This window comes from Harpia harpyja, chromosome 2 (genome assembly GCF_026419915.1).
Source record: "Harpia harpyja isolate bHarHar1 chromosome 2, bHarHar1 primary haplotype, whole genome shotgun sequence".
Taxonomy (NCBI): Eukaryota; Metazoa; Chordata; class Aves; order Accipitriformes; family Accipitridae; genus Harpia; species Harpia harpyja.
In genome coordinates, this window is record NC_068941.1 from 46,699,341 (window position 1) to 46,771,429 (window position 72,089).

The 72,089-nt window shown below is 38.5% G+C and overlaps 1 long non-coding RNA gene across 1 annotated transcript; it reads right to left on the reverse strand.

Annotated features, from left to right (window-relative positions):
• Positions 1-4,134: 4,134 nt before the first annotated feature.
• On the reverse strand, positions 4,135-13,998 carry LOC128137628 (uncharacterized). The gene is made up of 3 exons (XR_008233774.1): positions 13,905-13,998; positions 12,465-12,594; positions 4,135-5,225 (listed from the first exon to the last, which is right to left on the reverse strand). It is a non-coding gene; the product is annotated as an uncharacterized LOC128137628 (long non-coding RNA).
• Positions 13,999-72,089: the final 58,091 nt, after the last annotated feature.

Below are 72,089 nucleotides of genomic sequence, written 5' to 3' on the forward strand. Positions count from 1 at the left end.
CACCACACAGCTTGGCATCATCAGCAAAACTGCTGAGGGTGCACTTGATTCCACTGTCCATGTCACCCACAAAGATGTTAAACAGCACCGGTCCCAATACCCACCCTGTGGAACGCCACTCGTCACTGGTCTACTATATCCTTTATAGGTTACCTACTGTAAATGTGGGGGATAAGTCTTTGCTTGCTTTGTTTAGAAGTACAGTTGAGCTCAGCCTGAACTGCACGAAGAGCAGTTTTGAGGCATTCCTCAACCAGAGCATGTTTTAATTCTGTAAAATGCAACGCTAGGATTTCAAGAATTGTCCACAACAGATTCCCCAGTAAATGCTGAGGACAACGCATAGGTGGAAAGCTTTTATCACAGTAGTCAGGGGAGGCAAACATGTTTTCAGACAGAGGAAGAAAATTTTCTAAGCTACACCAAAAAAATCAGGGTTCATTCCTGAAACGAGAGCCCTTAGGGAACTTACCACAATGCTTCCAATCTTTTATCCTTTTTCATAGCACAAAGACATAAAAGAAGAACAAATTATGTTCATAAGCTAGTGAACCAATGAAATGAGAAAACATGAGGAAAGAGTGTTGGAAAATTATTTTGGCAGCAAGCTGACTCCTACAGAGCTCTGTTTTGTGCTGCACTGAGTCTAAAGAGAAAACTCACTGATTTGTTGTGAGATTTTATTCTTTGTACACTAGCGTTTTATGCATATTTTAAAGGTCCCCAGGAGAAAGTTATCTGCCAATTCCAAAAGCATTTCTAATTAATTAAAAAGCTTTTGTTTCTGTGTTCTTATTGCATTTTCTGTAGCATTTTCATGCTAAGGCTTTTTGAATTATATTTAAAAGCCATTAATCATAAGAAACTTTGATGAGAATTTTCAATACAAGACTTCAAGTTTAGGTGCTGATGTTTCCCTTTAGACAACCAAACAGCTAGCTTAATTTTAAAAAATGCTGAGCATCAAGAAGTTTCAAATTACTTCCTAAGGACTGCCTTATTAAAGGTCTACCTAAGCCTGCAACCTGTTGTTCACAGCAACAAGCAGCAGACACTCAGGAAAGCATGAGTGAAGCACAGCGCAAGTGTACAGGGATACCCTCCTGAATGCCCTCAAGATATCCATCAGATGCAGCTCAAGGCATTTCAGGAAGTAAATTCCCCCAGAGGACCGCAAAAGCGAAGGTCCAGTTTTAGTGTGTCTCAAAGGGATGAAAGAAAGGAATGTTTCCTGGGAAGACTGTATCAACCACTTCCACATATGCATTTCCTCTAACATCACATGCACATCCTCTCTTTTTTTCAGCTTTCTTAAAGATTTTAGTTTCAGTTTATAAGCATCGTACAAAGACTTTTCTTTTCACTCACTAAACTGATGGAAGAACACATCTTTTTTTAACCGCCTCCATAACATTTCAGCCCTGCCTAACTTATCAAACAGCATGACTAATAAAAGTCCCATCAAATTATGACAGTGAAAGTTACATTACATAAAATAACACCAATGATGTATAGTCTAGAGATCTAGGTGTAAGCACACTTAGACAAGAAGAATGAATCCACCCAAGCAATAACTAATTCTAATAAAAAAATTCTTAAAGAATTAACATTTTTTTTTTACATTACAAATAAGGGAGTACAGCCATACCTGAGATAAAGTGGCAATCTGTGCTGTTTGGCAATATAAATACTGTTATCTCAGAGGAAAGAATACTCCAATCCAAGAGAATTATGAGACAGAACTGACCAACAGGGAAAGAGGATTCATACTTAGTGTTTTCAATCACATAACTTCCCAAACAGTATATGTTACAGGAAATATGTAATAAAAGGGAGAAGCAGCAGGTTGGTTTTCAGTCTATGGTTTCTGTAGTAACTTATTTCTCTTTCACTCCCCTTCACTGCCTTCTCCAAAATGGTCTGGTATCTTCAATGGCAAAAGAGGAGCTAAAATGCTAAAACTAAAAATACTTGCAGCTTTCTGGAGCTATTCCCTGACTACATGCACTCTCATTTACTGCAATGAAGAGATAATCTGTGAAATATAATAGGAATTATTGTATTATATGCAACATTGTGGGTCAAGAAGCAAGAACAAATCTTTGTAGTTCCACTTCATGATTCATATTCATTATTGCTTGAAACACATTCACAAGTTTCATGGGTATTTTTACAATGCTGTAATGATTAAAATACAGTTTAGAATTAAGGCTGATGAGTATTGAACCTGTATCAGTGAACCTAAGGAGGGATTACACAGCACATACCACTGTGGCACATATGTAAGGCCTAGTTCAGGAAAAGCCCCCTGGATTAATTCCAGTAAATTCTCTTCTGTCCTAACAAACTTATTTTCTAAAAGAACAGACCTAAATTAATTCTGTAGAGAATTTTTCAACCATTGAAAAAGTCCAGTTTCAGAAGTGCAATATAATACAATCATATCAAGACAGTCATAAGAAGTTCAAACAAGCAAAGCTTGTTTTGTTTCTCACACCAGCATCCATCCAATAGTACTGTATGCTAGTTTCTATCCTGAATTCTGAGCTCTTAAGATACCCTTTCATATCCTAGCCCAGACTAACGATCATGGGAAATGCTTTCACTTTTTTTAAAACAAGTTTGGTCACTAGCCTAAAAATAGCTATGCTTGTCACTTGATCAAAAAGTCTAGGTAAGTCTCTTTATTGTTTGAAACACTTGAATTGGCCTTCTCAGTTTAATTATGTATTCACAGAAGCGTACTACAATGAAGATGCTAGAAGAGCTGAGTTCATATTCATAGTAAACACTTTTCTTTAATCTATCAAACAAAATGTAACTATTTTAGCTAAATACTAAAACAGCTCATTCAAAACCTACAATTCCAGTTCTGGAAGTGACATCATATTACCTCATTAGAATGGTAGTAATGTTTCATGTTTCTTGATGTCACTTTCATGAAACACCCTGTGCCCAAACATCATAATGCCCTTTTCTTGAAGGGTCATACAGTAATATGCATGCGAGTTCATGGTTGCCGAGTTTCACATGAGAGGAAATCCACTGAGGGGAACTTGTTCCATCAAAGATACCAATAATATTCACAACTAATACCATTTTTGTGAGACACCTAGATGTTATTTCAGAATAAAATATATTTCAGCTAGCAAGCTTTTGTTTAATCGGGAACCTGTGAATTACCAAGATGTGCAATACAAACTTAAAAAGTTACTTTTTCTGCAGATAGCAACTGTTTTCCATGAAAATCTTTCAGAAACCAACCACTCCCACTGTACCTAACCTAGAGTTACATTTGACTATAGGGAACATCTTAGAACATTGATCAAAGCTGCAGAGCTGAAATGCAAACTTTTTTCATTCCAGTTACAACCATTTAAATAGCTCAGCCTTTGTAGAATAGAGACCAAAATTCTACACCTTCATTTTGAATTAAAACCAAGAGATGTCATTAGGAGATATTTCACACAAATTTCTTTGAATTTTTTTGCAAGTGAATTAGCCGGGTGGAAATCAAGATTTTTCCATGAACCATTTTTGAGATACTAGATTCTTTAATAATTTTTTTTTTTTAATTTAAAAAAAATCACACCACAGAAAAATTCTCCATTGTCTCTATAGCTAGGGACACACATGCAAGATTCTTTGGTAACTCTTAAGCTAACACAAATCTGGCAACATAGCACAAATAAGTGGTCTATGCTTCTAGTTCTGTATTACTCTATTATATTTCAGCTTTATCTGAAGTCCAGAGGATTTCTGTCAGGATGGAGGATAGAAGAGGTTAGTTTTTCTTTTCAATTAAACCTATTCATCCAGAAGTCTTAAAATACATTGCAAAGGAAGATGCAACTTATACATTATGTAAGTCAGGCAGGTATCGGTATCTCTATTAAAAATTAAGGAAGCTGTGAGGAGATATCTTAAGAGACTTTCTCAAGGTCACACAGTCAGAAACAGCCTGCCAGTAGATTGTCTACCATGCCCAGAAAGACAGACAATACACAGACATACATACATATCCATACATCTATGTAAGTTTTCAAAAGATCTTACTTATGTATTTCTTTTAATTCCAGAACAATCCAATATTTACAGCCATAATGCTAAAGATAAATAATCAGTTTGCAGGCTGATGATTGAACTGGGTTTGAATGCTGAACTCATTAAGGACTTGGAAGAAGCACACAAACCACCCTACGTAGGTGGTCTGTCACTAAGATTTGTAGTCTGATGCATTTCATAGCATGATCCATAGGTATTGATGCTGATACAGGAAAAACATTTTGCCTCAAGCACCATCTCCCACACAGCTAAGTAATCAGAGATGATATCTTTAGCTTTCCATCATCTATTTCTGACATTCAACAGCTTTGGAGGAAGGTACTGTGAGAAGTTCATAAGTATTTTATTTGCCTTTTACAAACAACAAGGATAACTTCTTGAATAAAGGACATAGTGCAAGGTAATGTTAATTATTGATTAATATAAAAGCATATTTTTAAGACACAAGATATGATTGAGGTCATACATTACAATGATTAATGACTACTTTCCAGAAAGCATCCACTGTACTTGTAAATTATGTTCATCTAGGAATTAATTAATCTAAAAGCTTTACGAAAACATAAAGGACAATAATCAGGAAATTGGGTTAGCAGTTTGCTCTACTTTGTAAAAAGAAAATTTGTATAATTGATTAGTCTGAGAGCAATTACAGAGCTGGCAAAGCCTTCAAACAAGAACCAACTTAACAATGGCATATTTGTAATTGGTTTGTATTCATCTTTCCAGCACACTTATTGGCAAAATAACAACCAAAATTGCTGTTCCATTTTCTGGTATACAAAGGAAACAATACTATGCCTGCACAAAAATTTGTGCTCTGAACACAACCTACTATCAGTCCAGGCTGTCTGTGACTAACACTGAGATGACTTCAACCACATCAGTTAGACAGACTTGCATTCCATCTTGGTTTATAGGCAGTCCGAACAAGGCTTCAGACTATATTCTACAGCAAACTTTTTTTTTATGTTTCAGAAATCATCTGTCTTTTTCTTCTGTGATCTTCAGAGGTGTCATGCAGGGAATTTTGGTGGTGTTTTTTTTCCTCCAGAAGTTGCAGTGATGGCCAGATGTCAGACTGAATGCTTGTGGGGAGCAAGCCTGCTACATCATCTGCAATTGAATTTGCAGCAGTACTGCCTTTTACATGTGGGAGACTGGAAAGAAAATTTACTTGTAGTACTGCATAAAATACTTGGCGGGCCACATCTGGCCTGCAGCATCTCAGATGTGAATTTACCCAGCAATACAGGGTTTGGAGCAGCATGTGAGAAAGAACATTAGAGGGACTTTTGCCACTCTTAGCATCATCTCTGGCCATGGAAGTGTAATGTTCCCATTTCGTATAACTTGACCACAGCTGCATATCACCCTTTCTATCCTATTGAAGGGGAAAAATGAAGTTTTAACGTCCTAAACACTCTTGAAACAGCAGTGTCTTAACCACACAACAAATTCTATCTCGGTTATTAGCACCATCCAGCAACTAACCATACTCACTCCCCACACAACAGAATGTCTTCCATCCAGACTTTGTGACCTTGTTATCTCCGTCCCTCCATCTTACATAATCCCTTGCATTTTTTACACTAAATATGGAACACCATTTCCCTGACGTATGCATGAGTTTAGTATGCTGTAAATCACTAAAATGGAAAGCAAGCAAACATAAGCCATCCCCAGGTCTCTCTCTATCCTCATAATAGACAGCTGAATTTAGATCCAAGACAATGCTGTGGAAGCCAACATGATGCTCAACAGAATTTTCTTTTGCAACTTCAGCACAGAATTGTTTTCATACATTACTCTGGACTTAGGCAATTTATAATTGAGAGTGTTTGGTAACAGTGACTGCTGCTTAATAAGTGTTTATTTCACCTTTTTGTGTCATGGAAGGAGCTACAGATGATCAAAACCAGAGTAAGATTTTTGGATGAAGGTACAGTGAATAACTAAGAAAAGAAAATACTGTAATTCTAGATGTGTGTTGTTTACTTGAGGTGACTGGCTATGACAGAGCACCAACTATACTATAGCAGAAAATCCAGAATATCAAAAGTACCAAAGGCAGAGTTGTTCATATATAGTCTATGAAAACCAAGTCCTTTTGTATCAGCAAACTTCATAACTGAAAATGACAGAAGACTTTTACATAAAAGTGATGTGACCTCTGACCAGCAACATGAGAATATTACTATTTAAGAACTTGCTGAATCATGCAAGTTCAGAGTTAGCTCTAAACACATTCTTCAGTATCTTTTGGCTTTCAGTACATGCACATTTAACATTCTATATACAGTTTTTCCTCAATCAGGAGTTGGTATGATAGATCAATATTAAGCAGATGTAGGTGAAGAAAGGAAAAAAATTAATTTCTTTGGGGGGAACACTATGAGCAATTGGAGTAAAAGTGGAGTGTTCTCCCTCCAGACAAATGAAGAACCTACAGAAAATCAATGGTAAGATTTTTTTCAAATATAGAGAGAGCTGTAATGTAATATACCAGCACTAAAACACCTATGGACTTTTATCAACCCTAAGAATTGCAGGAGAAAAGCCATTAGCAGAAACCTTAATAGGCTATTGCATGTGTAGAGCACACCTTACCAGCATAAAGCAAATTCTTCAGAAGGAGGAGCTTTCAAAGGTAAAGCTGAAGTCTTTTACTACAATGTTTGGTTTTGTGTAGGTGCAGTAAGACATTATCCTAAATAAAGGCATTTAAAGATGGGGAAATACAAATTCATAATACTTCAACAATTCTTCTAGCTACTGCTTAACCAAATGTGGGATTGTAACTCTGCAGGCTCTGTAAACAAGGATCAGAATTTGACTTCAAATTTCCGAGATCATTTTTAGTAGATAACCAGTTTTAGTTAACATAGTGGTTGATCACTAGGGACAAACTTTCCTGCATACAAAAATAAACAGTAGGAAGATACTGACAGCATTAATTTAAAATATAACACATATGAACAGTTATATATATATACATACATATATCATATACAATACATACATATACACACAATATACAAACGTGTGTACATGCAAAACTTGTTTTGGAAGACTAGCTTCTCAGTTGCTTTTTATATAATTGGGTCTATTGATTTTACTATATTTAGTTCAACCGAAGTGATCATCTCTTATTAAAATTGAAGTGATACAGTAAATTTGAGTATTAGTCATTAGACAAAATTTAAAAGTCAAATCATTCTTAACAGTAGGGTGGCTAGAAGTCAGACAGTCTGAAAATACTGCAAGCCTCAGATAGGGAAAGTGTATCCTAAACTGGAAACTGCTATAAGGAATCAATTTGCTCATACAGACATGGTGACAATATGTTTGTTGTTTTTTTTAAAACAGTCTTAGCACAAAATATAACTTACTTGCAAACTTATAAACTGGCAGGGAGCATACTTTTACTCTGCAAACCAATAAATCATTCTTTTTTACCACTTGTTGTCCTGCACCAGGTTATTAACAGTACATATTATTTCCAAAGTCAAAATCCCACAAGTCAGAGGCAGGTTATGTCACTTTCCCTCTCCCTGTTTGCACAAATTGATGTATCATGCTACACTGTAGAATCCTTACAGGTCAGATCCAAAGTAAGTTTGGGGGGAAAAAAGTTTTATTCACTTCAAGAGGCTTTGGAACAGACTACAATTTTGATTAGCAATTGGAAATGCAAGTTTTAAGATGCACTTGATTTTTCTCTCAGCAGAACACTCACATGATTTTGGTCTGGTAAAACAGATTAAATAACCCATGAGAGTCACTGATAGACTACATCTGTAATTTTGTTGATATAATAGAAGATATTTTGAGTAGCATTACCATGCAACCAGGAGCTGGGAAATATGTGTATCAACACACATGCAAGTGTCCAGGGGCTGGGAGATATATACACTTACATGTATATTTACACACATATTGTGCATGAATATGAACATTGTATAATTTACTTCATTACATTTTTACATTTTTATTGTTGCATTTGCCCAGTTCAACATTGCTAATAATGAAATCATCCTGAAGGAGTTGGTCCTCATCTTGCCATAATTACCTTTCTTCTTTACCTCTGCGATAGAGTTCTGCTTTCCTTGATTTTACAATTACACATATCAGGGCAGTCTCCGATATGCTTACTTATTACTTCAAGAACATAGGCACATAAGCAAAGCCAAACCTTATCTTTGGCAAAAAAAAAATGCTGTCTAGAACCACTTTTATTAGTTGTTCGTGGCTTTCCCATTATCCAGAATAAAGTGTCCATAGGAGCATACATCTAATTTTTCCAAACCTTAAGGTTAACCAAACTGCCTGGGCTTTGGCCTAGCCATTACTGTTAAAACAGCATTGAGGTCACTCAAATTCAGACTAAATTTCACCCACCATACTTAGAAGTGCTGTATGACTCCAGCTGTAAGAAAAGATTACTTGTAAGTAACTTTGTAAGTCATATTCTATGCCCAGATGCACCTTGATACTGCCATTAATAACACAAGGTCAGAATACACCAGTGATGTCAACAGTTTCCCATTTGGGGGTTTGTTTTGGGGCATTTATTTCACCCAGTGACAAGAAATCAGGAAAGTGTTGCCTTAAGGACAACCTTAGGGATTCCAAACTTTTAAGGAGTCAATGTCAATTTTCCTCCAGCTTACTGTCCTACAGTTTGAGACCCATGTTTGTTTTTGCTTACCCTTTATCAGCTTCATAAATAAATCACTACAACATTCAAACTTTTCAACCTGATGGAGAATAGTTTCCTTATATTACCTTTCTCATACAGTATGTTACCAGATTCCAATTTACACTCTCCCATGATATTACAATTCCTCAGTCATTTACCTTAAAGTCTAATTCTTATTAATTACTTCCCTGTGTAGCTTCATGAGCACTTAAAAGCTAAAGTGACAGCTTTTCTAGATTATTTCCTACATCAATCAATTTCCTATCAAATAGTTTACTCAGAATGGTCTCCAGAAGCATTGGCTGTTGTTTCACATATGAAAAAAACCCCACATGAATAATAGAAAAAACATTCAGGATTTTTTAGAACAGTTTCCTCCATTGAAACTACAGTTAGCCTTTATTAGAGCTGGTGGAAAATGGAAAGATTTGGCATTCAGGAAAAATATCTTTTCTTCCTCCTTTTCAGTTTGCTAGGATACAGGAATTTAGCTCATAGGACTGATGTCACATGGTAAGGTGAATAAACAGATCTTGTTTAGTACCCACTACTACAGGTATAAATATATGATTTGTATTTAAAAATTCTCATTCCATGTGCTCATTCATTTTGCAAACAAATCATCAATGCTAAACAACAACAACAACAACAAAATAGTGCCTCTAAACCATACAGGCACTCCTAGAATTTTAACTTTTCCATGGCAGAGTCTTCCTAGGAAATATTTTCTGTACAAGGCAACCCTAATTTAAGAATTTAATTTTGTCAATCAACATTTTAAATTAACAGTGGGAAAGGTGGTTTGAGGAGAGGTAGTCTATCTGCCAAGAGAACTGGTGCTAGAATACCTGTGTAGCACCATATCTGAGTAAAGGGAAACAAACTATCAAAGAAACAGGCTGATATCTTGGAACAAAGTAAAAAAGGGGGAAAGGGAGGATTTATCTGTTATTTTACAAACAAATTACAGATGTTTTAACTCAACACATACAATTGCACTCAACATATTTATACTGAGTAACAGAAAGGAAGATATGGCAAAGCCTGAAAATCATAGAATCATAGAATCTTTAGGTTGGAAAAGACCTTAAGATCATCGAGTCCAACCATCAACCATGGCCACTAAACCATGTCCTGGAGTGCCTTGTCTACACACTTTTTGAATACCTCCAGGGATGGTGACTCAACCACTTCCCTGGGCAGCCTGTTCCAATGTCTGACAACCCTTTCAGTAAAGAAATTTTTCCTAATATCCAATCTAAACCTCCCCTGGTGCAACTTGAGGCCATTTCCTCTCGTCCTATCACCAGTCACTTAATAGAAGAGACCAGCACCCACCTCACTACAACCTCCTTCCAGGTAGTTGTAGAGAGCTATAAGGTCTCCCCTCAGCCTCCTCTTTTCTAGACTGAACAACCCCAGATCCCTCAGCCGCTCCTCATAAGACTTGTGCTCCAGGCCCCTCACCAACTTGGTTGCCCTTCTCTGGGCGCACTCCAGCACCTCAATGTCTTTCCTGTAGTGAGGGGCAAGATGCTGAATAATATTCTGGATGATTCATTCATTGACATCTCATTCATTGTCAATAATAAAAAATGAAATTCTGTAGCAGCACCAGCCTATAAAACTTTAAGTCCTCCACAATTCAATTCACTGGGGTTGAAGAGACACGCTGTGATTTGGCCAAGCTTTGATTATTATTGTTGTACCAATTCTGAACTGGTTTTCAGGATCCCCAAATTCAAGGAGAAACATTATGTAAGTTTACCCGTGAACTCGAAGCTATTTTTGCTTACAACTTCTGGCAATTCCAAGATCAGTTCTGCATCATGTACACTGCAACTCTTCCCACCTTGCTGTAGATCACTTGCTGAGAGTTTGTGGTAACATATACAGTATATACATTGGTTCTTTTATCATTAAAGTCTCTATAATTAAGTTATTAAGTCTTTTCAAAGGAAGATGAAGACACACTTGTTTTATACCTCATTTACTGTACTAGCAAATGTACCTAACATAATTACTACAATTTGTTCCATAATTTGTCAGGAATTTTTTTCTTTTTCTTTTTTAAAGAAAATCCATTTATTTGTTCATTTGAACTAGTACCTCTTTGGATGTATTTAGCAAATTGAATTTCAGAAGCTGAGAGAAACTCCTGGGGGGGGGGGGGGGGGGGAACCCACTCCTTGATTTGAGATCAGTTGTTATGTAATTCTAGGTAATTTTGAACAACACATTAAGATCAGAGATATGAAACAATTTTTTATATTAAACACACCAGATATCATAATATATACCTTTCATGCTCTATCTTATTTATGATCACTCTTTTGAAACACTCCATAAATATTAGAGCATGACTCTTCAGATATTCTCCAAGATAGATAGATATGGGTCCATTATTGTACAGATAAGAAAGTCGAGTTAGATGTGGTTTACAAACAAGACTTTCTCATCAGAAGTTCTGTGACAGAACATGAAGAACTTAAAACTACTGAACTATAGCTGCTTAGCTGTAAAAGTGTTCATCTGTCTGCTTTTGTTCTGAACAGTCATTCTAAATACTGCATTTGGCTATGCATTTTTGTATGCCAGAATCTACTGAACAAACTCTACCAGGTTTCCATAGATGAAGGAGATTGAGATGAAGCAACTTCTCACACACAATTTTGTCACTTTGATTACATTTACAGGCCCTTCAGTCACTCCAAAACGCCACCAGTCTTCTACTACAGCTTTCAAGCTGTGACAGTTTAGATAAGTGAAATGTTAAATAGCTCATTATAAGTCCACTTCTGCACCATAGACATTGATAGCAGCATTGCCATAGACTTCAATGGGAGCTGGATTACGGTTTGAAACACATCACGTATACATTCACCAGAAAAATTTAAAATTCAGAGACTTTCAGAACTTCAAATCAGTTTATACTGAACCAGCCTTACTATAAATCAGGAAAAGGTGGCAGGCCAGTTTTGTAGAATACTACAAAAAAACTATTGAAATGCAGCTTTTCTCGTTATGCCATTTTCATCCAAATCTCTTGTTACGACTTACGTGACAAGCAATCATCAGGGAGTGAAAAGCCATTTCCAACAAACATAACATAATAGAATAAAAAAAGCAGGGGACAAACAACTTTCAAAATTGTCTTCTGAGACAGGCAAAATATTTATCTGCTAGAAACTGATCCTACTACGAAGTAACAGCCCGAATGCACATAATTTAAGGTTCCAGCTTATAAGAAATCACACAGGCAAAGAGCTTTGGTAATTTAGTGTACAAGATAATAGTCCTGTGTAGCTGGAATAATGCATATTCCAAGTGGCTATGCATTTCATTCTCTCTTACATGAAACCAAAGAGGCAAAGCGTAACCAGCTTCCCAAATTCTGTATTTTACAGACTGTTACTGTTGTCCCAGCAACAAGAAACTGCTAATAAATCTCCCTGTGATAAAGAATTAAATACCAGTAACACTGAATATCTATAAAAATATTCAGAGATGAGACTACCTTCTATCTTAATTCACTGTCTGTGACAAATATATCAATCTACCCACTCAGCATGGTGTCTCTTCTGCAGGGAGGGAAAGTCCAAAGCTTTAGCAACCTTCCCACAAGTCTTGCTGACATCATTTTTGGGATTCATTACATTGAAAGCCCCTTTAAAATGGTAGGAATAAAATACCACACCAACGAAGTGGGAATATAGTTCCTTTCCGCAGCATTCCCATAGCAGCGTGGATGCAACACAACCCGGCAGATAATTCCTCAGTGACCCAGGTATAGAGGAAAGTTGGCTCTCTTCCTTGAAAATCCTGTCCTGAACAGAAAGGAGAAAGGTACTCAGGAAATTCCCTGCAGAGAATTACATGAGCAAGGCTTAGAGGTCTGACTTTTAACGCTTTTCCTAAAAATGCAGGAGTGAAGACATGGACATTATAAATGCATGCATTTTTTCCATACGGAGAGGTTTGTGTTTTAAACTTCTTCCCTCTGTTGCTACAGATCTCTTGTGTTGACAGAGGTGTCATGGTAGAAAAGGCTACCACTTTCTAGATGACTGTCTCTTACCCTTTATTACTGTAACTTAGTAAAATTTTGCACATGCTACAGGGTATTTGCAAGGTCAGGAATTAGTATTTTGGGACTACATATTTCTTCCTTTTTTGATTGTTCACTTTTTTGTATCCATCAAGTTTTATTCACTTTTCTAGGTAAGACATTCAGGAGGGTAGCTTTACTACATTCAGCAGACTATCTCCATTTAACACTCCCCTGGTGATAGCTAGAGCTGAGGTACCATATCATCTACAATTCTTTCTAGATGACAAAAAATGAGCTACCTCAAAATAACATGCAAAAAGTGCTGAAAATTGCAGCCACACCTTAACGTCAGTTTGAGAAACAGCACAATATTTTTAAGAAACTGCGTGTCAGCTGAGGTCTTAATGTCATCTTTTGCTCTACTTAGGAATATTCTCATTTAGAGCTCATTTGTTCAAACACACATAATGGAGGGTTCTTTCAGTGATACATGACAGTGATTAAATGGTCACATTAAACGTAGGTTTTCTTTTAAAAAGTACAGCCTTAATGAATTAAACGTCAGCTATTTCTTTACAATTATATTTTTGTAAGCCCCATATTAATAATGCAGCACTCCACTCACTGTACAGAGTAGATCTTATGTAGATCATATAAAATAGCATAGAAAACTCGTGTACATTGTTGGCATCAGCAGCCATTGAATCAGCATCAAGTCTTCATATGAGCCTCTGAATCTAACATTGCAGTTGTACAGGAACAGTACCAAAGGTCCCACAGATGTTTGCAAATTACATCCAGTATATCTTCTCAGATAGCACTGTACTTGCCCATGTCACCTTGATTAGCTAAAAGGAATTAAGGTTGAACAATCATGACTATAACTCCAGGCCTTTTCTTTGTATTTAAGTATTACATTACTATATAGTTCAATTTTTTTTGTACAACTGTGTTTTAGCCTAGCAAAGGAAGTAGACTAAAAAAAAAAAAAGCACATTGTGCACTTAAAATTCTGATCAGTAGCCTGCAAAATGTTTCATTTCTTGAATGAAATATGGCCAAGGAACTCAGATTAACAGTACCCACCCTGTGTCAAGCCTTTAAGACCATGGGTAGTCAAGGTTTGGTTCTTGGTTTCCAGCTACTGTTTCCATGCTGCTCATGACCTTGAGCTGTGGTGTTGATAAGAACCATTCTTATGGCATTCCAGATACCAGAGCAGAAGTAGATATTAATGTTTGGATGGACAAATTAATATTCAAAGATTATTCCAAAGACAATTTGATTTCTGGGAAACTGAAAAAATCAGGTATCTTCACAATAAAGTTGATCATAATTTAAATATAGCAGACCTCCACCAAACTGCTGTTTGGTTTCAAATTTCCATTTAATTATTCAGGGTATCATTTTATGTTAGGTTTGTTCATGAAAGCTTTGCATATAACAATATTTTCAGGGGTTAGAGCCTAGAGGTGGAAGGGAATTAAACCCACACTCACAGCTGTCTGCGCTTAGGGGAAACAGAAGGTTTTACTTTATACAAATTAGTATATTCTATTTTATACAAACATTTGGCCTCCAATATGTTCTCTTTTTCAGAATATTATTAAGCACACACAGCATTTCTTATCTGAGCTACTGTTCTCAGTGACAGAAAGGCTAATTTTTTCTCAGACCAAAAGCAACACTTATGGTTTCCAAACCAAAAATCACTATTTCCTCTCAGTCAAAATAGTCCTAGAATACCAAAGCAGGTGATATTTCTTCTAAATACTAATTCATATTATCTTCAGAATATATGACTTCATTTAGAGACAGTTCCTTAAAAAAATATTTTTTAAATCCGTGAGTAGGTGTGAAATTCTGACATTTGTTTTTCAGCTCTTGCCTCGTGGAGCTAAATGGAAAGTTTATGGGTCAAGCAGCATTTGATTGGACTAGTTGTGGTTATTCTAGGATGTCAGTGAATGAAACAGCAATAGTCAGGAATAGGAATTATACCTTTTCAATTTCAAATCTTGAAAGTGATGATTGAGCATTCTTTGGAATTAACTTTAAGAAAATAACTAAAATAGCCATCAAATGAAAACATACAGGAAAACTGACTGTAGGTATTCAATGGAAGATACCACCATCCTCAACACTAACCTAGCATCAGATATAATTTATCTTTCATTCACAGGTTTAAAATTGAAATCTAAACCCTCAAATGCAACATGTTCTAGTAGCAATATATAGTCATGCTTCACGTCCCTGTGACGTTTCAGAATGGCAGGGCATGGAAATGCTCAGACTTCGATGTAATCTGTTTTCACCACATAATGTTATCGCCCTCTGGTGACTAGCCAATATTTCAAGAGCATGGGGTTTCATGCTGCAATAAATCCAAGGGCCAAATCTAGACTATAAGTGGACAGCGGAAGTTGATGAGCTCAATCTGCAACAGATCTAGTGTCACTGCTTTTAAGTCATTCTGTAAAGATTGTGTGCTTACAACGCACAAAAGAAGAAAAAATACTTTAAAAAGTACAAACCCAATAGACAAGCCCTTTGTGCTAGTAAATGGGGGACTTGAAACAACTCTGGCCCCTCTACTTGCAGATACCCTCAAAAAAGAGCACGGGGCCAATCCTACTCTAAAACCACTCATGGGGGTTAACCCATATGCTAAATTCACTCTAGAATCTTATTAATATTGAAGTCATCATGCCTCTATTCCTTTACTTCTAGTCACACAGGTTAAGTAATGTAAAAAGTTAACTTGTAAGACACAGACTAAATCTGGGAATAACCCAATTTCCACAACAATATCTAAACTTTTAAAGGTGATACTGCAGGCAGCATAAGCCTCACTGTAGCTCTAAAATTCGGCCTCTTGTGTGAGCTTCAAAAAATGCAGCAGAATGTCCTCAGCTGATTTGAGGCAGAATAAGAAGTCCTGGGACAACCCATGGAATTGATGACTATGAATTTTACTCTCCCAAGACCGGTGATATTCCAAGGAGACAAAAAGATGCAACTGCAATTGTTTCCATTAGGTTTGTCAGAACAGATGTGCATTAACTCACACTTCTCCTTGTTACTGCAAACTGTGAAAGCAGGCTCTGTGAGCACCTGGGGGTTTTCATATCACTATCATTTTCCACAAGTGAACTTGGCTCTGTCCAGAAATGCCAACCTGCAGCACTGTGCCTCCTTGCATTCTTCTGCAGACTTCTTTTACGTCCTTTCACCCCACTGCTGGTTTTTCATTGCTGCTGCTTTTTCTCTGTCTTTATGTGAATGTGATCACTGCTACTTTGATGCTTAGGGTCTTGCATTAATCAGTGTAAAATATGAACACAATAAACAAAGAGATTCTAGAAAAACAAAACTGTTCCAGAAAAAGGCTCTATACCCCCGTTGCATACACAACAGCTCTTCTACCTGCCAAGAAGTTGGTTACTACATATGAGAAAGACCTTTAATTCCAGATACCTTCCATTATATCCTAACGCTACCATCCTACATATGTAAGGAACATATTCGTTACTTTTTACAGGGGGGGTAATGTGTCATTGCCAAATATGAAACAAAAGCCACTGTAAAGTTCAGAAAAAATAGGAAAAGCTTGTGAGAAATGAGATGTCATCACTTTCCATAGTTTACTCTCAACCCTGCTTAAGACAAGGAAACTGGCCTGGATTCCTTGAGAAATCTGGGAAAGAGAAGCTTTATGAAGTTCTTTCCATATCTGCCAACTTTTATATGAGCTTTTATATTAAGTGAGCTGGAATCACTTCCTTAAAACAACAATTTAACAGCTCAGACAAGAGCACTAGGAAAGCAAGGAGTGGAAGAAGTACAGCTTCAAAAGAAATAACATGACGTATGTACTTTTTTTCATTTATCCTGGAACTGTAAGGAAATGGCCAATGTTAGAGTCCCTCGTGAGACATGGTAGGTTTGCTGTTTAAATAAAACAGAAAATTACAGTTCTAATGTTTTCTGAAATATCTTCTATATATTCAAAGGCTTAATTTTATTTTACTTTTTTGTGACAGAAATATTCAGCGATAAGCCTCAGACATTATTTTTAAGGCCTGTCAAACAATTTGGTTGCTCTTGTAAAAGAAACATGCACTATTTCAGAGCCCAGAGTTTTACTGGCTATATCTCAGCTCCAGTGCTGGAGCACATACCCTGACCACAGCCCAGCTACATACCAGGATAAGAATGTGTACTTTAGTTTCCTACAGCAGAAAATCCAGACATGCGGAAAAGCAGTAAGTTTCTGTGCACCTCCCTGCAGTCTTCCTTTTCCAGGTTCGTCATGGAATGAGGACTGAGCATTACTATGCCGACTGTACCCATCCTTGCGTGTAGACACAGCCATTTTCTACATACTGCCTAAAGCAAAGTCAGAGAAACCAACAGTCTAGTACAAACTACATTTAGAACAATTCAAAACTGAATCAGCAATTGATGCAACATAAGTTGATTAATGACATGTATGTAGCAGAGATTTAAACTTCTGCCTCAATTATAGGCAAAAGTTCAAAAATCGGTTACATTAGAGAATGGACATTTTGAAATACTGCAGAAGACATCTGGCCTTGAAATGTTGACTATGTTTTGCTTATATAGCTTCTGGTTTAAAGTCTCATTTTGAAATTAGTTTAGTTCAACCAACACTTTTGGTAAAGCAACTTGACACAATATCTTTTTTCTTATAGATGCTCAGGCAGCATACTTCACTGGAAGGATGAAAGTATATTACTAAGTATTACACCTTCTAAAACAAATCCCTTTTAGGAAGTACTAATGCCATTTCATAACAACAGACAAAAATAAATGAATTTTAGGTTTATATTTTTGTGTGTGTGTGTGTGTGTGAATATGCATAGACAGACATAAAAAAACCCGAGTAAGTTAAAAGGCAAGTGTTAAGGCACTTTGTTACATTCAAATGTCAGTTTACCACTTTCAAGGTCAAAGATTTTTCATGTATCATTTTCAAATAATCTCTAAGGACTTGAGAATTTTGCACAGCCTTGGTTGTATTTGAAGTACTCTATGTATTAAAGCTGCAGTTAACTCTAAAGTGCGCCAATGCCAGCACAGAACATTCAGTTTAAGGTTCAATTTGGATGATTTTCAAATTTTCACAACAGCAAAATTCTGAAGCTGGTTAAGCTGTTACAGCCATTTTAAAAGGATGCACGTTCACTAATTTACTCTGATGTCGATGGAAGTTGATTCAGGCACCTTACGCTTGAAAAGATGAGGCACTCCAAATGTCCAGAATCATCCCATTACGACAAGCCCATGAAGTCAAAACAATTAATAAAATAGTTGTTTTGGGGTTTTTTTCCCCCTGCCAAATGTGAAGATTAGTCTTCTTTGACTATATCTAATAGAGCATATACCATTTGGCATATTGCTATAAATGGCAATGAGCCACGTCTCTAGAGATTCATTCTTTCCAAAGTCCCCAAAATATATTCAAAGCTTGACAGATAAGATGACTATGATAATAAACAATTTATCAAATTGAAATGCAGTCACCTCTGGGGTGAACTGCAATATTAGTATTTTCCTCCTGTGAATGCATCATTGTACTCCTTAGAGACTAGCATTATCTGATTGGAACTTGGCTATAAAATCGCTTCAAGATCCCTTTCAGCAGCTGGAAGAATTTCTCCTGATTTATCATGGCTAAAACCAAAGGTATAAACGTTGCTTTGAGTCTCAGTGTCTGCACTGGAGATAGTAGAGATATTCAGCATAGCATGATACAGCACTAAGAATGTAACTTGGTGTCTGGAAGACAAGGTCCTATCAGTCAATTACAGTGCTAACACCGAGAAAGCTGCTGACCAATGTCATTAGATCTCATGAAAGCTTTTTTTAACCTGGTTAGATGAACTTCTAAATTACATTGTCTCCTCTTCAAAATGAGATGATGATCTCTTGCTTTAAAGACTCCAGCCAGGTTTTCCTTTGCTGCCTTTTTTTTTTTTTAATAAAGTTATGCCCATTGCATGCAGTTTTTTTACCTTCTTATGAGGTTTAAAAGAAGTTCTGCAGGGAACTGGGAACAGAAGTTTCATTGATCAATTTCTTACTATTTAAAAAAATACAATATTCTATTTCTTCTAGGGGTATTTCACAGTATAAAGCATTACTTCAAGCATATTACTTTACAAAAAGAGATGTACCTCACCACATACAAGGCCTGATAGCCAAAGGGACTTTACATTACGGATAAAAAAGTAAAGTAAATCTTGACAATAAATTCTTTTCCTTCACAAAAAAAAAAAAATCTTAACTTTTTGAAGCACTATTATTAGAAGAGATATGTCACCCTCTGCTTATTTTAAGTACTCTATTTGCTAAGAAACTGGAATATTGATTACACCATGTTGTACTGTTAAAGAAATGTATGCAAGAGCAATAAATGGTTCATTAATTCCCAAAAACCCAAACTGACCATTCCCTCTTTAACCAAGGAAACTAATATGATAACAAGTCACTGTTTCTTCTAAAGAATATGTCAGCAGGAAGAAATGGTTTTAATTCTGTTTGCATTTCTTTTGTTTAGAAACAGAAATTGAAAATAATCCAATAATATTTAAGTCTAGATTATTCTCTAAGACCTAAATGCAGTAGAACGTCAAAGCCAGCAACATTTCGCTGAAACAATTGTGCACTTTGCTTATTGTAACTTACGACCACTCACACCTGCACTGACACTCAAACATGGGAGAACAAGTTATGTGGAGAACGTCATTGCTTTCTACCAGTAGACATCTCCTGCAACATCCCTTTTGCCCCAGGAGTCCTGTTAATAACTCAAGTTTTAAAATAATTCAAATATAAGATTGAGAATTAGACAGACCTTTTTTTATCACCTTGCTACTATCAGCTACAGTCTGTTGAAAAGCAAAATTACTAGCATAATGCAATGAAACCATTTAACAGATGTGCCTCCGAGGCATGATCAGGGTTAGTGCTAGATGCTGTACAGCATGACTAAAATTATATGCTCCTTCCCTTAAAGGGCACAAGTCTTCACTTCCTTTATCTCCACTAACAAAATTTTGCTATGAGTTACTAATAACCATATGCAATTAATTATGCTCTTGCTATACCCAAAACACTAACTGGTATTTTGCATATTTTAATGCTTTCTACGTATTGCAATTTTCCACAAGCTAATACGTCAATGCAAGCAAAATACACTGAACATACTGACACATCCCTGCATGTCAGGTAATAAGTAAAATAAAAAATCCAACTCATCTCTCTCCTCAGATGTGCTATTCACTGCTTGAAACTAAGTAAATGCCAAGTTCAGGTCTAGATCTTATCTGGATCAGATTCATTTGATCTAAAAATAAAACTCTGTTTCCTGAAAGCATTCCAACTAGTGCAGGCATTCCCTCAAGCCCATAAAATTAGAATAATACCAGCATCAGAGAGATTAAAATATGAACATAGAAATGGAACATTGAAAGGATTCGGGTTGTTTGGGTTCAGGTTATAAATTCCACAAATGTAATTCCAACTGCTTACTTTACAGCAATATTACTGTAATGGATATCCCTCCTTAGAAGTAGAGTCAGTTTTCATTCAGCTTTAGTGGGAACATTAATGCTGTAATTTCTTACCACTTTGCAGCTTTGAAAGATGACAGAAATGAAATACAATTATTTTAGTTGCTGTTGGAATACAAGCTTTCGTTTATATGCATTTTAAAAACTCCAGTCTGATATATCCAGGAGAAGTTTCTTCTCAACTCGTTTTATACTGCCAAGGCTAACCACACACTTCCCAGTGACGGCTTTTTTTTGTGTGTGTGCAATAGATATGGTCTACGTACTCCGGTGAAGAAGCGACCCACTAAAGTCTCAGATTGCCCCTCCTCCATATAAACTCTGAATTTCCCATTTCAGTCCCATTCTCTTCTTGTCCATTCTAACATTAGGAGTCAACCTATGGCAGGGAGGAAGAGCTGTTTGGTGGTGAAAGCGTTTGCCTCAGGCACTATGGATGCAGGTTCCCTTCCCGTCCAACAGCTTCCTTTGTTCCCTGGGGTGAATTCCCTCCTACTTCATCTGCAAAAGCATAACACTAGCATTTCCCATGTGTAAGGAGACTGTAACATGTAGATTTAAGATACTGGGAAGTGCACAGACAACCCAGCCAAATAAAATTGACCAGGCTATACCATAATACCCTACCTGAGGGACTGTACGATCCCACCTCTTCCAGAAACGCTGTCTGCAGAGGTCCAGGTATCTGCTGCAGTGTTCTCTCACAGTGTTTTTCAACCTTTATACTATGTAATTTGCACAGGTGATAGGTGCTAAAATGCCAGTTGCGTAGGATTGCAGCCTGGCAACAAGCTCTATTTTATGAAATAAACAAACATCAAGGATTTCCAACCTTTTCATCTTAAATCATTATCTGAACCAACAGCATTTGAACAAAGCACAAGAAAAGTTGGATTTGTGCTGATGGAAACAAAAAAATTATGAAGTCCACTCATACTGTAGCCCATTGGTGCTGGGATGATATCAATAACCATGACTGTCAAATATTTTTCCTGCTTTAGGCTTCTTCTGGCAAGCCACAGTTGTAATAGCTGCTCAAACCAGAAGCAAAAAAAAGCATATCTCCACATATTATTAGCACAATGGTCCATTTCACTGTAATGTACCAAGGATTACACATGAAACACTTTATGGCATTAATTTGATCCAAAAATAAAACCACCCAGTCAAAAAATATTGGTATTTAATTTTTTTTTTTTTTTTTTTAATTACAACACTATGTTTAGCAGCCCAGCCTTCTGGTAGTTGCTTTGCACAGCAGCTGAACAGAGCCTAGATTTGAGAGCTATAGGAGTAATCCTACCCATCTCTTGCAAGGCAACAATAATTTTCAAGTGACAGTATCTTCCTTTGATATAGTGAGGAAGGAAGTATACATAGGCTCTTTACCATATGAGACAGGAAAAGTCAGCTCCAGAACTTAAAATCTTTTCCACACTTAGCTCCTGTTTCTCTGGGTAGGATGCTATTTTTTCCCCTACTGGTAAGGAGCTGCACTTCATGTGATGAAAAAAGCATTCTTGATAAAGGTCATTCTCTGTATATTGTCTATAGTTTCCTTTCTAAATTTCCCTACTGTTTTAATCTTACCATACTTGGTAGGAAACGATTCAGTGACACACACCCCAAGCAGAAAGATAATCATTTAAGGGTCTGCTGTGTCAATATCTATTATGTCAAAAAAATGACCAGTTTTCCTGTTCTATTTCCACACATTTTGCTGCTTTCCATCATTCACTTCCCAGGTTACTCATTAGCAGTTTTATCTGGTGTTCTTTTGACATCCTATCGCAGTTTGCTCTTTAGCTTCTCATTAGCTACTTTTTAAAACACAGGTGACAACCACTAGAAACCGTCACCATCCCAATTGCCTTTGCCCTCTTCTTACTAGAGTTGTTCCCATTTTAATAGCATCTTTAGAAAGTGATAAGTACTAGTTGAAGTGTAGATGTATTTGTACACAAACAATGCAATTTCAAGGTGGGGAGGAGGGGAAATAGGAGAACATCTGCTCAGTCACCAAGGATCTGCATAAATCAATCTGCCATAAATACACACCTCTTTTCCTGAAGGAATTGTACGAACCAAACATCATCTATGCACATGTCAAACACCAAATCTGTTTGTGCCTCCTCTGGAAGGATATGAAAAGCTTTCCATGTGAGCATTACAATGAATAAAGGGAGTAAACCAGCAGAGCACAGGGTCTAGAAGTTGTTTTTCTGAACCAGGACTTTCACCATTCCTTTTAGTGTCAAAGCTGATCAAAGAGAAAAGCCAAGTAGGAACAAGGCAGCACAGGCCTCCCTGCCCTGAACTGAGGTGAATACAGAGATGCCAATGCCCACACTTTGCTTCAGCAAGATGGAAGAGATGGAATAGGTACTGCCTTCTTCGCTGCTTCTCCAGTTACTAGTGCCCAGTCTGAAAAGCTGGGAATACCTCCTCCAATACCCATTGTGTCATTCATTTACCAAGGTATTGCTGTGTTGCCTTACAAGAGTTAACAAATTGGCAGGAGGAAAAAAAAAAATTAGAAAAAAAATAAAACCAACAACACACACACAAAAAAACCCAGAAAACACATAGAGGTTTGGGGTTTTTTGTTTTAATGGAGTGATGAGGTTTTCTCCGGCAATGGAAAGATAACATGGTCACATTAACGTTATCTTTGTAACCTCTCGGTTCAGCTGCTGTGAGATAGCCCTCCTTGTTTAACAGGCAGAAGGACAAGGGTGGCAACTCATTTATGAATTTTGTACAGGGCTGATGAATGTGCAAAAAACTTCCACTTTATGAACATATGTATATTCTTATCAGGTAACTTTAATTGTTCTATTTTCCATGTTCCCTTCTCTTTTCCACTTATGCCCTCTGCTCATTGCCACACAGGACCTCCATCAATGCAGTTTCTGCAGTTCCATTCTGTTTCTCCCCTCCTCTTACTGCTGAATAGAATCATGCTGTTATCTTAATTCTGACTTTTTAATTCACCAACTCACTGTCTTTTACCCTCCACTGCCTTTCTCAATTTTATTTCAAAGCTATTCTATTAAGATTACATTTAATTTCTATTGATTTCCTGGTTTTGTTTGATCTGTGGAGTTTATCAGCTCCAATTTCCCCCCTGCCCCTCCTATTTCTGCAACCACATTATGTAGATCGCCATCAACTTGTCCATCTTCTACCCAAACAATTTCTGACAAAGCTAACATTATATATATTTTTTTACAGGCTTATTATATGCCCATCTCATTCCTTTGAAATGCTGACTAATGGTTGCTTCTCCAGTTTCCCCTCTTTTGGCTTAAGACAGCTGAACATCTGCAGCAGAGCAAGTCTGAGTATTTTAAGGAAGTCTTCAGCAGTACCCAATTTTGTGTCAGTAAGTGTATTCATTATCTGAGAATTATCTGCATAGTTTGGTTCTGATTTTTTTTTTTCTTTAATTTGGACAAGTTTATAATTTAGGTTTCATTTACCAAAGTTGTTCTAACCTACTTCCACACTAGCTGCACCATTCTAGCCCTTTTATTTTGGGGCAGTTGAAGTCTAATATCCTGAAGGTATTTTTCTATACCTTCTATAGAGGTCTTCCTATTAATGTGGCAGCATCAAAAGGCAAATAAACAGCATGACTTTATCACGCCAACACCTTACAGGCAAAATAGGAGACAATCCTAGCCCTGCAATCCTAGCCATTACTCTCTGGATAGACAAGAGCAGGACAGCGAGGTGAAGAATGGCAAAGAAGATGATGGCAAAGAAGAAGATGAACAGTTCATTTGGGACAGAGAGAGTGGATCAGCAGACTGTTCAGAATGGAAAACATAGAAAGAAAGCTCAAGCAGTTTTGCCCTGGCTTATAAGCAGAAGCAGATTAGAGCAGGAAAAACAGTTGTATGAGAATCTTTTGTTGTCACAGGTGATTTCCCACTGCTCAGTTGAAGGTACAGTGATAAATAACACCAGCTGTAACTGGATATGTCTCCCTCACCAGATCACACTGAAAGCAGGGAGAATAAAGTAGGAAAAGTCAGATGTGGTTGCTCTGGCTTTGCATCAATATTGGCCTCTGTCAGAGGCAGGGTATCAGCGTAGCTGGATCTCTGGGTTTTGCTTTATCTCATGAAGAAAGTAGTTCAGAAGGCATATGTCCCCAATATCTCATTTTCTTGTTTTTCCTTCTTTTACCCCTCCTTCCTAAAGCAGGAAATAGCAAAGGCAGGGATCCATGCTGTCTTTGAGATTCCCCAAAAAATAAATTTGACAAGAAAGGTTGTTTGAAAAGATAAGCTGATCTAGAAAGAGGATTCTTCTGGAAGTTCAGCTCCAGGTAAAAGAGTATGAAACCTTCTGGTAAAACACTAATCTGACATCCAACAAATTAAATAGGTAAAAAATAGTTTGTCATTGTCTTCTGGTGAGGATATGCTTATTTCCCCACCACCACTATGACTTCACAGGGTGAAATGAAACCACTGTGTGATGTTTTGCCTTGAATATGTTGCTTTCTATCACTGATCTTTAAAATTGTGTTCAGAAATGAAAGAAAATTCATTATTTCCCTTACAGAAAGGGACTATCTCCTTTCAATAACTTCGAAATATTTTTGGAATCCAAGCTTACATCCTAGTGCTAACATTTACCATATGCTAAATAAATAAGATCATACTAAGTTTAAGAATTTTGTATGTTCTTTGAAGCATTAAAGTTAGTGGTGTATATCAGAAAGACTGAAATATCTAACCGGATCCTTTACATTAAACTGGATGTTTGTATTTTATAAGGTATACATAGAGAAAAGGATGACATTGTTCATTACTGCATCTGTGAAAAAAAAAATATCAAGTGTTATTAAAGATAACAAAAAGCTGTTTTCTCAAAGTAGTATCCTCTAGGTGTCCCTAAAGAACTCATTCACAATACCCTTCCAGATACACATATACAAATGTACGTAACTGGTGAATTACAGAAGCAGTCTGACAATACCCAGCATGCTGGAGACAGGTTGTCAGGTCTACCAAATCACCAGTTTGACCCACTATGACAAGGATCTTTCTCCCCTATACCTAAACAACTTCAAAATTACATTCATCCTTCCTGACCTTTCTTGTTCGAACCTAGAAGCTAAGTTTTTCTTTATGTTCTGGTGACAAGTGTTTTCCAAGTGCTCTGAAAAAAATATTAAAGTTTTCAGTAAGCAAAATTATTTTAACTTGAATTAGAAAACATTTTCGTACTATTTCCAGTTTGTAGAAGGAATATACAGCCTTGAATATAATCTTTAAAATTTTGCATTTCTGGTGAGAGATAATATTGAAAAAAATTAGTTCAATCATTACAATAGAATTTCTTTCTTACAAAAAAAAAATCAAGCAGTTACTCATTTTTCCTTTGAGTTCATCTGTCCAGGTCTAACATGAACGTATTTCCTATCTGCAGGACTTGTTCAAATTTTGAAAAGGTGTCAGCATTCTGGAATAAAAACACCACTAAAACATTATTATGGTCATGGAAGCCGTCAACTATAAATCTCCACCTAAAATTATCTTTTGAAGTTACATCGGAGTTCAGTTACAGTCAACTTATGGGAAAAGTACCTCTGTCAAGAGAGTTTGGGAAAATATTGACTAAGTATTTGTAAGTAATAGAATAGTTCTGAAGTGTGCAATTACTCTATGTTTTAGCATTTTTGTAAATTTAAATAGAATAAGCATTTAGGAAGTAGGATTTCTGTTCTTCGTTACCTGAATCAACCAATTTACGATATAAGAGCTTCCAAGTCTTACTATATTTGAAGACATGAAGTATGTTTAAATCATACATTACAGAAGCATAATTTGTTTCTTAGGACAACTCCAGAGGACTTACTCACTCAAGCAGAAACTCTGATTTTTTTTTTTCTCCTCTACTCTTCAGATTACATATGCTCTACCCTTCTTGGTCAGAAAACACTATAGCTGGATCTCTCAGACACAGGCTGCTCAGGCTTGAAAGTCATAACCTACTCATTTGCTCTTGAATACTTCAGGAAGTTCAGGAAGAACGAGCACCCTTCACACTTGCTGGGTTTTCTTAGGGACCACACAACAGTTAAAGCAAGCAACACGAAGACTTTTTTTTTTTTTAATAAGTAATAAAACAGTCTCACTTCTATTGCAGAGATCAATGAAAAAATAAAAATAAGTAATAAAACAAAAAGCTATCTGAGAAGTCCTGCCAACATTTCATCGTCATTCAGATTTCTTTAGGTTTCTACAAACACAAAGTCCTTTTCTTGTGTACTTCTTTCACCTTGTCTTCTCTCACTTCTAAAATTACTGATAAAAAGAAAAAAATCCTCACTTGTTCACTCCAAATCTTGGCCCCATGAGTGAAAGAAAATGTTATTTACAAAGACATATTGCAGCAGACATCATTGTTTTCTGTTCAATTCACTGATGCTACTGATGCTGTATCACATACTGAGTTACATCACAGTATCATTTGTAGTGAATAAGTTTCAGAAACAGTAATATTACTATAAAACTATCAAAAGTAGCATCTATGTCCCTTTTCCTTGCCTGCTAAATTAACTATGTATTGTTATTCAAGCTGCTAAAAAACCATAAGCATTAAAGAAATGCTAAGTGTCGCTGTGACCGTGACAGTCATGAAGCATTAGCCACTAAACATTACACTGTAGAAATATTTTCCATTTCCTGAATTTTAGCCAAAGCAATCTACCATTTAGTTGTCCATTTGAAACAGTCTCTCTCAGTGGCAGGGCAGGGAAGCAGACAACTACAAACCACACCTCTCAAGCACAGAGCCTTCAGGAACAACTGCCAAATTAGAATATATGAATGGAAATTGATGGAGCAGCACTGAGCGAGGTCTGATCTGATTCTACAGATATTTTCTAAAACTCTGAAAGCTGACATCTGAAGAACAGTACATAAAAAAGCAAAGTCATCAAATGGAATTTTATAAGTCATACTCCAGAAAATCCCTACACTACTATCATCTCTTATCCCTAGCTAGATGTTCAGGCATGACCCTTTCAGCTTTGAAAGGAAGATCAGACTATAGCTTTTGTACCTAGACAGGTTTATTGGATGATTAATGTAAGATCTGTGCATCCAACACCATCATTACGCTAATGATTGCCCTAATGGTAAGCAAGTTTTTAGGTCAGATGGTCAGTCTGCCCATGGGGAAACTGGATTCATGGTTACTTTCTTCTGTGCTCCTTCTAGATGCCATGCAGACCAGTCTCACAGTAGAAAAAAAATGTTCTACACCTGTCAATAAGTGCATTTCAAAGTGGGGCATGTTTCCATTTTAAACACCCTCTTGTGCTGTCTGAGTCTGTACTGTTACCCGTCTAAGGGTGATACTCTGTACCATGTCCCAAATAATCACCCTTTTGGTGGAGAAAAAAGGGGGGGGCATGTCTCAAAACCTTTTTCAAGGTGTACTGCAGGGAAGCTATCTGCATCCTCCGTTTCAAACGACTTCCACAGACTGACAGAAACTCCAGAAAGAGAGGCTTTCAAGTAGAGCAAGCTCAACAGAGACTGCACAAATAAGCTACTTGATGGCAAACACTTAAAAAACCATCTTACTTAAGGTTGGCCATAAGTGGGGAACTACTAATTGTGTGTATCAAGATCTTCTGGCATACTGTCAATGAAGAGCTTAGGAGCAGTTCAGGATGCCCTTGTCTGTGGAGAAGTCTCCAACAGCATACATAGGGTGACTAGAAGAACTTAAACAGCCCAGATGATACCCTGCTTCAGGTTCTAAATCTATTCTTTATTCACCAATCACATCTAAAGAGCTGTTAGAAGTCCACTAGTGCCCACCATAAATCAAAACTAGAAGCTGTATCTGAATTCCTCTGACATCCAGTTGAACTGGAAACATTCAAGCCCACTGTTGGGCTCCACTCACAGGCAACTATTAACTGTTCTCTGATATCAGACCAACTTACATTTATAACTTGTTTAGGATCACTGACAACTGGGCATTTCTTTGCATTCATATTTACTTGATATAAATAGCCCACGACCGTGCTACCAATCGCCTCATGTCTGTGCCTAGAGATGACTGAAGAAAAGCCACACATGACAAATGTATCCTACAGGTCTCTTTCCAAGGGAGCTCTCACTCAGCTGATTGCAAGGCTCTCTATTTCACTCTGCCCTCGAGACTAGAACAAAGGCTGAAATACTTTCCAGTGTGTTTGTACTTAAATGCTGTCTATTTCCAGATTCTGGTCTTTTTACTTATGTTCAACTTCGTCTGTTGATTTCACCTCCTTGCACGATACCTTGGAGTTTAATTAAGATCAATAGTAAATGATATAACATGTTGGAGTTATTTTACAGAAGGCAAGTTGAAAAAGTTTGAGCAAAATCCATAGAAATTAAAAAGCAGCTTGTTTCTTGTTTCGGTTGTCTTGTTTTGACAGTACCTCCAGCATCTGCAGGTTTAATTTCTCTTTCAAGCTAGAGGCATAAAGCAAAATGCCAAAGAAAAACATTTTGTCCAGCCTCAGCTAGTAATTTTGAGGTAATTACAGTGCTGAATGTTCAGCCTGAAGTTTTCCAGATAATTAGAGGTTTAGGTTAGCTGCCTTTCTTTAGTAAGTATTTCAATTCCAACTCATCTCTGTTAAAACAACCCCCCAAACCACGCAGAGAACAACATTCCCTAGTTGGAGTAAACAGATTTTGTCATGTAGCCTAGTACACCTATAGCTTTCCTAGAAACCTAGGTAAATAAACTGAACTAGTTACTCTGGGTTAGAGAATGGCTCTATATGATAAAGCATGGCATTTAAGTATTTCTGAGGCCATAGAAATCAGTTATTCTATTTATTTATTTTAAAATATGACACCAGGACCAGAGAGGCAGTCACAGTTCGTCTTAGCAGGTGCTTCTACATTAACAACTGGTGTGGGGCACAGAGAGAACAGCCAAGGTTAATTTTGTTGTGATGTGTTACAGTCCTAGGCTCTATCACATCACTGTGAACCAGCAGCCAGGTTTGCATCACCTCCTAGTCTCAGGTCACAGACACTAGTGCACAGAGAGAGCAGCCACTGGGAACCTGGCACCCCCTTCTACATAGAGTGCACTGAATGGGATCCCAATGCAAGATTTCAGACTTGGTTTCAAATAGAGGACCCCACTGATGCACTTGAGCACATACTGCATGAATCCAGGTATAAAGACAAGGCAACTCTGCTGCTAAAAAGACCCTTTCCGAAGCACTGAACCATTCAAGTATGCACTCATTGTGCTTGCTAGCAAGCCAATGTTTAATATCATTCCGGAGTGAAATCAATGACACAAGCAGAACTTGAACTTCTGGTCTCCATCTGATACTTTCATTTTCCATGACCTGCATATAACAAGGATCCTATGCATCTGCCATGCATACAGATATAAGTAACATTGCACATACTCAAACTTCAGCAAGGTATCAAAGCAGAAAAACAGGAAGAATATGCACAGATCAGGGTAGAACTGAGAATCACTTTTTTGTTTGTTTCATACAATACCATTCATTCAGCCAAAGTCCCTTGCTCAACCAAAATGAAGTACTCTCTTAGATTTTGAGCACTTCCAGATAAATGCTTTAAATAACACCAAAATAAACATTTTCTGCTACAAACATTTTGTGCGTTTCTTAAACCAGTGACAGAATATTTCAAATATTTCAATTATTCGGGACTTACAGGAAAGTGATCCAGCTAAACAGACGCAAACTTGCAGACTGCTTCAGATTACTTAAATGCACTCCCCCCCTTTAAAATATCTGCTAAAAATTTCACCTCGACCTGAATGAGAATAATGTCAAAAAGTGTATGGCTCACATACACCAACTATATATACACCCTTGAATAGATGGAATCAAGTCGCTAATTTTAAAAATCAAATTATATATTGTAAATAAATACAAGTATTCGCAAACTTTAATAACTGCCTTTTTAATATCTATCTTGAACACCAAGATGACCAAAAAAATATCTTAAACATTAACAATGGTAAAATCTACACTTTAGCTATGGATTAATTCTGAAGTGCTATTTATCACTTTCACATAGCACTTCGAGCAAGGAATACGGCTTAAAGGATTAAGTTTTGCCCTTTGTCAAAATACTGAACTCACTATCAAAGTATCACCACTGTGACCAGTAGAGGAGTCTAAAAAAAGGTAGCTGTGCAGCAGCTACCTAGTTCTAAGTCTCCTTTTATCAAATTAAGAGGCTCGTGCTGCACCACTGATTTAATGAATACTTTCTTCTCTTACATTAATGGCATTTTTCAACTCTGAAGAAACAATAATATATTATGGATTCACAATCAAGAAACACACTGTGACTGCAAATTCTATTTCATATAGCCCTCTGTATATAATTAAGAATTAAATTCCTTGCACTGTATTTGAGCTATAAGCAACCCTCTGAGGGTTTTTAAATGAGCTTTAATGATCGCTCCATATGAGGATTTTGATTACTAACATTATCAATAAAAACAGCTCTATAAAATATGCCAGCTCCACAGATCCATTTCTCATAATATAATGTTATTGGTATCACTGTGAAGACCTACATCATCCTATGGGCAGAAATAGGTAAGATAGTAACCATTATAAAAAGCAAACATTATATTGAAAACAAAATTGCAAGGCTCATTAGTATTTCCTGCTGATATACCACTAAGGCTGAAGTCCAGCAGCCCTTCCTTGTTTATTTTACCCCAAGAAACACATATCAAATACCACTGAACACCCAAGCAGCATTTTCATACTACTCTAGTCTGCCCACGCTCAAGGACAGCTATTCCCTTTTCACCTTCTGGCATATCCCCCACAAGAATTGTTCCCTATAGCAGTAACACCCTGTACCAGTTAGGCATCAGCATCCACAGTTCCTCACCGCTGTAGCTTCAGTAACAGTGCTCCCCCTCTCAAAAAAAAAAAAAGAAAAGAAGAAAAAAAACAAAAACCAACCACCACACAAAACAAAAACAAAAAAAACCACACACAAAACCACAAAAAAAAAACCCCAAAAAACCACAAAAACCACAAACCTTTCACAATGGCTATAACACCACCAGCTATCTGAATACTCTTGATTATTCACCATGCTAGTTTTTATAACATTGTATTGCTTTCAGTCTACTCTTTACAAAACACAACAATTTCTTTTAAGTGAAAGCTTGTGAAAATACAAAATGGATGCATGTGGGAATAGTTCATTTAATTCACAATTATATTTATACCAATTTAGCTCTAACCTTGGTCCCACTCACTTCTCCAAGAGGCAGCCAACCCAGTTCTGGGCAGAGCTGCCACCCAGAGGGCCCCAGGCAGGCTGGGGGAACAGACCAACAGGAACTTCATGAAGTTCAACAAGGGCAAATGCAAGGCCCTGCACCTGGGAAGGAAGAGCAAGACAAGCTGGACACCATTGGGCTGGGGAGTAGCTCTGTGAAGAAGTCCTTGGGGGCTGCCAAGCCTCCCAAACCTCCTGAGCATACCCAGGCGGTGGGCTTTACTGACCACCTTGGGCTTCCCCAGTCATCCCAGCCTCCGCACACACACACCCCCCCTCAGGCTTCTGAGCTCATGAGCCTAGGCATCCTGGCCTTGGCAAAGGCTGCTGCACACACTCCTCCTGCTGAACCAGCCCTTCCTCAGAGCGAGGTTTTGCAGCCACCCCAGCCCCCAAAAGCCTAATGGCTGTCCTCCCCACATTACAGATACCCATGAGCTCTGTAACTCTGTTCAAGACCGAAATCAGATTTCTGAATGAAATTCGTGCTGGGCAGAGGACCATCAGAGACCTTTATAATCCCAATTTCATCCTCAAAATAGGGTTTATGTAGACATATTTTCAACCTCTTCCTACCTCATGATGCAAGACAATGTGGCAATAGAGTTCAATAATTTTGAGTGCTGAAGTTGACTTAAGCTCCCTATGATTTCAGGATCAACTTCAACATGCTTCCGCCTTCTTTCCCTCATAAAATTTACAACAGAATTCAGTCATATGAGTAAGATTTTTCACTAGCCTGGTGCTTTGGATTTTATCATCAAGACCACTACTGGTACAATGAATCTGTTTGATATAAAACAACATTCAAGACAAGCAGAAGTATTTTTATAAAACATAAGGAAAACAGAAGTGTGCTACTTTGAATAAAGCATACTCTCATGTATTTAAGGTATTATAGAACTTGCCTACTAAAGAATAATTTACACAAAATATATTGAAGTCTTGGTTTAAAAACAATGTGCCCAATAAAATATGCAACCATATATTATAAAGAAGGCTTCTCTTCACTAGAAAAGGAGCTTGTTCCCTGAAAGCACACTGGAGGCAAAGAAGATGTCATCGCATTAATTTAAATTGTGTTCTTTACAAGTTCTGTACCTCTAAAAGATCATTTTGCTTTGTTGCAACACTTTCCTCATTAGCTTTTATACACTGGCTAGCTAACACATTAAAAATCAGAAAAAAATGTGGAGTCTTGAGTTGATTTTAAAATCAATAGAGGCCTTTGAAGTCAATGAAGATGAACACACCCAGAAAGAGCCAGCCCCATATCTTCAATTTTGCAAACAAAATTCCTAACCAATTTTACTTTCAGTCAGTGCTGGCACACTCTGGGCACTGAATGGCAGGCTGGGCAGCAAGACAGCATTATTTGAGGAACCACTGCAGCCACAGTGTCCTGCACAGCAGAGAGGCAGGACTTGGACATAGCACAGCATAGGGTGGCCAATTTTTGGAACTTGGTTATACTGAAAACCCTGAAATACATCAATATCTGAAACTCTCTCCAAAACGATACACTCTACCTCTGATTTTACAGCTCTTTATACCATCTATTCTTCTTCACAAAAAATAGGTTTGCTTCTGAGGGCACTTGCATCCAAAGAGGAGTCCAATTTTCATATAATCCAAATTGAAATGTAGCGAATACAGCACTCCCACAAAAATCAATATTCAGTCACCAGGATGTTTAGCTTTACATTGGGCTGAATGCAATATGAGCTGGGAAAAAGTGCACATCTTGCAAGTTTGCAGGAATATACATATAGGTCAGAGATTAGTTCAGAACACACTTAATGAACTTGAGCATATTTAAGAAAAGCAATATTTCTTTGAATAAACCAGTACTTCTAAGTGTTTTAGACAGTTTTAGAAAGTATTATTTAGAAGGTGATATGTTTTTAAGATTTTTCTTCACACTTTACATTATACTAAAATTAACATACACATCTTTGAACTATTTTTCCTCACTAGCAAGTGCATAAAAGCACTTTTGCTTCAACTTATTCCAAAAAAAGTTCTTCACAAAGGCATTTGAATTCCCTAATAAGTTATTTTACAGCATCTCAGATACAGAATCCAACCTCAAGGATCCAGTACAGAAAACATCTAGAGTCATAGCACTTGTTCCTTTCCTCCCCCCCAACAGTGATCTTCAATTTTCTATACCGAAACACACATAAACACCAGACTCTCTTCCTGTTTGCTCAGTAGGGTGCAGTCTCCAGTAGTAGGGAAAATGGAAGCAGAAGCTTAACTAGCATTCAAAGTGGTGACAAGATAATCTTCTGGGTAATTAAACTGATGCCAGGCTCCTCTATACTCAGAATTATTAGTATTCCCTCCAGGGGGGAAGGGTGCAACTTCAGTGAAAAATTAATGGGATTTACAAAATCCACATTACACAACATATTGTTTCCTGCAAAGTAGCTAGCAAGATGTATGCAAACTCAAAGAAAAAGTACTTCCAATCATTGTCATCATACTTTTCTTCCCCCAGTATTACACTTGACTTTCTTCTCTATGACAATTGGCTGAAAGTTAAAATTTGTGATTAAAATCACTAATATATCAGAAAAGTGATGCTACCAGCAGTAAAATTACTGAATACATTTTTCATTCAGAATATTCTTTCTGGCACATAGGATACTAAGATGAATTTAGTTTTCCTATGGTGGATGGAAGGGAGCTTATTTACACAAACTGATACAGGTAGTACAAATATTCCCTTAAACAGTATTATATTCTTTTTCTGTAAAGCTAAAGCCAAGTAGATCACGTAACTGCAAGACAGTTCCTAATAATGTGCTAATGAAGAGAAGACTAGAAGAGACCTCCTGGATCACAAACATAATTTCCCTGCTGAAGTCAATTATAACATACTCTCTAGATTTATGAAGGCTCCTGTCCGGAAACCAGTTTTTTTTCTCCCACTCCTCTCTAGGTATATACAATAATCACTTTCCTCTTACAACTACACTGTCTCCTAATCTGCAGCCTAAGTGGGTCCATTATCTGCTTATAAAAATTTGTCCTCATTGTCTACTCTCTCTCTCTTTTCCTTTTATTTAACCCTGTTGCATATTAACAAAAAGCAATGGCATGCCTCGATGGGGTCAATTTTGCTAGGATAAAGAAAATATAAAATCTCTGGGTCCCAAGATAGCTTCAGAAACTGGGGATGAAAAACAGCTTTGACCTTGTAATTTCAAAAGTGTACACATTACTGCAAAGAATTCACCTTTTGTGCTGGCACTAGTATTTCAACCTCTCCTGCCAGATTTCTCAGTCAACACACCTTAGGATCAGTTGCCTCTTCTGCAATGTCTATAGCATTAGTAGCACATACTTTTCTTATGATTTACCAGTGCAACAAGGTGACAAGCCACATCTCACAGCAAAATGTTTCCTTTCTTCTTAAGGGAACAACCTTGCACTCTATACTGTTAAAATTCACCTGGATCTACTAATACAGTTCTTTTTCTAAACACCAGTGCTCTGTAAAACCAACAGCTATTCTGGGGACCAACAGCTTTGTGTCAGCAGTAAATGCCCTCCAGCCTATCCCTTTTTTCTGCCCAGGTAATCCATAAACACGGGTGAGACAGAAAACCACTACAAGAATAGCGTGGCAGAACAGAAACCATTTTAGACCTCCCTAGAGTTCTTGAGCATTTCTCTATATTAGGTTGTCTAGAGGATCTATCTTATTTGTCGAAAATTAGGCTGAAGCATTAAACATCTCCCAGTGCTAACGATTTTTAATTAGCAATCCAAGACTGAAGTTTGTTGTGTTCTTTTTCCTGGTGGCTCTTCTAAATCCCATGGGCAAAGTCTATTATCCCAAATGAATTTTTCACAATTCTAAATTGAGCATACCAAATTTGTAGTACACTAATTTAGCTCAATTTGATAAGTGTTTTTGATCAGCAGGCCTCAAAGTGCTTGAACAGGAGAAACATGAGGGTATTCAATGTGAGTTTAACTCTGTAGGTTTTGTATTTGAGAACAATACATGAACTGGATTTCTCCTGTAAGGGTTATTACTCTCATGCAAGAAAGGACATCGCCAACAGGAATGAAGGCAACATGAAAGCTGATCCAGACCAAACTGCAAATACACCTACTCCGGAATACTGGGGACAAGGGGGTTGCCAGCACAAAGCCCAGAAGTTAATCTCCCCCACCTCTAACTTCTTCATTTGTCATCTGGTAGGAGTGGAAGCTGAAAGCAAACATGAAAGGCAGGTGTTGTTAATATATTAGTCATACTGCTTACTAGACCTATCTAGAGCAAAGTACATTTTATCTGAAATATTTTCAACCAGAATCAAAATGCTACATACTGTTTCCTCCTATACAGTAAAAACAAGCAAGTTGATCAGGAGTCAGACTAGACAAGCCCAAAGGCCCCTCCCAGCCTAAACCAAAGACAATTTATCATCAATGATTAAATAAAAAAATCTATTAGCAGCTTACCCACAAAAGGTGGATTCAACATCATTTAGAGCCCTGATTTCAGCTGCAGCCTTTTGCACCAACTGCTTTAAAAAAAAAAAAACACACCACCACCACACACACCACCGAACCCCTAAAACACTACAACGCTCAAGAATCATTGCTGTCCAAAGCAAATGCTGTCCCAAGTTACAAAGGAAGTTTATGTATTCAGTCCAAATCTCTCACAATCAATAGCTTGAACTCCAAAACATTATTAGCCTCTACTGCTTTTTAAGGTGACCCAGTGTTCCAGAAGGGTCTTTTGAATGCAAGGAGATGCTACCTTCATGAGCCCCTTGGATGTCTCACCTGCCAACACTGCTGTTTCAGAATCATATTGACCCATTAGGAGCCACATTTTACTACTCACTTGCTGGGGCAGAGTTAGTCAAAGTTAAATCATAGGTTTTGCTTCAAATTCTTTCTAAAACTTGTAGTCTGAACCAACTGATGTTGGTCTTCAAAAGGCTTTCAGTCTGTGCTCTGGAAATAGGTGCACAGGACATTATGGAAGCCTTGAATGAGGAAAGAATCATGCTGCCAGCCATTAGGACTGGCTCCCATAAGTAAATTGTTACCCCAGATGCCTCTGATAGCTCACTCTTCACAGTGACTGTCCAGGTTGGTACACAACATAGTATCTCTTCTTGAACAGGGGCTTTTGAGCAAGTTGTTTTAAATGCACAAAAAAGCACACAGTTCTGTGTCACGCACCCAGGCATCCACAGGCTTACATGCTGTATCTTTGCCAACTAAAATAAAAATTGGAATTTTTCCTCTATATTTTGCTGTAGTTGCTACTTTTCTCCATACCTTCATCTTTGCGGAACAACAAATTCTTCTCTGATGTCTCATATGCATCTGAGAAGAGCAAGTATTTACTACATAACTATGAACTTACATGTATAGCAAAGGAACAGCTATCCTGGCTATTTCTATCAGATGAACTATGATATTTTGTACACTTTTAAAACATGGTCCTACTTACCATCAGTATAAGGACTGTTGTGACAAACAGCAGTGTTGTGCCAGAGGGTTGTGCAACCCACCTGGTTCCTTTCACTAGTGTCAGAAGCTATGGTCAGTAAAATAAGTTTATTCTACAATTATTCAGAGATGGTAGCATTCTGAACTTATATCCACTCTCCTCTCCAAATATGTATGTACAGAATAGTATATAACAAAGATCAACATTTATGCATAGCACACTGAAACACGGGAGGTCTTTTTGTTACTAAGATGGCACTACTCTTTATCACTTCCAGAAGTGGCGAGAAAGCAATTTTCCAAGTCTTTGACTTGCTTTCATTGCCAGGAAGGATACTGAGTCTGAGGCTGGGGGGTTACTCAAAAACAGTGAAGAGCTCAGGGATGGGCAACTATTAAAGCCCTTGAATCCTGAGGACAGCTGTGTCAGCCAACCTGCAACCCAGGCTTGTCCGTATTCATTATGCTGTTCCCACAGCAGAAAGGAGCTTAAATGCTCATTAAACCTGGAACTCTTCCAGACATTAAAGTGGTATGCTGACTTGGCTAGCCTCTCAGATATGCCATCATCATAGCACTCTGTTTTTTATGATTATGTCACCTCCTACACTGAAAAGTCCCACGTCTAGGCCACTTCTTTAATTTTTCGAAAATAAATAACATCTGCTATACTGTTACTACTTATGGTTAGTCACACATAAATATATGGGGCATGTTATAAGAATTAAGCAATCTTTATGATAGCACTGCTCAATCATTTAAACACAGATGTTCTCCAATGGCAGTTCTTCATACTGCCTGATCTTATGATACCAGCTCGTAATTTCCAGCAGCTAAATTGCAAGGGAAGACAGCTAAAATTCATTCAGTACTTCCTCAATATTCCTTAGTCATATAAGCAATTGCTGTTTTACCCTAGCCACCCAGCACAATAGTAAATGAAAGGAGACTGCAGTCAGATTCTACAATCCACTCCTGCCACACCACATCAATACACTGCAGCTTACCCTCAGCAGAGTGCCGAGGCAGGCTCCAGTTCTAACTAACATCATTCCCCATCAGTTTAGAGGTTACTTTTTCCTGAATGAATCCCTGTACTCTATAAAGAAAAAAAAATGTTTTACTTCATCTTATTCAGGGCTCATTTTCTTAGAATGGCCCAACAAAACCCACCAACTATAACTTGCCTTCACATGTTTTATGTTATTTTTTGATGGACATCATTTACAAATGAACAGACAGGCAACCAAAGAGCAGACACAGGAGGCTTCCTAAATCAATATTTGGTTGCTGAACTGGAACAACTTAGAAAACTTATAGGACTCACAGGAGCAGCTCTCAACAACTTAGTTTGAGTTATTAGCTCACAGACATGGAAGGATGTTACAAAGCTCAAAGTGAAGTTTATATCAAGAGGGGAACACACAGTGGGGTGAAATCTCTGCAAGAAAACACAGACGGTGAAATAAAATTAAAAACCTTACCTACATAGGTCCTTTGAATCACAAGCACCATCATGCCAGCTAAAACAGCCATGAAAACAACCACAAGAAAAAAGAGACCCCTATCCCCGTTTTCTCCTAACATAGGGATAAAACTGCAAGGAACTTTCTCTTCTTCACTCAGTTAGCATAACTCAAAAACAACCCACCCCACACCCCATTCTCCTCCCCACCCACTTTACATATTTCAGAAAACATGACCACCTGGTAATCAGATGAGATAATTACTCTTACTGCCACCTCCTTATGCGTTGCAATAGCTACACCTGTTCCCTTTAACCTTCCCTGGAACACCTGATATGTCCTGAACCTGTCCTGGAGATTAACCCTTTCCTTTCCAAGCTTTTGATTTGTGTTGTGCATGATCTTGAATTAGCACAATTACATTCTGAATCTGTAAAAGCAAATACAGCTATTTGCAAGTGATGATGCCAAGCTCAGATAGGATAAGGACAACATCCTTATCTTGGGTAAGGATGTTGGACAAAATACAGTATAGCCAGGTAATAAAGCACAGGAATAATATTCAGAGGCCTTTGGTTTGGGGGGGGGTTTGTTGTTGGTTTCATTGCACTCACAATCAACCATGAAATTTAGAAAGTATACAAGATAATGTCACAAAACAGTATTTTGAAGTCAAGGAATAATGCTGATCACTGAGCCACAGCATGTTCTGGCCACATTCTCAGTCTTGAGTGCATCTGCCAGGCAGGTGGCTGAGCTAGAAACAGCAGCTTCATTAAGTCAGGTTACTATATGAAACAAAGCTGAAGACCTCCTCACCCCAAATTAAGCTTGAACTCACAGAAATACCCATACATATGTGCCAACACACATTCAAAGTAATCTTCATAACTATTTTTAAAAAAAGATGCCTATTTTTTAAATAAAGGCAGTGGAGAACATCAGTGTAATTGTTTGGCAGCAATCGCAATTAGCTATGGAAGACTAAAGACTCAAAATTGAAAGATGTAGAGTTGCTAACTAAAATAGATTTCTTCTGTTATAAAACACTGAAAACAGTACAATACATATTACATGGTCCTTAAAGAAGACTCCATACACCTTAGAGGAACCATAATACAAAAAAAATATGAAATGGCAGCCAACAGAACTGATAGGTAAATGAAACAGAAATAAATTGCCAGTATTTATGTATCACAAACTACAGCAGCCTGTCGGAAGTTTGCCATTGGTGTTTGTTGTTTTCTTCCTTACATTTGCCTACTAATTCCTTTACCTTTTACATCTCTTCTATAACTGATTAACAGATTTTAGTTGTGCTGGTTGCTCTGTTCTTTGAAATGGGATTCGTTTGTGCAAACAAACCACAAATTAAACAGACATCACGCAACATCCATTCATGTGGGTTAGCGAAATGAAACATGTGCCATTGCACCGTATTGCATGGCTTTACAGAAAAGATTCCCCGTTGCAAACTGGCAGACAAAGGACCCAGAGCTGAGGGGGAGACAGAGCCATGGGGCTCCGTTTCCCTCTGTGAAGTGGAAATGGATCCGTGCCCAGCTGCCCTGTGGCATGCTGTAAATTTTCCTGTAAGAATCACAGAGGCACGATACAAGCCTGTTTGAGAGTCAGCATCATAAAATTTTCCTGAGACACAGGCACTTGGGAAGCATATGAATTCCAGCAATTGTGTATCACACAGTTCTCTTCCCAGGTATTTCCCACTCTTCTCCTCAATACTCAGTATTTTATGTTGTATAGTAGCTTCCACATGTCACTAATATCACATTTATAAAAGTGTGTTTATGTACTGCATGAGTTCATCTCCCTGTAAGCTTTTTTACCAGTGACCAGCTGACATACTGCTTTTTTCATTTTATGACCAGCAACACATTTGTCAGTATTGTCTTATTTAAGCCCATTGCTTACCCTGATATCCTTTTAGAGCGAAAAATGAGCCTAGAGAATACCATACCTGGGAACTGGATCCCTCTGCGAGCTATGAAATAAACACTGTGCCTTCCCCATGCCACTGCAGAGGGTGCTGGCCAGTTGAGCATTTAGAGATCAAAAGATGCATCGGTGGATATAGTCTCCCACCTGCCCAAGTGTCAGAGCAAAGGCAGAAAAATAGCATTTCTCAGAGACATTGTTTCTCTTCATACAGCAACAGTTTTGCTAGTGGCAAAATAATTTCCTACAACTATGCCTAGATCATTTGCAGACAACCTCTTTCATTTGAGCAATTCACACAGAGGGAATGGGCAATTTTTAGGAAGAGGAAAATTGTAACCAATTCCTATGATGTTTGGGGGACTATTCCTCGGAAATAATAGGTCACAGGATGTAGCTAGAGACAGTGGTAAGTTTCAGATATCTCTATAGCAACTACATTTATTAAAAAAAAAAAAGAAGTAAAACCTTTTTGCATCCTATAAATAGCGGTGTCTGTCTTGGGGAGTTTAGCAGGGATTTTTGTGTTGACTGCTGCATGCACATCACTGCTGCTGCTTTAAAATCAGTGCTTGCACCTTCTGCCTACTAAGAAAAATGGTGTTTGGCTACAGAGGCAAATTAAGTTTTTGCACTAGCCTCTAAACATTAGTAATGTTTCTGCTAGGTGCAAAGGGAGACTGTCATTTAAACATAATTTAGAAAACATGATTGCTTTATAATTTAGAAAACATGATTGTTTTCTAAAAAATCTTCATTGGTGAATAGCAGACATCTGCATAAATACAACAGCACTCAGGTGAATCAAACTCTGATTCTCTTCCTTCCCTAGCTGACTGAATAGTGCAGTATTTCTTTTCTCACCTGAAACTTTATTTTTTACAACCAAACCTTTACTTTAATAGTGCTGGGTATTTTCTGATTCACACAGACCTAAATTTGTGCACGCTTTCATGGAGGTAATAGGCAGGAAATTGCATTTATGCTAATATAAATAATATGCAGCTTTCATAGCTCCTTACTGATGTACACAGGATGCTTCCAGAGCTCAGCCTTGCTTAAAGACCACCTTGTCAAGCAGTGACTCTAGAAACTGCAAATATGGAAGTTATAATTAAGCTGATCTGCAGGCTGAATTGCCTGGGAAGCATCTCACCAGTGTTAAGTAGGAACCAACATGCTAACTTTACTGACCAACACTCATGGCAGATCAATACTATACCAACCTGCAGATCAAAAATTGTTTTCCCTCTGTGTCAACTCCTAGTAGAAACCTTTGATCAGAAAAAGAAACTACAACTGCTGTTAAAGCCATGAGAGAGAAACAAAAGAGATTTCAATCATATGAGATTTAGGGCCAGCAGTTCCAACCAGTCTGTATATATAAGCACAGGTCATTCACAGAAGGAAAGGGCACACTTTTAAAAAAAGCATATTTTTTAAGATATCTGGATTGTACAGCTATGTCTACTGCAGACTGCTGAGGAGACTTGGCTCTTCTGCATGGGTTAGCTAAGCCCTGAAGACGAGTTGAATGAAACTAGAGATTATTGCTAGTGGCAGCAAGTAACTCAATGTCCTCTGATTCATTTTTCTGATTGGGAGTGCAAAAGTGTTTTCAACACTATCCCTGATGATGGAATTCACGCACACACAGCTCCCAACCCTTTTTTTCATTCACATATCAATTTTAAAAGATATATCCATCTCAAGGCTTTGTTTTCAGCTATTTTAATCATCTCTGAGTACTGTGCTGTTTCACTGTAACAGAGGAATTTGATCCAAGACAGAAGATGATCTATTTCAAACAGTATTCATTAACAATAACCTTTAATAAGTTTTAGAAGTGATAAAAAAACCCCAGCATATATAATTACTTCACCCTAACTAAATAAAAATAAATTTGCTTAGAGTTTTGCAATACAGAAATACACAGTAACTTAAGATTTCAAATAGATATATCCAGACTATTAAACAAGTTCAGGTACAGCTTGCAAAGTATCTGCATTGGCTGAGAGCTCATCACAGCCTCCTAACTCAAATATTTATTCAGTTTCTGTGAATTTTGAAGTCTATACTGAATTCTTTGCTTCTGTAATAACACTCCAGTGATACTAGCTGGTTAAAACAGGTCCGTATGAGCCTAGCCTAGAAGGATTTTTTGCCTCTAACAGCCACTCTGCCCTGTAGAGAGCTGGAATAAAAATCACAAGTAGATTTGTTGTAGTTGACTTGTATTGCCCTACAAGATTTCAGGGATATAGATGCATTTGAATGAACTACTGTGTAATGAAACTAGAGGATTTTCAATTCATTGATCAAGGTGCTTGTAGCTCACATTTTGGATCAAGCAAAGTAGTGAAATGGTAACTATTGAACAAATAAATTTCAGCTGTCAGAATCTCAGGAACCACTTAACAACCTAAGTTCTTGAAAAAAACTGTATTTTTTAAATAAAAAGAAAGTTTAAAGATATTGTCTCCTGCCAATATCATTCTAAACAGCAGCATATTTTTGATATGTTCTCAGAGCTGTAAGAAATATGGAAGGAATGCAGACAGTATCTTCACAGACCAAACAAAATAAGATAAAAAGAACCTGTGGATTAATAATCTGCATTCAGCCAAGTATTTTTTAACTTGCCAATAAAATGAACAGTCTCAGGAATTCTTGTTTGAAGGACAACCATTCTTATTTGTTTTCTTCCCCCTACTTTTAGGAGGTTGAGCATCCCTCAAGAGGTTTTTTTCCTTTGTTGTGTTTTTTTTTTCCTGGGTTTTTTGGTTGTTGGTGGTTTTATTTGTTTGTTTTTACACACTTTCATACACAATATGTTGCTTCTTAACATAAGAAATTTCTGTTTAGCAAGACACAGTGTTTGTGAGGGGAAATCTATACTACTGTCTTAAACCATCCCAAATGCTGTTTTCAGACCTCACATTGACGTTTCCACAGTTACTTTAATCCAATAATTACCAGTGGAATTCCTTTTTAGCATCATTCCTTATGTGGCCCTGAAAGCAGTAAAGACCATAAAGCTGCAAAAGGCAAAAATTACCACCACCAAAAATTAATTTAAAAAATTAAATATTGGAAGCTGTAAGCCAATGAACACTGATACTAACCAGAAGTTCTGGGTATTTCTCAGGAGCATGGTAACAGAAGAACAGGAAATAATCATTTAGGCTGCTAAAGGTACTCCAAATTCAGTTCTGTTTATTCCAAAAATGTGTGGGTTTGTGGAGCAAAGCTGGTTCCAGCACTTATTCCCTTTCACAGGTGGTATTCCTATTCCATGCATTCTCTTCAGAGTGCTTCCCTCAAGGACTCCAGGCACAAAAATATTACAGAGCAAGAGAAGTCCATTTCCCAAGAAAAATTATGGGCAGGAAACCCAATTTATCTTTTCATCATATAATGACTTATACACCCATCTAGTTATTTTTAGCCAAAGTCATTAGGAATCTGTGGCTGCCAGGCTAGTTATTTTGAAAAAAGTTATATTTGCTGAAAGAAATCTATCCACAATTCTTTAAGAAAACTTCTTACAGCTATTTGTTGAACCTACAGCATGTACTACCCCAGCAATGAGTTGTATGTTTAATTACCACCTTAATTTACCTACTGTCCCAAGTTTATTTAGTTTTCATATACTTTGCAGCTCAAGATCAGGAGTCAATATTAAGTAGAGCAAAGGAAAAAACTTTTTTTTTTTTTTTTGTAGTTTAGTCAGTCACCAGCTATTAAGCCTATGATAGCTATCAGAGAGGCCATATAAGATAAGATTATTGGTATGTTTTTCCAAGGAACTGGAGTAGCTGAAAGACAACAAAAACTCATTATGCAAATTTAATCATTGCCTTTGCATCACCTTGGTGAACCTTCTCTCTCTAAAAAGGCAGGAAAAAAAAATCCTCCTTTAAATATTGGTGGTTTCCCAACAAGCGTAACATTGACCCTACTTGAGCCACATGGGTTGTCAAACACAGGTTGTCTGGGCTGCACCTAACCCAAAGTTACTCTTAGAGCTCCTGGGAACCACATTCTTGTGTGGTGCCCCTGGCCAGGACCCAGCTTTCAGCTCCTGCTTTTCCAGGGCACACTTCCACATACATAGCTCTACCCACTGCTCAGGAATCAGAGCCTCTTTTCCATTTCTTCACCACCTCAAAAACCATTTAATCACATGCCATAGCCTCTCCCCTGTTCATCTGAGCTCCATGGGCTTATGTTATTGACCGAAGCCTCCATTGATTTACCAATTACTAAACAAAAGAGCATTGAACTGCTCCCTTCTTTAGCCTGGATGGAAGGACAGCTGCTCCAAGGAATTTAGACCCAAGCCACACCTGTAGTCAGCTTAGAAGTGATTCAACTTTGTGAGTTTAGAAATCAAGATGGTAGGAAGCAGTAAAGCATGGGGGTAAATAATACGGTTAACTTTTACACAACTGTTCCAGCACTCCACTTTCTTTCCCTTCATCCTACACATGCATGCATTTGAAGTGAACTGAAAACATGATGTATTGCAGACTTTTTTCAAAATTGAAATGTGACTGCATACGCACAACAGGTATGCACACTGGCAAAACATTCAAAGGTGGAAGGATCACATTCATCTCTCTCACAGGATCTAAAATACATGATGTGATTTATGTAGCTCATCTGAGCTGGTTCAGTTTAAAATATTCATACAAACTCTCCACAGACAGTTAAAAATCTGGAAACTTTTACAGAAATATTTTGCTAAGAATTCCAAGTACTAAAAATATGAAGAAGAGGGAAGAATCATAAAATAATATATTGTTTACCAACTATTCCATCACATGTAATTGCAACCACGATGGTCATGCAAGATCTGACCACTGTTTGTACCCCTTATTCCCTTCAGTTTTATTAGCCCTCCCTCTCTCAGTGTTCCAATGCTCCTGAAAGCAATGCTTGACTCCACAAGGAAGATCTTAATACTGCTTCTATGGAGTTGGAATTTTTTACAGAATGTTCAGCTAATCATTCCTTCCTGCCACTTCGGCAATGGCAAGCAGTATAATGGAAATATTAAGAATCACAGATCCTACTTCCTGGCAACTCGTTTCAAATACTGAGCTCTTTTAATAATGACCACATGCAACATAGGTGCACATAGGTAAATATAAAAGAAAAACAATTTTTTAACCTATTTTTGAGTAAATATTGATCACATGATATTTGTTTATGAAATTTTTTTTACTTGCAAGAATATTTTATTTCAAATAAGTGCTGAAAATACCATACAAATTTGTACAGCATGGAGGAAAATCCCAATAAAAAAGTACCATCACCACCCAGAATAATGGTAATCATTTTTGTGAATATATATGTTGCATATAAAACTATGTATTGCGGTATTACTACTTATTTGGGTCAATAATTTGCTTTCTGAACTGATTATAATATTGCATATAGTGACACTATTAAAACTCCTTATATTACATACAATGTTTTCTATGGTAAATTACACATATATTTGTTTTACATAGCTATATGTGAGAAAATAGCAGGTAGTGCAATGATATGAGGTCATTTTCTTATTTTTAAGAACTTTGGATTACATAATCTTTCTGGTCAAGTTTTACCTGTCAACAGCCCATTTGGAAAGAAAAGAATAATATATGCTCTTCCTTGGTCACTTTTTTTCCTTGCTTAATGCCAAGATCCTTCCAAGGAATAAACTTCAAGAGAACAGTGACAATTCATTTTATACACTATTCTTTGTCTGCTGTGTAATTTCATTAATATTTCATCCAAATGTGCCTTTTTTGTATAGCAACAGCCTCCTCCAAAAATTACCTTACCATTTTTCCACTGCCAGAAATTTAAGACAGATGATTTATTCCATATCACTTTTTTTAAGAAGGAATATCTGATGTCAGCAATTTTTTTTTAACAGGAGGATGTTTACCTACTATTCACAAATTCAATTACCCTTCCTTGATATGGAACAGTCTTTTACATTATTTTATTTTGCAGTTTCAAGTTTTCTTCCTGCTGATTTTTGCTTTGCTTGCTTATTTAAGTCTGCCTGCCATCTTTTGATGATGTGTCAGCAGGTCTCATCATGGGGGAAACAAACAACAGTCAAGAAGTAAAAAGCAGCTTCAATTCACACTTTGAATCAAGTTAAGGTGCAGACTTCTTGTTTTCCTGCCAAGATTAAATCTTTCTAGTAGCAGATGAAACAAAAGTGACTTGTCCCTCACTTTACGTTCCACCTGTAGATGACTCCAGATCTTCCCCCACCCCCTTCAGCTGATCTGGGAGAAAACAAGCCATAAAGACAAGACACATTTGCTCCATAGTTTTACAAAATTTGCCATCCTAGAACCACGTGAATGAATGTTTGCACCATTAAATCTACTTATATCCTGTATTTTGGCCTGGCTGGTTCTTGGCACCTACTGCTTTCGCAGGTTTGAACAAGAGCTGTCAGCACTTCACGTTCTTCCCAGCAGCACAGTTGCACCACTCTTGGCAGGTACTTGCCACATCTTTAACTGCGCACCCTTTGGGAAGGGTGATTTCCAGCACCAGCTCTCCCAAGCTCATACTCCTCACAGCTACATCCCTTCATGCCTCAGTGTTAATCTGGCTGCCTCCAACCACTGCCCTACTCTTCAGCAGTGCTGGCAGTTGTGCATGTTTAGTGTTTTGGGGTATTTTTGCAGATTAGCTTGGCATCACTAGAATAGCTGAAAATTCTTCATTCCTGCATAGCGTCAGTTGCAAAGAGAGCTAAGAAGAGGTAGCTAAACAGAGTTTGTGAGTAAATACCAGGTGACAGGCAGACACTGGTACACTCAGCTAGGTTTTATTAATAATATCCCCAAATAAGATTAAGAATGTGAACATACCTATGCATAGATAAGTCCCAGAGGTCATTAATTCAGCCAATACCTACAACTGAATAAAAGATTCCACTCAGGAAACTGAAATACTCATAAGCCACAAATTACAATTATCCTGAGATAATATGAAATGACCAGTGTGAACAATCACTTATTTTTTATACGGGTGTTTTTCATACTGCCTAAAAATAACACAACACTGACTTCATGTTTACAGCAGGCCTAAGCATTTCAGTCCCCAAGCAATTCACACTGTTTTCAGTTATATTTAGACCTGCTCTCAAAAACCCAAAGTGTACTCTTGCTCTCCATCACCACCTCAGATGTCAAGCTCCCCATCTCTCCCAGCCAGAGACTCTACTGACAAAAGACTGACTTCCGCTGGAGTACAAATCCTTCTCTACAATTGCCATTTCTGCTGCACACATTTTGTCACAGCACAAGCTGCATTTCTCTTCTGTTTCTCATTTCCCACACTGGCCTCTTTCTACTCTCAGGTCTCACCTTGCTTGGCAACAAGGACTTAGGAGTACAGGTTAGACAAACTGTTCTGTGCAAGAGTTCAGCTGACCTGGAAGCACTGACTTGCACCAGGTTTTCTCATTAATGACCTGTTGCTTGGTGACATCAGTCCCTTCTTCAGAAGAAAGCGTTCTGCTCTGAAGAAAACCTGTGATATCATATATTTATCTGAATTCCTCTGAGGCACCACAAGCTGCCAATTCTTTGCCATGCTGGTGGAGATATGGAGTTGCACTTTTAAAAACTGTTTGAAAAACTGAAAAGGAGGGACTGTCATTCTGTACCTTGCTAAGAGAAAACAGCACTTTCACAGATGCCATGGTCCACTAAGCGTATGTCTCCCTCTACTACTGCTTTGGGAGAGTTTAACAAAGTGTGAATTTCTTCTTTCCAAAGGTTGACAGAGGACAAAAAACCAAGAAATGGATCAAGAAACAAAACATTGTGATGGTGAAAGACTATCACAAAGGATGTAGAAAGAATTTAGCAGAGCTGTTCCTGGGTAAATAAGAAGAATGGAAAGTTGCAGCTGCTGTATTTGTGTAGTTAAATCCAGAGTTTAGATCACAGCTTAAATGGTAAGGGGAGCAACTGTACGAGCTTTGCAATCCTATAACAAAATGGAAAAACCAGGCCTTATGTTGAGGTGCAGGGAGACAAAACCTTTGAAAGCATCTTCACTCAATCTGTCTCTGCAAAACTGTTTGTAGATCTTAGGTGCTTAATGTTCTGTTACTTCCTATCACTGCTGTGAATGTAGGCTTAAGTGTTTTTCTCCCACTCAAACAGGTTATTTTGGAAGAAGGCTGCACACAGAAACCAACAAGAGGAAGAGAGACAAAAAAAAATCCTGGACATTCAGATAGTCAGAGAAATTTCTCCATGGAAGCAGTCACATCTGTAGTCTTGCATTGCTCGTTCCAGTTTTCTTTTTCCAAAGCTTCACTGCTTCTGTTACCCCTTTCCTTTATTTAATTTCTCTTATTTCCCCTCTAAACTTGTAACATTAGAAAGGTATCCACCAATACTCAGCTGTTGATATTTCTGGTATGATGCATCTTTCGCTCATCATTGGCTCTGCTTTGTCTAGTTTGATTGTAAGCACTCATACAGACCTGTTGTTATTACCATGCAATAACATCATTGGAGCCATGGAAAACAGTAAGATTTATGTGCTGTTACCCAAGTGACTGGGAGTAGAGCAATTAGCAACTAAATCAGGTCCTGTGACTTTTAATGGAAAATGTATAAGGGTCATTAGGTGTCATGTCTCCAGGAGAGTCTTACCATTCATGGCTCAACGCTTTTTTATTTTTACCTTTTTTTTTTTTTTATTTAATACATACACAACTGGGACAGGGGCTGCATAGCCATGACTTAGCTCAGAATACAGTGACTCCTGACACAGAAAAATTACAGTCCAAAGAAGTTTCCTACCACATGGTTAGAACTTCCCTTCTTTGGCTTTTGGCACAGAAGAGAGGAAATTTGTAACCAAGTATCTCACAAAAGGTCTCTGTAAATTGCTCGCAGAATGCAGAAATACCATACTTTGAATTTAGTAGTTGACATAGACAATTGAAAAATCTTGGTGTGTAGGAAGATAAAGTTAGTATGATGGTCTGTGATTGTTCAGGTTATAATAATCTGACCACTAGCATTCTGGTGAGGGTTATCCTAAATTTCTGAGGGAGTACACCATATTGCAGAGATGACCATGCCAGCCACAAATGTTTCAGTGTACCACTGTATGTCTGTATCCACTGTTCAGGCTACTGTACCTTTGTTACACATTTTTGGCCAATGCTTACAAAGTATATTCAGGAGATGAAAATGGATCATGAAGCACCAAGAGGTTTCCAAAGATATTCTACTGCATTTCTAATATGAAGTTTCACCTTCTTTTTGATTACTCCTTGTCTAAAGCCAAATTAACACAGAAAAATAATGGCACATATTTAGAGTCAGTTAATATATTCTGAGTTATTGCATTAGATGTCACTGTCATTTAGAGGAACAGTACAATTTAGGTCTAGGTGGACCTAGCAATAAATAGCTTATGGGTGACTAAGTACATTCTAGCTCATCATACATAGACATAGTTCCATTTTTCTGATGGTTGTTAAAGGTGACAAGTAAAATGACTTTTGGCAGTTGCACTCAGTTCCCCAGGGAACAAGAGTCAAATTCAGAATACATGCAATAAAGGGATGTTGTATAAATGTGCTACCGAGTTTGACAGGTTGAAACAGTCTCGGTAGGATAGCAAGGACAGATGGAAACAAATCAGGCCCCAAAAAGGTGTCCACAGTGTTTGGGGATTATATTATTCAAGTGGCAGAAGTGATGGAAAATTAACATACTGCTTCCTCAGAGCAAAAAAAGTTTCATTTTGGTAATCATGCCTCCCACCCCCAGCCCCAGTTTCTAAGCTAATAGCAGCTTGTGTAAAGACCTTGTTGCAACATCAATTCCTATGTGCAGGGTAAAGATCGTGTAACTGTGTTGCCCTGTAATAACAGGCTGTACGCTGTGTACTGAATTTGCAAGGCCTCAGGACTGAGGCTTGTCCAGCTTGGTCTGTCTGACCTTTTCTTGACCTGCCTGCAACGTCCTTTTACTTTGGTTAGCTCTAACAGCGAATTTTCCTAATTGACCAGGTTCTAGGGCTGATTTGTTTTACCTGTGTTTATCTTCTATAGTATAATCATAGTTTTTATACAGATAGCAGTAACAAGGAGTTATTCCATGTAAAATAAGGTATTTGTGGATAACAAACATATAGAGAAATACAGGCCTGATACAACAGCAGAGGCTTGAGAAGTGGAGAAACGGGATGGAGCAGAGAGGAGTACAGGCATGAGAAAATAAAAGATGGGGCACAGACTGGGTACTGGAAACTCCACAGCTATAAACAACTCACAAGTGGTCACTAAAAGAAAAGTGGACCTGGAACTGGACAAAAGTGGGTTTATGTGTAATGAAGAATGAAGTAGTATCCAACACATGTGAAAGGCGTGAAATTTGGATGTGAAGTGGAGCTGCAGACTAATGAAGAATGACATCTGATGAAGAAAAAGCAAAGGTGTAAAAACATGTTAGCAAATATATAAAAATGGCCCCACACATATATCCTTGAGCAACAGAGAAGAAACCATCAACAAGAACATAACTTTCTTCCCAGCAAAGGAGTCCATACAGTGACAAACCACTGCAACACCCTCACTACCACCAGAACGAAACCACTGACCTTATGTCCCAGAAGTGTAGGGGAAGAGAAAGCAGAACAGTTTCTGACCCTTTCCCTCATAAGGAGTGTGTGAATAACAATTTTAATTATATTTTCATTATTATTAAACTTTTTATGCATAGATGTATTCTTTCTCTTTCTGTAATAATTACATTTGGACCAGTAATGGTTCTTGGATTAGATTATTAAAATTTCAATTATGTTAGCAATAAATTCTTACCTTTATGTGAGGTACATTTCATTTTTGCCCATAAACAAGATTTTGAGTGCAACAATGGTTGGCAGTTCTAACTACACAGAAGTTCAAAAAAAATGAAACTCCAGATTTCCTAAGGAAAGGTCATCTTCTGCAGAGTAGTTGTATTTCTGTATGTAACTTAATTATTCAGTAATAATTAATTTAAAAAGGGAAAGGGATTATTCAAATCTTTTGCTTACTCTCCCAAATACTTCTGTAACGTTGTTGTGTACAAATGGGACTGCATCTCTAATTTTGAGAACATTGTATTCTGTTCTCTTTTATGGCATACCGTTTTATTGTCAAAGAAGTTAGTAACACCATAAGATTAGAAAGACCCTCGGAGGCCAAAACATTAGTTGCTAGTATGTCAGAAAACCCACTACTATTGCTTCTATTGCTTCTCCAATCAATCAGCTGTATTTTGCCTAAATAAATTTATGCACCATTTGTACTTATTTGTTCCAGTGCCAACACTATTTGTTACCCAAAAATGACTTTCACTGCCTATGACGTTTATCATTCTAAAATATTCAGTGACTGTCATCACACTTCTCAGTCTTTATATCGCCAAGCTAGGAATCTTTTTTTTAATTGTCCCATTGAGACAAACTCTTATTTTCCTGTAATACCATCAACGCTTCTTTTTACTCATTCCAGTTAAACTCTATCTCTCCTGAACATAAATAAGCAGAACTGATAGTCTTACTAATCCTTATTGTTAATCCTTAAGTGCTTGCCTTGTCCTTTGTACTATTAGATTTATTGTTAAATTACATCACACTTTGGTTCCTATTGTTCTCAGTGCTGTCCAGCTCTTTCTGTTCTTGCTCTCCACGTTTTCTTGAGGGTCTGTCAGCACGTTGCAAATGTACATTGAGCAGTACATTTAAAAAGTGCACTTTTTGTGCCTCAATCACTTCTGTAAATTATTAAATATGATCAGTCCCAACCCCAAGCTCAGAGGAGCACCAGTTAAAATCTCCTTTTATTTTAGTAATTCCCCTGTCAGTATAACTCACTTTATGCTTAATCTGTTCCACATTTTATCTCAGTCCCCATCTTAATCTACCTACTGCTTTCCCATGTGGCACCATGTCAAATGCTTTATTGAAATCTATACAGATTAGACATTTTCAGTTTCTGTTGACTGGCCAGTCATCCCTCCAGTCAAAGAGATATATCAGGTCAGCTGGCACTATAAAAAAAGTCAAGCTTGATCTTTTATGGTAGCCTGTTTTCCAGCTTTTTCGATTAACTCAAAAGAATTAATTTCCTGCAGCTGCAGATCTTGCATCCCACTGACCTCAAAGCAAACAATTTCAAAGGACAATATTTGACCTCTCTTCCTATGTTATTACATGCTGAACAGAAAATGATCACAGTTTGTATGTTGAAATTTGTAATTGAAGATCTACACAGTTCTCTACCAAATCTCTAACCTGTTCAATTCTATATACAGCTCTTCAATATCAGGGGGCTTTAACCAACACTTAAAAGACAAGAACATATAAGCTAAGCAGTTATTTAATAGGTATTCCCCATTAACAACCTTTACACTAGAGGAGGGTCTGTGTGTAGATCTAGTTGCCATTTCAGCAGTATGGCATCTGTTCCACCTCACCTTTTGTCAGTGCAACCTACATCAGTACTGTATACTTTGAATATTTTCCTAAGTACTTAGATGTCATTCCAAGTGTTCAAGAGTTTCTTGCCTAACTGATTTGCCTTCTCAGTTTATATGCAACTGCCTTGTCCATGACCTTGAAAAGTCGAGAGGTACTACATGCCTGTATATACCTGTAAAATAAAAGCAGCCCAAACCATTTATCTTCTAAACTGTTAAATGCAGTCCTGGCATTAACTAGCAATATTCAGAAATATTCCTGGCCTGGACACAGTTCAGATGTTAGCACAGGATGAGGACCATTAGGAAATCTGCAGTTTTCTGGTAATTGGTAGCCTCCTGTTTTGAAGGCTAAGAAAGTTTAAAGCAGCAGCGCAGGCTATTCCATGTCAATTAGTTGGTTTCAGTGCTTGGAAACATTCCTGGGCATGCTTAACTTACTTGTATAAGTATAGATACGTACAGCCTAAGCATATAGCTACTCAGGAAATTTTACACTGCAAATTAAAAAACAGATGTAAACAGATCCCTTTAACCCTTAACATACACAGAACAAGAAATCAGTTTGTAACTCCTTATCTCCTCCTTTCCCCATCCCGGAAGTATACAGGGATTGTGAAGACTGCACTAGGAAGAATTATTTTGTGCCATATAAAGTTATAGGTAAAGAACTTGGCTCCGGATGCTCTTCTCATCTGCAGGCATGTGATCCAGGAAACTCTTCCCCAGACAGATGACCTCACGTTGCATAAACACTACATTTCTTTTCACACCTTTAACTACCAGGAAGCCTGATCAGCAACTGAACATATGCCAGAGACCCAACATGTAGAGGCTTTAATGGCCCTGGCAAAATTTTTTCTGGGGCCAGCTCCCACACCATGGGCCCCAGAGCCCACTTCGTCTCAGGCCCGGGTGGCAGTCCCAGAGGAGTACCAGCCCCAGAGGAGTACAAGCCCCAGAGGAGTACCAATCCCAGAGGAGTACCAGCCCCAGAGGAGTACCAGCCCCAGCTCCACCACGCACCCCACAGGTGCAGACCCTGCCCTGTGGACTGACTTCCTGGCCCAGCCTCGGGCCTGCCTCATCACTGCAAACCTGCCAGGCAGTCTCGGCTGTTGCTTGAACTTGTCCGTGAGCTCGGGGTCTGCCCTGCTTCCCTCGTTTGGGTGGCAAGGGCCAGGGCCCCGGCTGGCCACATTATCACGCTCGGCTTCCCACCCCTTAGGGAGCAGCCAGCCCCTGCTGCTCCCTGACAGTGGGCATCGGTAATGAATCTCTTGATAAAGAACAGATTTCACCTTTTTTGCAGTATTTCTTTTGAAGTTCTGTGACACACAGACTAGCCCTATTCACTACAAAAGGTCAAGGTGGCTACATCAGCCACATCAATCAGCCGAGCTGAAATGCAAATTGTCAGCCTAGAAAAATGTTGTTACTGGAGTTCCTAAGTGGGTTGGTTTAGGGAACAGTCTTATTTAATATTTCCACTCATGGCCTTGGCTACAGGAGTAGATAGGTACTAAAGAAGATGGCTAGTGGCACAAAGTTGACAGGAATACAAATGAAAGCAGGAATACGCTGGGGAAAAATAAAAAAGACAACCTGGAAAACTGAAGTTGTACAAACTGAATGAGATCTAACACTACCAAATGCAAGCATGGGAAGCTAGCAGCTTCCTGCGTAACCTTCCACTATAAGCATAAATAACATCAGTTGAACATGATGAAGGAGAGACCTTAGCAGACTAGTTCAGTGTCTGGTGACTGCACATCAACTCTGTGAAGTGACTCTGCAGAAGAAAAATGTGAACTGAGGTAGAGCAGATGGAATACTATCGGTAAAGACAAGAACTAACACAAGTTCTGTTGTGGAAGGAGTTTGTGGGGCCTTATCCAACATACTGAGCTCTTCTCTTTTCTCCACACTGAAGAACATAATGGGAGACAGAGAAGGAACCAGAGGAATGCAAAACCCATTTTATTAAGGGATATTACATTAACTTAGCTTATTTAGCTCAGTAAAATGATGGCTGAGGCTGAAACACAGAGAGCACATACAAAGACCAGAAAAGGAGAAGTTTTTTGAACAGAAGTTTGGTCCAACACAGGCTGTGTATAAACAGAAAGAAGGTTTCCAAAGAGTAAATTTCTGGAAACGCACTGCATTAGAATTATGGGAGGAAAATCAACCTGTTCCAGCAAGACCAAGCCTAATTCATGGAAAAGGACAACAGTTGTGTAGCTGCTGTCAGCTAAGCATAGAGATACGCCACAGTTAGAACTGTAACTTTACAGGGATATACCTGCCCAGGTTAGTGCACTTATCAGCCCCTAGTCAAAGTTCATTGGTTAATAGCGATAAAGTGGAGTTAACTTTCCCTCTGAACTGAGGGACGCATGCAGGACAGCCACTGACACCATGTGTTGTGTGAACATCCCCATTGTCAGGGGGAACCACAAGCTGGGTCTGCATTAGCAAGCAGAGCAGCCCCACAGGAGAAGATCTGTCAGGCAAAATAGTTGGTGCTGAGGACCTGACACCCACACTGAAAATATCTCGGGAGTTTTTCCTTTTGTGCTAACTACAGTCCGACCCTGTTGTGACCAGAGTGCATTAGATGCATTCCTGGAACACATTTTCTGGTTAAGGTTTGTCTGAAATCATTCAAGTTCACTCTGGGAAACTGCTCTGCAATGCAAATCAAAGATCAGTAAGAGGACACAACCAGGAGACTTGCTTCAAAAGTTCTTTCTCCATCTGAATTAAAACGTGAGACTGTTGTCATTACAGCAATGCTGGCCTTAAGCTACACAGTTTGAGATGGACAAAACCTTACCTTTCCATAGACCCAGGTACCCTCCCTGAAGTTAATCTACAGCAAGCAATGATTTCAGCAGATGCTTCCAACCCTGTTTTTGCCATGAGGAAAACATTTGACTCATTCCCCCCCCACTGACAGCATGAGAGCACTATTCAGTATAAACAAAACCGCAGGTAAAACACATCCTCTATTAACAGGCATAGCTGTGACTTCTTTGAGAAGGGGGAAACTAGTCATTTTTCTATCCTGCCCTATGCTCATTAAATATAAGCTTAAGAAAGGAAGTTTGAAGGCTATGCTGAATTCATTTGTAAGTGTTTTCTGGTCTGGGCTTTTTTTTCCTCCTTTCCTTTAGACCATCAATAAAACATTAGCTGTGAATGGCTGATTTGTTCCAGTTCCAGCAGGTACACTCCAGGCTCACTGCAAAGCTTTTCATTTTGAAAACGTTTTTGACATAACATTGCTATGTTACCATCTGCCTGAGTGACAAATCTCAGATAAACAGCTTTATTGGGACACTCTCTGTCCCTTAACACACAATCTATGCTAAACTTCCAGGGGCAGTTTTAAATATCTTAAGACCAAAAACAAACACTACAACTTGCACTGTATGGAATATATTGAAAGGTTATACTAGCATATACAGTATGAGAGGCCCATACAGGGAAAGGCAAGTGAAAAATAGAGACTGTATTTATTATTTATTAAGAATGAGAAAAAAAACCAACCAGCCTATAATCCAAGCCATGCTGTTTTTCCATCTCATGATGAACGTCATAACGAGCTGCAAGGACAGAAGAGGAATGCTCTTCTTTCCCTTGGAGTTGGGGTAGGAGTCTGAAAGCTTTCTGTACTTCATAGCATATGCTGAAAGAGCAAAGGTCCTTTACTGCCATCACCTGGAATAAATGCAACCAGAAAAAGAAACTTCCTCTTCAAGCAATACAGTCAAAACTCATTAAGTTATGTGCTGTTATGCAGATACAATGACAACATAGGCTTAGTTCCTCATGAGAGTAGTCAGAGAAGCAGTGAAATTAGAAAATGGTATCTCTCAAGAGAAACGGATATATATCTTCATTTAACATCTGCACAATGAAACCAAGCATGATGTCTACAAAACACAGATACCATTCTACATCCCAGCAGGGCCAGGGCTTCCACACCTGGTGTGCTCACAGAAGGACCTGCAGAATTACACCTGCAGTTAGCAAGGCAGTAAGAAAACAAAATAAGACTCCAGAAGATTTAGGAGAAAATGTAAGAGTGTAAAGCAGAATCATCAGGTGGGGCTCTCAAATGTCTATTTGTTGATTATGGTAAAATTTAGCTAAATATTATCAACTTCCTTTGTGTTCCATGCTGACACCAAATACATGCAGATGATGTTTGGAGAGAAACAGACACAAAACAATGTTCTAATCCACATATATATGTAATTTGTCTGCTTTTCAGTAGAGCCCATATGGGAAAATATCTTGCAGCTCTTGATGTGACAGACATTACTACAGCTGAAACCAACAAAGGAACACAAGAGACAATGATCACTGAATGTCCCTCATCCTCCACTACATAATCATTCAGAAGTAGACTGATCTGCTAAATACTGAAGAACTCTTACACTGAGAAACTAGTAAGAGCTTCCCTACTTAAACAGGCACCTTAAAGCATTCTTTGGATCAAAAATAAAGATTAATCCAGTAGCTTTGAATCACTTCTCAGAGATTTTTGTATCCACTTTTTAAATTCACTGGAGTGATTTAGCTCTAAAAAATACTCAGATGGTATGTGGAGAAGCTCTATGTTGTCTGCTGCTCATGTATATCATTAAGGAGTTTTAAGACTCTCAAAATAATACAGGAGAAAGTATCCATAATTATTTGCATGAAGTCTGTGCTGTCAGAGGGAAAAGACTTCCATAAGCTTTTGGTGTTCAATAAATTGTCTTTTCTTATTCAAGAATGTAAAGAAAAGAAAAGTGTCACTAAAAATGCCAATGTTGCATTTCAAAGTCTGAAAGTATGAGATTTCAGAAATGCTGCAAATTCAGAGTAGAAAACTCAAAATATTGGTGTAATACATTTCCCTATTTCCCTAAGTGTGCATTAACTTAACAAGGGGGAAAAGATGCACAATAACTGGCACTTTGATGGTTCTTGAACACCTGGCAAAAGCTGTCAGCTGCAGCTTTGATTTGGATAAGCAGCATCAGGTTAGCGATCTGTATTCACCCAAGTTTTGTGGATGCAACACTAGTTAAAAACCTGGGCATAAAATTCCTCAGCTGGTATAGATATGCATGGTTCTTTCATATGAGATATCTATTCTTAATGTTTCATTATGTCCTTTTTTCAAATCAAGTCAGAAAGAGAAGTAGAGTGAAGGCCAAAAATGAAAATCAAATCAAAATATATACATGCTCAATTCAAGTTTTAATTAAATCCTTGTGTCCATCTTTTGAAAATGTTTCTTAGCTGTAACACCCATCCCAGGTCAAAAGTAACAGGCATCACAGACAGAAAATGAGCATATTAAATATATTACCTGAGAGAAATGAGAATAGGAAGCGTAAGAATAGAAAAGCAGCTCTGCAGGGCTGGAGTGTGAAGAGTACATGCTCTACAAGAAGAGGCCAGCTTGTGGCAGCACACCTGAAATATCAGTCTTGTGAGGAGGTATGCTACACTACAAACTCACTGCTTGCACACAGAAATATTTTCAAATGCACTTTTGAACACTTACCTTGACAAAAGCCATTTAACATTTGTCCCATGACCAACTATGAAATACAGGAATTTGTCCCAAAAGAGAATCCCCAGTGAAGACAAATTTCAAAAATAAAGTAAAATGCCAACACTAACTATGAAAACCAGCAAATACAAAAACATAAGCATAACCACTAATTTGAGTTTTGCGTGCATCGCCTTAGCTTAAATAAGAAGCAAAGCACCTAAGGGAAGGATTTCAAAATCTGCTAAAGACTTTAGAAGCCCATATCCCACGGGAACTCACAGATTTGAAGATTATTATGCTATTAATATAGGGTTTATTTTGTTCAAGGTCCTGTTGGACCAGCAGGATTAAATTTCAACTCCTGCCTTTGCCACATATACGTAGAAGCAAAGAATCATGGAATAATGCAGGTTGGAAGATACCTTTGGAAATCATGTAGTCCAAGCCCCTGCTCAAAGTAGGGTCACTTCTGAAGTTAGAGCAGATTGCTCAGGGCCGGATCCAGCCAAGTTTTGGAAAGCTCCAAGGTTGAATATTCTGTATGCCCTGCAGGTAACTTGTTTCACCTTTGGGAGGTCATTCAAACCATCTGACTCCCACCTGTAAACTGGGTAAGGACACAACATTACTTCAAGCAGTTGTATGGGAATACATTCAGTGCCTGTGACACATGCTTACCTTGACTAGCAGATCTACATACACACATAAGCAATGTCTCTTACTCCCATGCATTTGAATATCTCACTGCTAATATTTAAGGACTTGGGAAAGTAATTTTAAAAGGTTATGGGCATCAAATACTTCTGGAAGGCAATTCTGATTTAAAGACCCATTTTGGACTAATTTGAATAGTGCAATTTTCAAAACTATAAGAGAAACTGGAATTACCTGCTTTATGAAGCTCTACAAAACTTTTTTTTTTTTTTAAAGATAATAAAAGCTTCTTGAGAGGAACTGTCCACTACCTTGTTTTTGCACAGCATGCTGCAGAACAAACCTTTCCATTTTCCTGCCTTATTCCCATTTTAGTTCAGGTCTCTTAGAGCTGCTATAAAACAAAATTGTAATAGTACCTTTTAATAAACCAATTCAGACTTTATAGGTAATTGCTTTTCCCATAGAGTGACCCTCCCTCAATTCAGGCACAGCTGTGGAGTGCCAAGCAACAACAACTCCAGCCTAAAACATTTCCTGAGAAGTTTCCTTTGGATGAAGTTAATGGCCCTGAGTCTTGCCTCAGGCCATCAACCCTCTCAATCAGTCATTAATCCCCAGAAATTGCCCAGGGCCTCAATTGTTATTGCTTAAACACACTAAATTAGGTTTTGAACAAATGAAGGTCAATATCAGGAAAAAGAATTCAGTGAAAATTAGAGAAAATTCTGAGAAGTATATAATAGGTCTGAATCAGTTCAAGGGATACAAGACTTGATCACAAGGTCTTCTGTGGTTACTGAGGACAAGGCCAGAAGAGCAGGGAGTTTACCTCTAACTTCAGTGGGCTTTAGGTCAGATGCTTAATGCTCTAAACTCTCACTTCTGGCACAGGGTCAGGTCATAAAAGGTGTCTGTAATGTCAAAACACTAAAAACAAATTATAGTTGCATGATATTTTTAGTTATCCTGGGGTAGATGATGCATTTCAAATACACTCTGTCACAGGACTCTACAGACACAGGAAATACTTCTTTCTAGACTTTCCAAAGAGAAAAAGTATTTGGGAGCTACCTTTATGATGGATTTTGTTTGCTCCCCTCCTCCCACACACACACAAAAAGAAAGCATACTGGTCTTCAACATTACAAATTATATGCATGCTTCCTTGTAAAATTTGTTCTTTCCTTTCCCCTCTTCATTCCTCTAGCCCCATTACAGTAGTCATTACTGTTGCTAGTAAGCAATTATAATCAACTCTCCTAACCAGGAAACAAGTGCTTTACTTGCCAGCTTCCTTTAGGTTAGTTTGCTTTCTTGTGCAGCATAGTCAGCTGGCTATACCTGGCCTGTAGAAGACTTCTCCTGCAAAGGTGAATCTTCCAGTTCTACAAAACCAGCTGAGGTTGCACCATTAACACCATCTTCCCCCTCAGCCCCTGGGGAACTTATACCTGAGTGCACACAGCAGCAGTGTATTGGCTAAGGAGACTTAATGGACCAGAATCAGCTCAAATGCAGTGCAGGTATCTAACAACAAGAAAGCAAAAGCTGTGCACAACATTCATAAGCCTAAGTCAAATAACACTTTTCTAGTTATGGACTTTGTTATACACCTGTGTAGATCTTACAGACAGTAACAGAGTAGAACTGCAGCAATTCAGAAGCTGTAAACATTGATAATAAACTGATGTTGTAGAAGTACAAAACACATCATGTAACATTACAGAAAATGTCAATGTCATTTTATAGACCATTAAGTAACCAGTGAAACGTGCAAGTTAGTTAATGCCAAATAATTAGGTAAGCAGGACTTAATGGTGCTTTGAGTTGGTCACTTCAGTACATACAGGGTAACTAACAGGACAAAGAGGACTGATTTTCACACGCCTTCAGTATTTTCCATGTATTTTGGAAATACTGTACAAGTAAACCTCCTTGGTTTTGCATGGCCCCTGCTAGAGCTCCTATGTGTTACCACAGTACCAATAAATCGCTACATTTACACAAGTAGATCCACTGGCTATCACTACAACATAAGCAAAGATTATGCCAAAAGGTTTGTCATTTTCTCCTAATGAATACATGCTTTTTGTTAGCAATACCTGGCTTTCACAGCTTTCCAATGCAATGTAACAGCACAGGAACTGTGTGGGTATCGGTCACACATGATCTGTATTGCAAAAAACAGCTCTTGCTACCTTTTATGAGCATCACAGACTGCCTTCCAGGCAACATGGCAGATGATAGGGTGTTTTTATCCTCATTCCCACTTTTGTCTCAGCTAAATAATGCAGCAAACAGATAGGGACCCTTTTATCCTTAACAGTAAAACCATTCTGCTAATAAAACCCAACATTTTTACTTCTCACTCAGATATTTAGATCTTGGGGACATCATATACTTTGTTTAAAATCTATCAGTGTCTATTGATTTTCTTATTAAGCTAATATTATGCACTAACACACAGCAACAGAAAACTATATATATAGCAACATATTTTAATCTGTTTTTACTACTGCCTTATCCTGGACAATATGCTCACAACCAAAATCTGCAGCAGTTTACAATATTTTTTTTTTTGGCCTGCAGTAAATAAAGACTTGTAAAGGTAGTCGTATTTACTCTGCTATTACTGCTCGCTAATACAGATCAGATCAAGCAATACAGATCTATGTTTCCAGAGAAAACTTATGCCACCCTGAGCAAAAGCAAGCCAAACACAGCTGACTAGCTGCTCACCTATACCAAGGAAATAGGGATTGGCTGTTAGAGTACCATGCACACCTGTACAGACAAACCGGCCTCCCTCCTTCTGCAGTCTCTGGATGAGTGTCAGGAAGTTGTATCCAGAGTTAGCTACTGTTGTGGGAAACAGCCTCCCATAGCAGCAGGAGCCGCTACCCTGGCCCCAGCCCAATCCTGGCAGCATCAGGAGAACATCTGCTCAGGGGCCCCCCTCCTTATGGAGAGCTGCTCCCTTCACGAGCAGTCACCCAAGAGACACAAGGGCTGCTGCAGGGAGATGTAAGCATCCTCCCATGGCAGTGGAGAAAGTCACTGCAAGTGCAGGTATAGTGGTCTTTTATCACAGGGGACTGGGAGAAGAACAGGCCGGCCTGAGAGCAAGAGAAGGAAACCCTTCCTCAGTCTTTGAAGATCCTCTGAGCACTCCCAACTCACCTGCCTTACTGAGAATACCCCTTCACCAGCAATCTCCAGCAGTCCACCATGACCCACTAGCCAGTTCTCACATCACTTAGAGCTTCACCAATTCCCTTGTGTTCTTCCCGTGGACCCTCAGAACTCCTACAAATCTCTTCATGGTCCTCCATGCCAGCCGCCCAAAGCTTCCTCTGATCTCCAGCCCCATATTTATCTTTCTCTGACCCCTGCCAGACCTAACTTCACCAAAACCTCCCAAAACATCTAAAGAAATATTGCATGTTTCTACAAAGAACTGGATGCACAAACTACCTAAATACACATATATGCATTTTTTTCATTCCTTTTTTTTTCTTTAAGTGAGCCATAATGGTTGAATTCGAAAAAACAGCAGAAAAAATATGGAAAAAATCCATAGAGAATTTGCCAAGATAAAAATTGCTATATTCTTGGCCTACTTTTACACTCTTTTCCAAGCACCTACTATTGGCCATTCTCAGTCAGAAAACTGTCTTAGATACGCAATTGGTCTGACATGCTTTTACAGTCATGGTCAAAAACAAGCAGGTGTTTATGAAAATCTTTAAAGACACTCATCTTTCATAAACAATTTTTTTCTCTGTTCTTCTTTTGCTTGACATTGTAAGAATTACTAATCCTGTACATCTGACTTCCAAAGCAGTTATCATGGAAATTAAGGTGATCTTGCAAACTGTAAACATGATTTCCCTCTAAGACCATATAGGGAGAGAAACAAGAGGTCTTGTTTGAAAGTGAAAGAACAAATTCTGTTTTGAGCTAGACAGTCACATTTCATTCAATGGTAGACAGTAAGAGTCATAAGCCAGCAGAAACCATCATATCTCTACTGTAGAATTTATCTAAATTTACCTGCCTGACTACATCCTCCCTCACCCTCCTCCCTGAATATTTTATAGTAATCTTAAAATCAGTTTGGATTTGCATCAGTAATTACTCAAAGACGACATTAATTTCTGCTTATTTCAAAAGTGTTAAATAAAAATGGACCTAAACTCACCTGCCACATATTCCAAAACTGTGGTGAGAAATGAGGAATTTCAGTATTAATCAAGTTAGAAGTAGGCAAGTGACAAAACAAACAAAAAAAATTATTTATCATTCCAATGTATACAGTTTCTGGCACAAACCTTCTTTTAAAATGTTGCCCTCAGTAATGTTCTTGAGTAAAACAGACTGAAGTACTTAGAGCAGTTTTCACTCACCTCTTCCTTTGTGGCACCTCCTTCCTCAATGTTTGCATAGAGCTGGATTTTATGAAGTTATAACATGACTACTTTGCTGTCTAGTCTCAATGACAGCACTTAAAATACTAACATTTTTTTAAAAAACAACTACTCTCCTGCTTGTTGTCTGGAAGTTTCAAGGAGAAAAATGTGCCCTTAGCTCATGTTCCCCTGCCAAGAAAAAGTCAGGGCCTTTCAGCATCACCCCTTCAGAGGCAGGTTCTCTTCTCCATATTCCTAGTAACACCAAACAATGAGGACACAGAATAGGTGCAGCTGCATGGCTGATCTATGCTGGGGATTACCAGTATTTCCATATTGAGCCCTGGATAAATTTGATGCTAACTAACCAACATTTCAGAGGAACAAGACAAGGAGCAAAAAGCCATAAAGGCTTATGTATATGTTTAAACCATGACCAGAACTACATATTGAAGATTTTAAATATTAACAGTTTTTAGCAGGAGCCTTAAATGCCCAAGGGAGCCCAACACCAAAGAAAGAAGTGTCCAGTCTAAGGCATGGGGCAGACAGTGTGTAATATAAAAATGAGAAATTCATGTAAGCTATGTATTCAGGTAGCGTAGATGTATGTTATATATGTAAGCCAAAACTGAAAGAATTTTATTAAACTGAGTACCCAAATTAATCCCCGAAGAAGTGATATGTACAGTTCTGTAAGTGCTTACTTGAAGCAAATGGCTTCGAGCTTTGTCTTTTGTTTAGGCCCAGATAAAGAGTAGCTGTTGATTTAATAAACTTCTGACAGAGGATCTCAATTCTCTGCATTATGTTCTCTTGCAAAACTTTCCACCACTTTGAAAACTCCCGTTATTTTATAGTTCTTCCGCTCCACATGCAGAAAATTCCTCAAACTGACAATGTCCAAATTAAAACACTGCAAGGGCAGCCACTGTATCTATTTGCCCATTGGGATTTATACCTCATTACTCAATACAGTTTTACGTGCAGCTTGTGAGTAGCTAAAGTATCCCCCTAGTCCCACTTGGTTCTGTATTTATTGACTTCTCTTTCTTCAAACTCCTGATTAGCTAGAAGCATCAGAAGATTGTGTCGCCTCTTCATGGCTGCTCAGAAGAGAGGCTAATCAGAATTCTACCTACTATATCTATAGAAGCTCTACTTAACATTTTAGCTACTTAAGATTATTTGTTGTTAGATTCTCAGCTAAATGGCATCTCATCATACTTGTAAGATATTTCTATCTTACAAAAGTTCAGCTCAAACTTCATACTTGTGATAGAAAACAAAAGCTTTTGCTTTCAAAATTGCTATTTTCTATTTGCTTCTGTATTTTAAGCTTCAAAACCTGCTAGCTACAGACTCAAAACTGCAGGTATTTGCAGCCTTAAGTTTTTTGGTTGGTTGTATTTCGTTTTGGTTCTTTTTAACAAGTAATTAATTGCTAATAGCCGAGTTTCAAAAAGAAGAGTGGTCCATCTCCATTTTTTATAGATGCCACTGCCAAGATTTGAAGGCAGATGCTAGAAGCAGAGCAACTTTGAAAATCAGGACACCTAATTAGGCGTGAAAATGAGATTTGGGAACTACATTTCATGCATTTCAGTTCTGAAATCTTGGAAAAAAAATTCACTAGTATATCATCAAATTAACTTCACATCAAGGTTCTGCTGTCATGATAACATGGGTCATCTAAGATTCCAGAATTAGTTGCTTGGGAACCATAAATAAGAACAGTGAAAAAAACAGCACAGGATTTTAAATTTTCAATTAGATCTGTACATTGAACTGCTCTCACTTCAAAATTTTAGGACATTAATACCTAGAACTCTGGCTTAGCTTGTCAGGCAAGGTTTCAAGTGACACAGCTCTATATGGAAAGTGAGTATATATGCAGTGAATGCTGAAATGTATTGCTATTTCTTCATCTACACACACCATTTGAAATGCTTATGAATATAAGACAGCAATTTGGCCCCTTGGATGCTTGTCCCCAGCCTAACTAGACAGTGCAGAAGCATAAGAAGAACTCTGCAAAGAGGAGGCCAGTCGGCACAGTGGGTTTGGCTCCACTTGCATGCTTGTTGATGATCTGATTCTGGAATTATTCCCCAAAAAATCTTATGGAAGCTCTACTTTACCCCCAAAGAAAATATCATTTGCTCTGTTGGATTTTTCACTTCCTTCCCTTCCCACTATACCTATACAACTAAACAAATAATAGTTGGAAATACTCCAAATTTGGAAAGAAAAAAAAAATATTATCTGCCAGCCCCCTGAGAGCAATTTTCTTCCTTTCTTTCCCTTCTTTTCAGTACTGTAAAGACAGCCTATAGCTGTAGCCAAGGACTCAGTCATGGGAGTTTAACTACAAGCCTCTAGTGTCATTTCCCCTAAAGATAAATAATAAAACATTTGGTGCAATTGCCTTCACTTTTCTCTTTTTCTATACTAAAAAGAAGTGGGATGTTAACAGAATAGTGAAGTAGCTTTATCCTCCTTTCCAATACACAGTGTTCATAATTACATAGCTGTGGGAGGACTGAGACAATACTTGTCACATGTTGTATTTAGTCCTTTAAGAATTCAGCAGCTTCCATTTACCCTTTTTGAATGCACAAGCATGGGCAGAAAAACCCCAATGCACTATTGCACATTAACTAGCAAAATGTGTGTAATTATCTAATAAACAGGCTGATGGATCATTTTGGATAATTTTCTTCTAAAGCACTGCCCAGATCATGACAAAGTGCAAATGATTATAAAAGCAGTTTAACTTCATATACAGCATATATCACTTTAAAAATTTAGGCAGATTTTCACAGCATTATTAACAGAGATTAACAGCATTAATAGCAAGTCCAAACCCTGCGTTTTTAGCAATCTGCTGAACTGCACACAACACAGCAAGTGTTTCTAGACAGCTGCATAGCTACACGGGTTTGGAAGCTGCTACTCTGCAAGTACATGCTATTCAGGTGTTCATTTTTCCAAACAGTTCTGCTCCAAAGCCAGTAAAGTTGTATCCTTCCTGCAGCTAAACAAATTTAAGCTAATCCATATTCAGCAGAACTAGGTTGGCATGAGTTGAAAATAAATCTTTAAAAAAAAAAAAGGAAGGCTATATTAAAAATTGTTACCCAATAAATGTACCTGGTAAAACCTAAAAGGAAATACTGTTACCAGGAAAGCTCCGTTTAATGAAAAATGTTTAGGCTTATTAAAGTATTATATTTTCTTAAGGTCTGACACCATATCAAATTTCCCTGAATTGCAGCATGTTAAGTGATGCTTTCAAATGATCAAGGTGTCAGTACCTGCACAACTGAGAGTCTCCTACTGAATATCAAATTATAATTTCTCCAGGCCTTTTCACCCCAAACTGTAAGAATCCTTCCATTGTAGAAGCAGCCAGGTATCAATAAGTAATTGTGAAATTTAGAGGAAAATTCAGATTCCCCTCAATTCTTCTTCTGCTAATCTAAACCCTACTCAGCTGTTTCAAGATATTTCTAGACAGAATAATTGACAAAATGACATAATGCTCAGTGGTAATATTAATCATCACAAATATGTAGCTATGATTTCAAAACTGTATTTATAAGTCAGTTCCTGTGTATTAGGCTCCATAAGGAGCTCTCATAGTAAGTTTGTCAGCAGCACAGACCCTGACACTAGCTACAGCATCAGTAGGTAAGGAAGATGAGAAGGACAGTCCTTTGTGAAAGAAATTTAATTTCACTATGTGCCATGCTCTTTCTACACTCATGAAATAATGCTTAGAGGGGGCAGGGTTTGCACTGCACTCCTGGGACAATCAGTAACAGCTGAAGAATTTTGGGACAATAGGGGAGATCTGCATGAAGCTGACAGTGCAGCAGCTGAGCCATCCTGTGTCAGAAAGCACAAGCTAGCAACACTGCCGATGGCTAGCAGTCAGTAGCTAACTAGTGTGCTGGAGATGGTGCTGTCCTCAGCTGGAAAAGGCAGTGAGGAACTTGCTTTAACTGGAACTGGTCTCACCTCCTTTAAAATAGTTTCAGGGCTCTTAAATCTTGATCTGTCCCCTGAGAGTAAGAAGATCCTGGCTCCGAGTGATCTGCACAAGGCACACCGACCATTGCCACATTTCCAGTAATGGGCATTTCTTATCATGGCAGGGTCCTTAGAAAGGACCCCAGTGAAGTTAATTGTACATGGGTGTCAACATCATCTTTCCCTGTTTAATTATCTGTGGTAATGTATTTGTCTTTTTAAGAAGCTTATAGAAGAATAAGTGAGTCAAGTAAGGTGACTATGAAGTTTTACCATTGTATCTTCAGAGAGCTGTGACAGAAGAAGCCAGGCAAGCTGAAAGATGCATGCTAATTGAGTCACAACAGAAGAGGTAATTAAGAAGATTTCACAACGAGGGGAGGAACTAACAACTGAACAGTAAAATTCTATTATCCTTTGATTTCCCATTGCCTAATCATTGCTGGGGGAAAAAAAATTAAAAACTTTTTACAGGGCTGGAAGGGAAGCTCCTGTTTTCCAGGCTGACCAAGAAATAGCAGGATTCACAAAGCTGTTTTTAATCTGCATATCTCACACCCTGACAGGTAAAGGGAGTGGAGAATCAGTAGAAAGTGCTTTGGCAACGGAAGCAGGGAGGATGAGGACAATTTCATAGGCAATGTCAGCCTTGGGGTACAACAGTACATTGAAGTTGTCATCCTCCTGAAGAGGAAAACACTGAAGCAAACAAAGAACAACTAAAAACAAACGAAAGCAAACAAATATGTTTGAAAACTATATTCTGAAATGTGATTGTGTGTGCTCTCCTTCCACACCCATTTTCATCAGAGAAATGTTTTCATCCTTACATGACTACGATAAAATAAAACTGTTCTTTCATGGTTAAATCTTGTCTAACAACATAATTTATCCTTGGTGACCTGATTAATAGACTATATGCTACTTCTCAAACAGCATTAGACATACTGGATTGCTGTTGGAGCATCCCACATCCAGACTAGGCTGAGGGCATAGAAGGTTCTGTGCTGTAACCCTTCCCCTGCAATCCTTGCTATCAGCTCCCCACCACCTCTCACCCTGGTGGTTAGCTGCCTAACAAATTCAAGGCCCACCTCTGACAAAACACAGCTGCATCACCTTGACTCAGACTGCTTTACACTTTTTAGCTGTATATATGCTGCTCACAGAGGTTTTCTGCACCTGCTAAAGATGCCCAAACACACCAAACCAAATGGGGAGCCATGGCGGTGTGAATGCCTGGCTGAAGGCAAATAACACTTCAAATTTTTTAAAACAATGTTCTCCTAATGAGAGGAGGAGAGTGAGAGAAGCTCACACCAACACCAGTCAGTACTATGTTACTGTTCAGAGCACTTACTGCACTTACAAGCAGAAGTGTTATCAAACGCAGGTATTTAGAATCATAGAATCATTTAGGTTGGAAAAGACTTTGAGATCATCGAGTCCATCCATCAACCCAACACCACCATGCCCACTAAACCATGTCCTGAAATGCCATGTCTACACGACTTTTAAAGATCTCCACGGATGATGACTCAACCACTCCCCTGGGCAGCCTGTTCCAATGCTTGACAACCCTTTCAGTGAAGAAATTTTTCCTAATATCCAATCTAAACATCTCCCTGACACAACTTAAGGCCATTTCCTCTCATCCTATCAGTTGTTACCTGGGAGAAGAGACCAACAACCACCTTGCTACAACCTCCTTCCAGGTAGTTGTAGAGAGCGATAAGGTCTCCCCTCAGACTCCTTTCCTCCAGACTACACAACCCCAGTTCCCTCAGCTGCTCCTCATAGGACTTCTGCTCTAGACCCTTCACCAGCCTTGCTGCCCTTCTCTGGACACGCTCCAGCAACTCAATGTCTTTCTTGTAGTGAGGGGCCCAAAACTGAACACAGTACTCGAGGTGTGGCCTCACCAGTGCCTAGTACAGGGGGACGATCGCTTCTGCTGGCCACACTATTTCTGATACAAGCCAGGATGCTATTGGCCTTCTTGGCCACCTGGGCACACTGCTGGCTCATATTCAGCCGGCTGTCAACCAGCACCCCCAGGTCTTTCTCTGCTGGGCAGCTTTCCAGCCACTCTTCCCCAAGCCTGTAGCGTTGCATGGGGTTGTTGTGACCGAAGTGCAGGACCCGGCTCTTGGCCTTGTTGAACCTCATACAATTGGCCTCGGCCTATCGATCCAGCTTGTTCTGATCCCTCTGTAGAGCCTTCCTACCCTCAAGCAGATCAAAAATCCTACCCAACTTGGTGTCGTCTGCAAACTTACTGAGTGTGCACTCGATCCCCTCGTCCAGATCATCAATAAAGATATTAAACAGAACTGGCCCCAATACTGAGCCCTGGGGAACACCACTTCTGACCAGCCACGAACTGGATTTAACTCCATTCACCACCACCCTTTGGGCCTGGCCATTCAGCCAGTGTTTTACCCAGCAAAGAGTACACCCATCCAAGCCATGAGCAGCCAGTTTCTCCAGGAGAATACTGTGGGAAACAGTGTCAAAATCTTTACTAAAGTCTAGGTAGACAATATCCACAACCTTTCCCTCATCCACTAAGCAGATCACCTTGTCATAGAATCATAGAATCATAGAGTCATAGAATCATTTAGGTTGGAAAAGACCTTCAAGATCATCGAGTCCAACCATCATCCATGACCACTAAACCATGTTATGGAGTACCCCGTCTACGCACTTTTTGAATACCTCCAGGGATGGTGACTCAACCACTTCCCTGGGCAGCCTATTCCAATGTCTGATAAACCTCTCAGTAAAGAAATTTTTCCTAATATCTAACCTAAATCTCCCTTGCCTCAACTTGAGGCCATTTCCTCTTGTCCTATCTCCAGACACCTGACAGAAGAGACCAACACCCACCTCACTACAACCCCCCTTCAGGTAGTTGTAGAGAGCGATAATGTCTCCCCTCAGCCTCCTTTTCTCCAAACTAATCAGCCCCAGCTCCCTCAGCCGCTCCTCATAAGACTTATGCTCCAGGCCCCTCACCAACTTGGTTGCCCTTCTCTGGACACGCTCCAGCAACTCAATGTCTTTCCTGTAGTGAGGGGCCCAAAACTGAACACAGTACTTGAGGTGCGGCCTCACCAGTGCCAAATACAAGGGAACGATCACCTCCCTGCTCCTGCTGGTCACACTATTTCTGATACAGGCTAGGATGCTGTTGGCCTCCTTGGCCACCTGGGCACACTGCCGGCTCATATTCAGCCGGCTGTCAACCAGCACCCCCAGGTCTTCCTCTGCTGGGCAGCTTTCCAGCCACTCTTCCCCAAGCCTGTAGCGCTGCATGGGGTTGCCGTGACCGAAGTGCAGGACCCGGCACTTGGCCTTGTTGAACTTCATACAATTGGCTTCAGTCCATCAATCCAGCCTGTCCAGATCTCTTTGTAGAGCCTCCCTACCCTCAAGCAGATCGACCCTGCCTCCCAACTTGGTGTCATCTGCAAACTTGCTGAGGGTGCACCCAATCCCCTCATCCAAATCATTGATAAAGATATTAAACAGAACAGGGCCCAACACCGAGCCCTGAGGAACACCACTTTTGACCCACCGCCAACTGGATTTCACCCCATTCACCACAACCCTCTGGGCTCGTCCATCCAGCCAGTTTATTACCCAGTGAAGAGTACACTTGCCCAAGCCATGAGCCTTGTTATAGAAGGAGATCAGGTTAGTCAAGCAGGACCTGCCTTTCATAAACCCATGCTGGCTGGGCCTGATCACCTGGTTGCCCTGTACATGCTGCATGATAGCACTCAAGATTATCTGCTCCATAACCTTCTCTGGCACCGAGGTCAGACTGACAGGCCTGTAGTTCCCCAGATCCTCCTTCTGATCTTTCTTGTAGATGGGCGTCACATTGGCAAGCCTCCAGTCCTCTGGGACCTCCCCTGTTGATCAGGACTGCTGATAAATGATGGAGAGTGGCTTGGCAAGCTCCTCCGCCAGCTCCCTCAGTACTCTCGGATGGATCCCATCTGGTCCCATAGACTTATGAGTGTCCAGGTAGCATAGAAGGTCATTAACTGCTTCCTCCTGGATTATGGGTGGTATATTCTGCTCTCCATCCCTGTCTTCTAGCTCAGGGGGCTGAGTACCCTGAGGATAACTGGTCTCACTATTAAAGACTGAGGCAAAGAAGGCATTAAGTACCTCAGCTTTTTCCTCATCTTTGGTGGGAATGTTCCTCTCTGCATCCAATAAAGGATGGATATTC